At 37.8% G+C, this 71,950-nt stretch overlaps 2 protein-coding genes and 1 long non-coding RNA gene across 3 annotated transcripts; 2 read left to right on the top strand and 1 right to left on the bottom strand.

The window, feature by feature from the left end:
- Positions 1–11,479: 11,479 nt before the first annotated feature.
- On the bottom strand, positions 11,480–49,152 carry POLR3A (RNA polymerase III subunit A). The gene is made up of 31 exons (XM_059820920.1): positions 49,109–49,152; positions 48,420–48,555; positions 47,749–47,886; positions 47,033–47,204; positions 45,533–45,687; positions 44,313–44,552; positions 43,387–43,549; positions 43,056–43,192; positions 42,397–42,500; positions 41,552–41,693; positions 40,878–41,018; positions 39,554–39,623; positions 38,727–38,854; positions 37,081–37,219; positions 34,931–35,095; positions 34,468–34,640; positions 33,142–33,253; positions 31,912–32,030; positions 30,331–30,468; positions 28,425–28,595; positions 27,506–27,619; positions 22,637–22,723; positions 22,469–22,551; positions 20,043–20,213; positions 19,349–19,442; positions 19,157–19,249; positions 18,544–18,708; positions 17,694–17,858; positions 17,238–17,369; positions 15,749–15,881; positions 11,480–12,013 (listed from the first exon to the last, which is right to left on the bottom strand). The coding sequence occupies exons 1-31, from the start codon at positions 49,150–49,152 to the stop codon at positions 11,865–11,867; spliced, it is 4,173 nt and encodes a 1,390-aa protein (XP_059676903.1). The 3' UTR covers positions 11,480–11,864.
- A 722-nt stretch (positions 49,153–49,874) lies between these two features.
- On the top strand, positions 49,875–51,878 carry RPS24 (ribosomal protein S24). Its single transcript, XM_059821283.1, has 4 exons — positions 49,875–49,911; positions 50,640–50,705; positions 51,066–51,275; positions 51,754–51,878. The coding sequence occupies exons 1-4, from the start codon at positions 49,909–49,911 to the stop codon at positions 51,871–51,873; spliced, it is 399 nt and encodes a 132-aa protein (XP_059677266.1). The 5' UTR covers positions 49,875–49,908; the 3' UTR covers positions 51,874–51,878.
- A 2,939-nt stretch (positions 51,879–54,817) lies between these two features.
- Positions 54,818–55,906, top strand: LOC132317501 (uncharacterized). Its single transcript, XR_009484096.1, has 2 exons — positions 54,818–54,932; positions 55,800–55,906. It is a non-coding gene; the product is annotated as an uncharacterized LOC132317501 (long non-coding RNA).
- Positions 55,907–71,950: the final 16,044 nt, after the last annotated feature.

Below are 71,950 nucleotides of genomic sequence, written 5' to 3'. Positions count from 1 at the left end.
TTAATTTCCTGGGTCTGTTGGAAAAGCAAATGAAAAAAAAAATTGTTTTACTTATGCAACTAAAGATTTGCCTGTTATAAGAGGAAGAAAAGGCCTTCCTCTAGGACAGAATACCTGGCAGGAAGGGTGGTTGGTTGGTTGGTTGGTTGGGGGGGGGGGGGGCGGGGAAGACAAGGGTAGGTAAATTGGCTCTTCCTGGAGCTGTGAAATGCACACACTCACTTCTGTTTCTCAGACAACTGCTTCCAAAAACAGGCAGCAAAAGAAACCCAGCAATACTACAGAGGAACATTAGTGGTGATCCTACAGGGCTGTAAGAATTTCAGCTTTAGTAGGGAAGGCACCCTGCAAGCACATCCCAAGTACCCGTCTGTTTAGAACAGAACCGGGAGGCGATTTAATTTTCTTTAGGAGACTGGGCTGACTTGTGATGTGGTTAACTTCCACAAGCGAGCAGATGTTAAACAGCCCCTTTAAAAGCTGTTGCTTGCAGTTTGTTACTGGTTTAATTTCTGGGTCAGTTTTCAAGTCAAGCCAAGGGAGGCTATTCATACCAATCATTTGCTTTTACTTCTTTTAGCACTAATGGGGAGATAAAAGCAAATTAGTGCACTAAGCATCCCTGAGTAACTTCTATAAAAAGTGGTGCACAAGCTGGGAATTCCTAAGAAGAAAACCCAAACTGCAGTTGAAGGAGGTAGACAAACGTAATATTAAGTACTCCAGAGTAAGCCTCGGCACAGTTTTACCACCGTCATAGTTTTTCTGTCAGCAGTGAGCATTTTCAAACTGAATTTGAATCTAAAGGCTCTTGATGAAGGAAAGGTGTTTTCTTATGTTCCATTTCATATTTGAAGCCTCAGACCTACCAACAATTACATATGTACTTTTAATTGCAAGTAGTTCCCCTGCTCACTGACACGCAAGGGTTTAAGAGTTGAATACATCTCAGTTACAAGCTGTTTTTGAGGGTCTCCCAGTCAATGAAAGGACCTAGGGATTAATCCAAGACTCTTTGCAGGTAAGAGTGTTCCTTCTGTTGATTTTAAAGGGTTTGGTTCAGATGTCTTGCTCATTATCTACCAAAATATACATATTTTATTCTACCATTAGAAAATGTAGTATGTTTAAAAAAAATGTAGCCAAAAGGAAGTTGTTTTGATAGAGTATCATTCCTGTCAGACATGAGCCTGATGGGTGTAGAAAGAGAAAAAAAACCCATCTCATCATGCCTAGCAGGCAGAAATGACAAAGTAGAGCTTTAGAAAGACTTAGGGGCAGAATGCTTGCAGAGCCACAGGAAACACTGCCTGAGACACAAAAAAGCACACTTTTACAGATGGTGAGCATGGGGCAGTGCTTTAATTGTGGGACAGCTGGACTTGAAGAAAAAGGCTCCTGATGCTAAACAGAAGCCAATAATCCTTGAAAGCTCCAGGGCAATCCAGATATCTCTAGTCCAAGCCCAAAGAGCGCCCTGAGGAAATGGAGACAGGTATGCATGCATGCAACTCTGGTTCTCTGTGTTTCTCTAGAAACTGCGCAACACCTGTCTTTTCACACACGCCTGAAGAGCTAGTCCCACAGCTCACCTGTTTTGCAGTGCTTAAGCTAAGGGGGTAACAGAAGTGGCAGCCCTGCTCCTGAAAAAAACAGTACCCAACAAATCTGCATATCAGAATAGACCAATACTCAGATTTGGCTGGACTCCAAAAGCTTATCATGTGTGGAAGCAGACGAGCAGGATTGTGGGGAGCATCCAGCTGGAGGACATTATTATTGCTTCATAATGAAATGCTCTAGCATTCTGAATTAATCTGTTTTATAAGAGAAGCATTTCTAGTGTACTTTCATTAATTGTGTACAGTTTTACAAGTCTTTGTGAAAACCAGACAAACGTAGATGGCCAGGAGGTTGAAAAATATGCTGGTCTTGAAGCAGATCCTGTGTGTCATCATACCCATAGCTGAGACTTTAACTGCTATTTGACAGGGATACATTGATTTCTATTCACATAAATACTGCATAAATTCCATATGCTTGTGATTTCCGAAGAAATTTTTACTTTTAACATTGCAGGATATTCCTTAGGAGTGAGGGGGAAATGATTTTTGTAGGCGTTAAGCACAAGACTGGGATTACAGTAAGAATACAGTCAGAGAAACCCTTGTACAACTTGCTGTAGTCAATTTGCTCAGGCAAAGCAGACTATGGGCCAAGATACAGCTAAAGACTGAGGAGTGTTTAACATAACAAAAATACTGGACTTACCTAAAATCAGTTCTGAAAACAGTAACTAACATGAAATGAAGCAACTCCTAAGCTACACTCTAATTTAGAAGGCAAAAGGAATACAGTCTCTGCGCCAGTCTACATGCCTTGGCAGGGATGGGAAAGCCATCAGAGACTTCCAGAATGAAATAATGTCTCAGCTTGGCACAGTGGTAGCTGCATTACCAGCTTCCACAAGGTTTGGTCATCCAGTTTAAAACTGAGCTACAAATCTTCAACACATCTGTATTTTTTTCCCCCATAACACAAATGTGAAAATTAAACATTCAACAGTTTAAGTTGACTAGTATTTTTTTTTAAAAAAGCCATAAAAGTAATTTAGAACTTAAATTATTATAAATGTCAATATTTGTCAGAATTGAACAACAAACAAAAAAACAACCCCCGAAACAAACAGAAAATCCCCACCTCAATACTAAACTGAAAAGAACGTATACAGCATGGTCTAGGGTAAGCAGGGCCTGAAGCAAAGCCCTGAGCAGCATGGAAGACTTAGGATTTAGGTTAAAATGGTTCTTTACGGATCAAGTCTGCAGATGTTTAGAGAAGTGTTGTGCAACTGCTTGAAACTTACACAGATGCATTAACTGGTGGGAGTTTGATGGACAGAAATACTTAATATAATGCATATATCAAAGCTTATTCAGTTCTGCCCAGTTAGAGTTCTCTAATTGGTTTCCAGGGGACGTGGATTACACCCCAATTTGGTAATAAAAATACTGTGCAAAAGAATAACTGAAATAAAAAGTCTCCAAGTCTGCTAAGGATATTCCATGAAGGATAAATACACTTCATCAGGAAGGCAAGCCAAATATTGTCCTTTTTACCATGGGTTATTTGTACTGTTAGAATTTTTTTCCCTTAATTCATCTTCAGAGCTGCTACCCTCCCCCTCCAAGAATATTAATGGCCGCAAAGAGCTCCACTCCTTTGCCCTCTCCTTTTCCTGCTGAAGTCAGTGTCTGCCTTGCAGCTGACTTCAAGAGCAGCAACTTCTAGCCTTTTTCCGCTTTCTTTGGAAGATGAAAGAGTAAAAAGAACTATACACAGCAGATGCTAATCACATTGCTTACATTGTTTAATCCACACATCCTGGCAATAAAAACCTAGGAAGACAAGTACATGCCATTTACTAAGTCTTCCGTATAGCGTGTAAGTTTTCACAAAGACAGTCCCTTCACTCACCTTGATGTTTCGATCATCTCCTCTCACAATCATGTTGCTAAGGAGAGACTATTACCATTTAATAGTCTTTAATAGACTGAATCTAAAAGTACAGAGAGCCTAAAAATTTCCCCAGGTCATACATGCGTGTGGCAGCAACAGTTAACTGATTCTACATGTGCCAACTCTCTACCAAGCTGCTGTGCTGATCATAGCTTCTCCTTATTTTTATTCTCAACAGAATACGTAGAAACACAAGCAAGGGAAACAACATTGGTGTCAGGTAAGTGCGAAGGACCAGAAGCAAGCTGAAGAGAAAAGCAAGTGGAGGATTAAAAAGCTGAATAGTTTTCAGTGCTGACAAAGAGCCACATGAAGCAGGGATGCCTTTCATTTCAGTTTAGAGTATGAATACATTCCCTTATATAATAAGGTCATTTTTTCCAGAAGTTACTTGACCACAATTGTAATTTTGATGGCAGTAAATTTCCACATCCAGATGCGCTGAGAGATGTTTTTTCCTTGAGTGCCTTAATTATCCTCCAGGCAAAGGTTCACAGTAACCTTGCATGGCTGAGTTGAAGCCAGCCAGTGGCACAGTATGGTTGACATAGCACTGCTGTGGGGAAGTGGTGTCACCAGCAGTGACAGTCACTATGGGCCCAGAAGGGAGGAATCTGTGTGAGAAACAAGGACAAGGGTAAAGAAATAAAGGGGAACTAGAAAATGCACAGCAGAGGCGTAAGTCAGAAGAACTAGATATCTTCTTAAAAATGGAAGTTTAAAGGAAGCCTCTGAATGTAACTAGAAAATATCTGCATAAGCTGAAAATCTGGAAGAATCGCATATGGGAAAGGGCATGAGTTGTTGTGTGGGCTTGTCAAGGTACCTACACATACAGCAAACATTTTTGCACCATTGCATTGGAAAAGTGCTGGGGTCAGGGTAGAGTAAAGAGCAAGGTGTGTTCTTCCTTCCAGTGTGTGCATGAAAGAGATCCCCTACCCACTGTGCCCTTCAACAATGAGTTGCACAATATCGCTGCTGGTGCTTCAAGCCTGCACCATGCTATGGCCAGGGCCATCCTGGTCACTCCAAAGACAATCAGCAGTTTACAATAGAGATGCTGTGAGTCAGCCTGAGTCAAAGAATCTCCTATCTGTGACTGTATTGCTCAGGCTGAAGGACTTCATTCTGTAGAAAAGGGGACTTTAAGAAGCAACTCCCATATGAAGTAACAGGAAAGAAAATAATATCACAGGATTACAAACAGGAATGAATCACACCACACTGCTAACCAATTCTTCTCAGAAACCAACAAATCCCTGAATGATAAGTCAAATAATTTTGAAGTCTCACACCTAATTCTGGCATTTTCTGAGATCCTAAAGTTTACCAGCACAGTCTCACTATTGCTTTTGCATTTCTTGGAAATTAATTTTCTTTATTTTGTTTTTAAACATCTACAAAATATAACATTTAAAAGGGGTGCATGCAGATAAAATTGCCATACCTATTGAAAGATTAGCCAGCCAACACCCACTTGCACAAAAAGGAGAATAAAATGCTTGTGGTTAATACTCCAGATACCTGCTGCTTTCGTAACAGCCTCATTTCTGGTCAACAACGTCTCCAACTGCAAAACACAGTCATCATAGAGGAGAAAGGAACTTGGTATTAAATCCTCTGGGGTACCTCAGCTTTCTGTGGACCATGAAAGTCACAGAGGCACTGGATGTCCTCTTTTATCTACAGACTAAAACTCCTCAGCACTATCCAGTGTTGAAATCAAGAAGATCATAGCACTGTGATGGCAGACATTAATTGTAAACAGTCATCTTTTTTTTACAACAACAAAAAAATCTATATAGAATAGCTTTCCTTTTCAAACTTTAGTGAATTATCCATCTGATCTTCATAGATGTTGTAGCCTCTCTCCTAGTGGGAGACACAACACTAGGAATTTACTTGATGTAATTTCTGTATCTTGGCCCAGTAGCAGGATTTAGACATTATTAAAAACTCAAATAAGGATTCTCCAGGAATGCTTCTGATCTAACTGCAGGTAGATTCCTATTTGCCCCCCAATTATGGATATGCTCTTCCACGTGGACTGTACCAGAACCCAAGATGCACAGCAGTTTGTACACTTAACTGTAGCATACCACTGTAGTTCAAGAGCTGTAATTGTCTACAGTTGGTTGAAAGAGTATTACAACCAAACAGATATAACTGAAGGAAATAATTCAGAGTTATTACTCATTATTAATAGTCATCTAATGAATGAATGATGATTTAACTAACAGTTGTCACAGCCAATGACAGTAATCTCCAATACTAATGACTAAATCTTAGTTCTCAGGAATACACATTCATTTTCCAGCTATTTCCATCACTTCACTGGGATTCCTTGTAGAGATGAATACCTGTGTGTCACTTTACCTAGCTGGCACCTTTCTGTTTCCCCCCCAAACAGATATGAACTTCCACTCTCTTCTGCTTCCATACCCCCTTGCTTATCTTTGCATTCCCTGTCTTTTCAGCTTTCTTCCCTCTATCCTCAACACCTGCAGGAACCATATTCCTGTGCAATGTCAGTCACACCTACCATCATTGCCTCCAAAAGGAACATGCAATTATTCCTGATCTTGCAGGCTTGGACTCACAAGACGGACTCTTTGGATGAAGAAACACCTTTTACCATCTGACGCACCCAGTGGCTTTACATATAACTAGAAGAAACTGCGGTGGTTAAGACAACACTGTATTCAAAGAAGCTCATGGCCAACAAAATCCCTAAGTACAGCCAGTCAACACTAAGTTCTCACTCAAAAGACCACTGTGAATTGAGTTACACGTATGACAGGAACTAAGAAAGCTACAGGCATCCCTGTAGCTTTCAGACATTAAAGTGGAAGTCATCTTTCATAAATCTTGCTGTTTTCAGCTATCTGTACACAGAGAAGACCACCTGTTTCATATTATTTTCAGTCCTAAACATTGGTCTCTTGCATCTCTCAGCATCACCTTCAAGTGTTTTTAATACAGCTTTGCTTTGGGGTTCTGCAGCAGCTGAAGAATGCGAGATGCTACCCAATGAGCTGCCAGAACTTCATGCTTCGGAGAAGCTCTTGGAGCTATATTTAAGTATTCACTATAGAGAATGAACACAGATTGTAACAATCACTGCTGCATGGAAAATGCTGCGACAAAATACACGCCCCCTTTCACAGTACAGATATGCAGTTCTCCCACTTGCCAGGAACAACTCGCTATGTTCTTTTGGGAATGACTACAGCCTTCTACTTAAGTGCTACTTTTTAGTTTTGTTTTTGTAAGCCAGATAGGGCAAAAAATAAGCAAGTCCTTACTAATTAGTGAAAAAGCATGTCTGGACTCTGTTTTCTCCTTCTTAGGAGAATGAATTCCCTTAATCTCTTTCCTTATGTATATGATTTTAACAGGTAACCTTCCTTCTCATAGCTGTACTTCAGCTCTGATACTGCAAAAAACATTTTTAATAGAAAAATAAAGAATTGCTACACAAACACCTCTTTTCCCAAAACAAAATGCTGCTCTCTAGTGGAAGATGATTACATGAAATGATTTCATTAGAAGGAATGTTTTAAAATTTAAATTTTATCAGTTACAGAAAACCTTAATTCAATTTCACAAACACTGACATACAAGAGTAGTAGGACTGGTTTGGTTTATTTCAGTCTTTCAGATTGTCCTGTGAGATTTTAGTATTTATTACTCAAGATAAATTTGCTCTGCATTTATACCAATACTGTAATCACATCCAAATAACCTGCCAAGTATTTCTGCACTAAAATATTAACACATTTTCTAGTTTGATCCCTTTTAGTTTTTCTGTTCTTAGACAATATAACAAACACAGGCCAACTTTTCTTCTTACGTTTTTTCCACATCTTTAATTAATGACAGACTTTTCTAGGTCTGAATACATAGCTTTAGCTAAACATTTTGAAGATACAACATTCATCAGTTATGTTCACAGAAGAATTTAGGCAAATATGCAGATACTATGAAAATCTTTATCCTGTTTGCTATGGTTTCTAAAGACATTCCTGTCTGCAAGCACAGTGATACAAAATTGCAGAATTACCTGTTGCAGTGGTTCCTTCAGCTTATACTGAAACAGTGACAAGTGGTCAGACATCAAGGAGCATTTGTCCTGAAGGAACCAAATTTTATCCTACTTGTAGTTAATTTGTAAAATACAGCATTCATTTGCTTTCCTTTTTTTTCCCCCTAAAGCATAAATAAAGCAAAAAAAGGAATAGCCCTCCATACTAAATTTCTTCAAGTTATGGACCAAAGCAGTACAGTTCTAGATTTATTCCCAGCTTCCCATATTCACAACAGGAAACCTATATAGCACGTGCTTCTGTTTTCTTATCTCTCTGCAGATAAGAGACATGTGTAAAGTAGTTTCCTGATAAACATACTAAGAAAGTACTTTATTACTTTTTTTTTTTAATGAAGTGCCTTTTAAAAAAAATTGCTCTCTGCTTACTGGTTTACTAAGTAATTTTAGCTACAATTTTTGCTTGCACACTTCTTCCACCTTAAGTACTCTTCCAATCAAATACAAATACTATGGGGAGAGAACAGTAATTTGTCAAAGGATATAGGTTAAGCAGTCACAGATTGCTAATTAGTATAAACCTCATCTGTAAAAATTACAATCCTGTCAGGTCTATATCTAGTCTTCTGTCAAAATTATATAGGTTATATACTTCGTAGAATAATATTATCCAGGCTTGCAGAAGGACTGCAGCTTAACTTCAACCACCAGCAACTGAAGCTGCACAGCCTACCCAGACAGCCCTGCCCAGCTCCACAGCCAACTGCTGTGGATCCTGGACACATGCTTGCCTTTCCTGAATGTTCTTAGCTGCACCTTGCCATCCACATAGCTGTCACAGAAATGTATTTCACAGCAAATACCTAACCCTCCTGCAATAGTCTCAGGAAATAGAGCTTTACTTAGCTTTTCCACTTGCTTTCTTCATTGTCCTCTCCCCCTTCACTTACACTTCTGCTCACGTTCTGCTCTGTTCCCATCACTGAAAAGAAGCTGCCCTCACCGCCGAGCTCAGCTCACCCCTTGCTACGAACAGTGCACTCCAGCAGTTACTGCAAAGGTGGGTTTTCATTTGTTTGTTTTGAGGGCGAAGAGAGACATACAGAAGCTCCCCCCATTTCCAAATATCTACTGAAGTATTTTTAGAAATAATTATTCAGCTACTCCTATTGTTAGACAGAAAGAAGTAGAGATGGAAGGGTTTTTTTGACCCACTACACATAAAATCCAGAACTACTAATCTAGAAAGAATACAAATGAACAATCTATCTGCCTTGACATTTACTTAAGACAGAAAGCTGTTTTCAAGTTTTAGTGCAAGTCACACAGTAAAGTAGCATTTTCTTCAAGGATCAGTTTATAAATAATGACTTACCGAGGAGGTTCTAAGACTGACAATTAAGGAAAAGTTTACATTTGTTTTAAAACAGATGAAAAATATGGAAAAAATCAGAAATCAGGATATGGTCTTCATAACTAACTCAATGAATTTTGGTAGCCGATTCTTGCTTTCTTAAAAATACGCCATCAGCAGTACTGATATGAATCAGGGTTCCCACCTCAGGCTGCCCACTGGCAGCTGGCCCTGCTGCCTGCCTGCTGCACCATTGGCTATGCAGTTCATACTTGAGATTCTTCAGCAACCCTACTATTCTAAGTTCAATGCCTATGTTCTACAGGAACTAGATGACATTTAAAATTTTCAGGGCATCTGGTGATCAAATTAGAATGACAGTACCTAATTGTTCCCATAACCTAACGGCTAGAGATTTTAGCACTAACTTTACAAGTGTTTTTACTGTTATAAGTACACAAACAATTCTGAGACATCATAAATCAATCAGTGATGCTTTTCCACGCAAAGACATGTTGGTTGTCTGGGATGTTCTGTTCTAGCGCTTCTACTGTTATCTAGTAATTTTTCAGAAACAAAATTATTTCTTGAAAATTTACATTTAACTTAGTATTTAATTTCAATTAGCACATTAATTAGAAACAGAGGAAAGTGTGCAAAATAGTACTTACTTTTTAAAATAAAACATGCACTAAAGATAAGAAAATTAATAAAAATGTAAATTTTAAGAAATATCCCAAAGTTCCATTTCTTTGACCATTAAAACTAACCCTTAAAAAAAAGTTGCTTATGAGTGAAATCCAACAGCTCATTTGTTTACTGACTGTACAGAAAGCCCAAACAATAATTACTAATTCAGAGTGCTCTTGTAAACAATCTATTTTTGGCTGAAATACTTATGAAGCACATAGCCTGCTGGGACGGCAAGACGTGTTTATATCTACTTTAAGCAAGAGAGTTTTTATATCACACATTCATTTAGGTTGTAAATACCTCAGATTTAAGCTCAATAATTTTCAACTGTCTTTATAACTAAGTAAATGAGGGAGATGGAGGTTAGGTCATCCATAAATTAATTATGCACAAATATAATGCATCAATAAACAAACAGAAGGTTTACATTTTCTTTATCTCTGCCTCTTGTTATTGTCATACTTTTAACACATACAAGAGAGTAAAACCACCATTTAAATCATCACACTTCACTTTCACTATATTTCCAAAAAAAAAAAAAAAAGGTAAAAAGAGGTGGTTACTCATTCCAATATAAACTCCATCCATTTACATCTTCAGAAGAATCTTTACTCACAAAAATACCAAGCACTTTCAGTAGAATTTCCCCATGATAAAATGAAGTACATATACACAGGAAAGGTTTATGGGCTTTCTCTCCATTTGGCCCCTAACTGTCTTATACTTAAATCTTTAGAAAGAAATAGAGCTAGACTTCTATACAGACAAATCAGAAAGTGGCAATCTCACTGAGATCACAATGAAAATTTTAATTTATTCTGAAATTTCTGTTGTTAAAAGGGAGATAGCAAAATATATATGGCTTTTAGAGCAGATACTAAATGCATTACATTCTCAATCCTTACCCTGCCAAAATCTAGGCAGAATTATGTCTTAGTATCCCATTGAAAATACAAAATCATTTGAGAATAGCTATGTCGAATTTCACATCAGGTCTCCTCTGCATAGAAGATGATTTAAAAGATAAACACAGTGGCACCTTAAGCCTTAAAACAACAGATTTACATTCTCTGAATGTAGCCTTACACTTTTCTTTTGGTTGCTACATAAAGACAAACTGCAGCACAAACCCATTCATTTTCCAATGCTAGATCATTCAGTAGCCTGCTTTTACTTAATGAGTACACAAGTTCACCTCTTCTACCTATTTTGTTCCTCTCCAACCTTGACCCATGTTATGAGCACACTGAATATCCAAACACTGCTGACAAGAGAACACTAAGATACTTTCTCTCCATAGCACCACAGTAAATGTAAACATACTACACTGAAATCATTTAAAATCTATATTCATTCTGAAAACTGCAAGATTAAAATACTTTCAAATTATTTCATGGCAATGCATGAAAACAGCTTCCCTTTCTATTTCTACTTTACATATGAAAATAAAACCAGGTTGGTTCAAATGATCCTGCTCAATTAAGAAACTTTCCCAAAACTAAGACTGCTGTAAATTACAGGTTCTAGCAGTTTAACAGACGCTATACTATGAAAAGCTATTTATTATTTGTAATGTTCTTGTAACAGTCTTCTCAGAATTTAGTAGCAGCTTTACAATCTGCAGCTTCTTGCAGGTACGTCCCAAAGCAGAATCCTGGGGAGGAAAACCATTTACCGGATAACAACTTGGGATAAAAGAAAAACAATTAAAAAAACAGAAGCAAAGAGCAAATATTTCAAACACTTTCAACAGCACTCCTGAAGGGTAACTCAATATGAATTAATGAGGCTCAGTTCTAGCTTTCTGAAGTTTCTGTTCTTAACAGCTATAGACTGACCTCTGCAGCTCCTGTTGAAAGGTCATTTCCAAATGCACTCTGTGCAAACACACAGAACCCTTGCAGTTTTGGTTTTTTTAATCAAATCTGAATACACGTGTCTAACACTGAGTTAATAACAACTTCCACCCATTAACATTAACACAAAGACCTAATTCTAACACATGAAAAGTAAAATTTTATCAGCTGAAATCCACTTTAAATTTATTTCCAGTCTCTGGTGCAGAGAAGCCTCTCCTTTCAGGGTCTGTACTAACAACAGGTGGTAAACAATTGGGCAATTCTTTTGATAGTATTTCAACTTACCAATTCACAGTTACTGAGACACACAGAACTGATAATACACATTTCTTAATTTAAATGATGTTTTCTTGCTATTTCTTGTTTTGCTATCTTGTATTATGTCCAAGTGCTATGTAACAATGGGAATATGAAATTCATTATTATCAAATATCAGAGGCCTCCTAGGAGGGGTTGATTCTTTGTCTGCTTTGTGCAACAGTTTAAAAAGTCCTGTTCCAATATTCATCGGAATTCCCATGATGATGCATTCAGAAACACCTAGGAAAAAAACCCAAACATGTTGAACAACTGAAGAGTAAGGATTTACAAAACTATTTTTATTTACCCATTCTGGATGCATTGCCTACCAAATCTCCTTGCACCTCACATGTAAAGATTAAAGTGTCTTCACTAGATAAATGTTATGGTCATCAGGTCAGTATGTTATTTAGTCTGTGTTATTTAAATTCTAGGCAGGAAAAATTCAACCTAACCTAAACACCTTCTCTAGCAATGAAATAGCTTCAGAAGGTTTTTTTTTGCAGCAGACACATTCCACTCAGTGCCAATAGCAAAAGATGCAAGGCAAAGTTACTTCATGTTCATTCTCTGACTCAGTGCAAGACTTCAGTCAAATCTGGCCAAGTTCCCTTGAAACCCCTGCAACTTCCCAGTGAAAGAGGCATACATACCACTACTTTAGCTATACCACTTTTGGCATTTTCACGATTCAAAGAGTGCTTGTTCTGAATTTAAAGATTTAGTCTGTCCCAACTGTTTTTGATAGCTGTAACATTTTCACAACCATGTGCTGACACATTTATATTCCAGATCTACTGATCTATACAACTTTTCCAAAGAACGTTCCACGTAAAAAGCAAGCTATTAGATACCAGTGTTTTTTTTCCTCAGCATACTGTTATGGTCCAAATGCCACTTTTGTACATTCTCAGGAGAATAAGAATATTGTCCTTCACATAAATGTTTAAGAAAATAGCAATAAATAGCTGTACCTTGGAATGCACAAAGGACAAAAATCAATTTGTTTAAAATTCTGGCAAGATTTGATTGGTAATTTAAATGTATATGAATGAAGATTCTGTATTTTCACTCTTAGACCACTGCTGCATTTCTATTACATATTTGCCAACATTATGCATTTAAAAATCTTGTGCAAAATAGAATTCTTAGGAGTTACTATATATTTAGGCCCATTAATTTGTACAGCCCCTATATCACGCATGTTACAACAGATGAAGAAAATACTTTTCTAGCACCTAGCAGAGTAAAACTTCCCTTGTTTTGCACAATAACCTTTCAACCTGAGCCAACCACTGAACCATGGAAACTGCATTTAGATTTTGGGAATCCTTCCCTTGCAATACTTCCATGTATACAACCAGAAGCCTTTCTCCCCACCTCCTTTTTGCCTCACGGACAAAGTAATAATTTGTAGCGTATGACAGCATTCACGTATAGCAGGAAATGTTCGGACAGAACATGCCGCTCTAACAACCAAGTGCATGCTATGTTCTGCTCAGACTAGAGGCCAAATGACAATCACACAGGATGGGCGAAGATAATGATTTTGTTGATGGCAGAAGAACTGCCAGGACAGCAGACTCTGCTCTAATGACCTTCCAAGCCTCCTCCAGTGCAATGCCTTCTAACACTACCAGTTATAATCTATTGCAGAGCTAAGCATCTGGCTGACAGCTATGAACTGCTGCTCTCACTTTCAGGTGGAAGAAGCTAGATAGAGATGAAGCCAGTCATACTGCTCTTATTGCAGAGTTTATTTTTGACACTTCCCTTCCAGACCATGTCCTCACAAATGAACATCACAGCAGTGATCTGTAGCTCTCAGTTTCCACTCTTAAGTTAGAAATGAGAGTGCTGTTGGTGGCTCTTTGGGAAGGGGACAGAAAGGTAAACTGACTGTATCCCCAAGCAGTGGCTTGCAGACAGTAGCACTTCCTGCTGATCCTGCTTCCAGTGGATGCTGCTGGAACTGGATGTACTCCTTTGCTCTAGCTTCAACCCACTCTGCCCACTGAAAGGTGGCATCAGCAATTCTCAAGAGAAAATGCTTGTGTTTATGTAGGTAAAGCAGGAATCAGCTGTTCCCTATTTTCTTGGGGCGAAAAAAAGCATCTTATGAAACAAAAGGGATTCAAAGGCCACATGGTCTAAAACTACACCCACACATTCAGGGGAAGCACTGATTTGACATGCCATTTAGTTCAGCACCTATGGTTGATTTTGGGTACATACTCACTTTTCTTGGCAATTTTGATAATTTTTTCCTGCTCTGGAGATGCAAAATCATGAGTGTGTAGTAGTCTTTTCATAGCAATTCAAAGAGCTAGCTAGTGATGGCCAGATCAGGCAGCTGCACAGTACTTTTTCATACAAGCAAGCCAGTATCATCTCTTCAGTTTTGGAAGACAGACAACAATTTTCTGTTTTGTCCATTCCATTTCCTTATTTGAACTAAAACATTTATATTGAAGGCAACATGAAAAGATCTTTGGTTTCCACATTATTCAAAACAAGATTTTACCAGCTTAGAGGGGACTTTAAGAAAACATTTTCTCCTCCTTACTGTCCAGAATGGCATGAGTCTCCCATAGGAACTTGGCTTTAGTCATGGGCAAATAATAATTAAAAAATGTAAGAAAATCCCACTCATGTGGAATGCTGGACAGCCAGAAAGTGGCAGAGTTCTTAAAATACTAACTGGTAATACAAAGGTTTCTAACAGATTCCAGCGATTCAGAAAACTGTCCACAAAGCACTGTTTGAAATTGACCACGCTTTCTAAGACAACCTAGAAATACATAAAAACTAGTAAACTTTAACATAATACATTCATGTGTTTATACTTCATTAGCACCCAGAAACCCCAAAAGAGCAGTTACAGCTCCAGGGTGGTAGGCCTTACATAAACAGATGATGAAGAGGGTGAAACCTGCTTGATTTCTCCTTTTCTCTATTTAACCTACTACATAGACAATTTTTAACAAATCATTCCAAAATGTATGTAGCTTAAGGGAGAATGAAATCTGGGAGGAATGGGGGCAAAGGAGTTTAAAAAAAGAAAAATAATTTCAGTTCCAAATATCAGAGTACATGGCAGAAATGCAAAATTAAGAGACAAACAGAATGACAACAATATGAATTCTCTGTTTGGCTGTATGCACGTGTGCATGCATGCAATTATGTGCATGTATACATCTATTTTTGAACTCTTACCAGATTCTTTCATGAATTCAGTGAGAAGATGATTCAGTGGATGTTAATGAACTTAACTTTAAAACTGAAGAACAGATACATTTAAAAAGAAATTTCTCAGGACAGGGATCTTCTCTGCTCTGTTAATGAATGGAGTACTGATAAACAAGGCTTCTAATTTAAAAAACAACAACAAAAACCCCACAATTTTTATCTATTTAGATCAGAACTAACTGAAGAAGTCAAGAACTTTGCCTTTCTGTTTATTTCTAGGTACAACTGACAAATCACATAAGCAATCATTATATACGATATGATATTCACCTATGCTGAGACCTGTATACCTGAGACATACATGTCTTCCTGCTTGTTAGTAGGAATGAAAACAAAACCTAAATACTGAATGCAGTAGTGGATTCCTTAATCAGCTGTAGGTGTTGAAGATAAACTTTCACAACTGAAAAAACAGAACTACTGATAGTGGGACAAACTTCCTGATATTTCACTGAGCTATGTGGTAAGAAGTAAAACCAAATTACTGAAATTCTACTTTAAGAAACATAAAACAAATGTCCAACTGACTTCAAGATCTCTGATTGAGGTTGCAAATAAAGAAACATTCACCAAACGTCTAGGATGAAGAAGTATGGATCAGCCTCAGATCTGAAGTGACATGTAAGCTGAACAGAAAGCTTAACTAGGGCAAAAATCCAATGCTTTGAAGAGGTTTACAGATGCTGGGTAAGGACCACAAACTGCAACACAATTTGCAATACCTACCACAAACAGAATCCTTCTGTCCAAAGTAGGCAGCATCAAAGAGATGGTCTGCAGTCTTTTCAAAAGAAGCCAGCATCAACACACTTTCCTTCATTTTTGCCAGTCCAAACCTAGTAATGCCCAGCACTTCACCCTTGATTGATGGAAAAACCCAAAGAAAGACTATCACAATAGTGGCTAGAGGTCACTTATGTTTCCTAAAGAAGGAAATCAAGTGAACAACAGAAATCTAGTTTTTATTCTAACAAACAGAATAAACAAGCATTAAGTAAAAACTGTATCTACAATATAGCATCATCATCATATGCTGCTTCACAGTTAAAAATCCTGAAAGTTAATAGCTTGGTAGTAATCAATATTTAAATAAAACAGAAGTGATTATTCATACACAACAGAAGCTGTTATAAATGGTTCATAGATTATTTTTTTAAGCAAGAATATTGGAAAGATTGAAAGAAACACGGCCATGAGAAAAAACACACAATTATAAACTAGTTGCTGAGCTACAAACTTTAGTGGGGTCTGAGAGCACTATGCTGAAGCTATTGCCTATTGTCTACTGATAAATCTGACTTCAGCTAGCAGGAGATTACAGAAGATGTTAAATCTTCATTTTTTCACTCTCCAGAAAAAAAATAATTATCTTTTTAAACTAACTTGGTTTATTTCTGCCTCTGTTCCTAACAAACATCCTGATTATAACAGACTGTGCACAGAAGCACAAGTCAGAAGTACAGACAAAAAAAAGCATGCTAGGAGCCCAACAAGTGTAAAACACTGCACTCTGATGCCCTCTTCCACTATTGTGTTGCAGCTCCACACAGCCAGCCCCGGGGACTGCTGCAGCTCAGTACAACAAAGCCCTACAGTTTTGGGAGAAGTCAGAACTCCTTCATCCATTTTACCCAAATTAAACCCTTGCACTCTGGCAGGCAAAGTGGAAAATCTTACTTCACTAAGTGTACTCAAATCTAAAAAACATATTGGATGTGAAGGAAAGTAAGTCAATCAATAAAGAACAGACAGGATTTTCTACCAACAAGTTCTGGAAGACTGTTCATACTCTACATGTAATCTGATTCTATTTGTAATGTCTGAATCCTTTGACTCTTATATACAGTGCAGCTGCTATGAACCACACCCCATGTGGTTTTCTGCACAGCAAGCCCTGAATTGCATGCATGGTTACCCAAACAGTTGATTTTCCTACCACAATTTTTAGGATTCCTATTTCCAACACAGAACTATGATTCCCTACTCATTATATTGACTTTTTTCAGTCACAATAGACCTCCCCCTGCCCCCCAAGAACTAGATTAAATAAGCATTTCGTTTGATATCAAAAAACAGTATTTGGTCAGTACAACTTACAATTATTTAAACCTGTAACTGATTCCCATCTCCCTAACTCGCCTGTCTTTCTCAAACATGGTAAAATTAATTTGCATAAACAGGCCAATGTAACATTTAGAAAAAGCATAGTACAAACCTTGTAAGTCATTAGATCAGACAGCAACATAACATGTCTCCTGTCAATGCTCATACCATGGTTCACCATTGTATACTGAATCTCATTGATAATGGTTGTCCGAGCAGCTTCAATTCCTAGTGTCTTCTCTACCTACGCAAGAGATTACGTTAGATTAATGAAGAACCAAATGCTTGGAGCAAGTATATTCCTGGAACAAAGGCCATCTGATGTCAGATTAATACTCCATTTCCATTACTACCCTTTTGCATTTCTCTGTTTTAAAAGTATGTATAGAAAAAGCTTCTTAGAAGTGAACAGTGCTGCCAGTCGAATTATTCTCTTGTGTTAATGCATTGTGACAACTATTAGTGAAAACAGGCTTGATTAGATATAAAGTGCTGCATCTGAGCACAAACAAGCACTTGTAATAAAGATGCTATGGGGAAAAATCCACAGTACCCATTTGAACATTACCTCATAAGTATTGTTAGAGGATGTTTTTGTTCCTTTCACTCCGTGAGTAGCCATAACAGCTCGCAGATTATCACCTTCAACTAGAAGTTTATATTTTTCCTTTCCACTTTGTTCATCGATATGAATGACAGCTCGGGAAACCTCTGGTATACCTTGCACTACAACCTTCACAAAACAAAAAGACCTAGTAACTTTGATGTGTACAGTAATGCAGTATAAAAGGGTAACCCTTATCAGCGTTCAAACCTATTTAGAAGCTCCATTCTTTGGAGTAATTGCTCAATTAAAATATATACGAAATAAGATTTCCTGCTCTTAAATACACTAGTGCAAATGTGACATTCACACTGTACTATAAACCTTGCTCACTAACTACATTTTGTATTTTATGCCAGATATCCTCACACTCAGATTGGGGTCTCTAAACGGTGGCAGATCCACAGAAATGAAAGGGCATTCTGCCAATAATAAAGGTTTGCTTATCACTACTTTTAAAATCCAAAGTAGGCAGTCTCCTCACAGAAAGCTGCAAAAATGCCAGATACTGTCATGTGGCTCAATTCTAGATGTAGCTGGAAGAAGATATGATTATTTCATACAACTGCTGCACTCGGAATCCTTCAGTAAATGTTGTAAGGAAAGTATCGAGGCTTCAATTTTATTTATAAAAATTAGTAACGGAGGCTTAGTTTCAGCTGTAAAGTAGCAGCATTGCAATCTAAGAGTTATAGACTCAGCCCATCTTCATTGTTAATACTGACAAGAATTACTTCATCTTCCCCACCATAGAATCCCAAATTATTATTACTGTTTACTTCCCACAAAAGCATTAGACAGCCTTTGTTTTTACCTTTGGTAGTTCTTCCTTCAGGGACTGCAATACATAATACATTGAACTCTTGCTATTTTCACGAGGGGTCACACATACAACTGCTTCTCCATGGACAGCAACATCTCCAGGCTTTACTCTGAGTTTAGATATGCAAATAGAGTAGCGCACAGTCTCTGCATTCACCTGTGGCAAAAGTCATCCAGCAAACATCAGGGTATCTCAACATATATAAATCTGCTCAAATACATGCAGCAGTCTTTCAACAGAGTATAAAAAAGCAGAATGTAGAAAAAGAAACAAAAATTGTTACTCTTATAAATTGCATGAAATACTACCCTATGCTGAGGGTACTGGCCTATATGTTAACTAACGGACAGAAATAGCATCCTTGTATTTAGCAAGACACCAAGAAATGAATTTATGTTCTCTCATTTCCAAAAAAAGGAAAAATAATTCACTTTGCAAGGTAAAAAAAAAGAAAAAAAATCCAGGTGTAATGTAGCCGCAGGACATAATTTGTTTAATTTCTTTTTTTAACTTCCACTGGTCTGATTTCTGTTTCTGAGACAGGATTAACAGACCGTTTGGAACTTACCCACGGCATATTCTGCATAAGAACTGAACAACTCACCTCTAATCTCAGTAGCCTAATGCGCTCTAGAGAGAGCTTCACTAGGATGAAACAATCATCTGGGAGAAACACTTCCTCAATATATTCCGAAATCTTTAAGAGATAAGGACAAAATAGTTAACATATGAATACCCCATAGCAATTGGCTAATGTTTACATTTAAAGCATTAGAAATAATATGATTTTTCCTACCTCTCCTAATAAAGTTTTCTCAATTCTGCCTTTAACCAGACGGGCAAAATCAGGATCATCGTCTTTGTCCAACTGTGCTGTTATAATAGGGGTGCTACAAAGAATAAACACAAAAAAAAAAAACTGTTAGGAAATTGCTCAGCTAGATTACAGAGGCAATTTGAATTACAGCTTGCCTTATGGAACCTATCTCATATCTAGGGTAGTATTTAATAAAATAAAGAGACCTTCATCTTCCTTAGGTACATTAAAGAAAATTATTGTTCATGTACTTCAGGCTGGTAAAAACAAGCAAACACACAACAACTCGTGACTATTTTCATGGCGTACACTATTCTAGTATTATTTAAGTATGGCTCCATGGATACATAGGAATAGGTATGCTTCAACTACCACTAAACACCAGAAAGTTTCACAATATATGAGACACCCAATGGAATATTAAACTTAGTAAGTAACCACTTTACCTCATTTGATTTTCAGAAAAACAAAACTTTTCTCTTCTCTGGCCCTAAGTATCACTTAGTTAGACAGACATTAGATTTTTCTTGCTTGGGTATTCCATGCATTCAATGTTGTCTAATACATTACTGAGAACAGGGAAATGCTATCACGTATTGCAAATTTATCCATCAGGTTTCGCTTAGACAAAGGGGAAAAAAAACCCAAACTCAATACAAAACAACGTTAGTACCTAATAGCCTTTGAAGCATTAATGATTTCTTTGATTCTTGGCACACCCAAAGTAATGTTCATTGAAGCAACGCCAGCAAAATGGAAAGTCTTCAGAGTCATCTGTGTGCCAGGCTCACCTATACTCTGTGCACAAAGAGCTCCCACTGCAGAACCAGGCTCCATCTGTGCCCTGATAAAGAAATTATCTCATAAAAAATACAGAAAGACATAGAACTCAAGAAGGTATAAAATCCTAAGCAAGCAAAGACAGAAACTGTTCTGGTAGATATATGAGAAGTTTGTTATTTTTTTTTTTTTTTAAATAAATGAACAGGAGAGAGGGTAAAAGGTCACCAATACTCAAGACCGGCCTCATGCAAGGCAAGAAGATGCCCTGTCATACCGGCATTCCACAGATCCAGTATAACAACCATAACAGAAAACAAAATGCTTGTCTTCTTCCTCCTAAGCATCAAGCAGTAGATTCACGATTCCCCATTCAGGGAAATCCTGTAAGCTAACATTTCCAAAACTCCCCTTTATACGTTTAAGCGCAAGAGACCTTTATTAAGTCTTCTTTAAGAAATTATTACCTTTTAATCAGAGCAAAATCCAGGTATTAGTGCCTTCTTGTTTTCATCTTATTCAAAAGCCCTATACTGATGACCTACTTTCCCTTCAAGTTATGCATGTAATGGGCTTATTCCCACATTTGTCCCTTTCTAAAATTTAAGTACTTCGAGAACCGGTTGCCCTTACGAGACAAAAAATGAACACCACTCCACTACAAGATGCGATGTCAAAATGAGACGTGAGGGGTGGTTTACATTCTCCCCTACAATTTTGTTTAGATCCTGCCGTTAAGCATTCTTAAGCTTGCACAGAGTGCAATGTGATCTGCTTTTCGAGAGCAAACATAACCTCTTACAACTTAAGGTGCAATACCACTTCCTAAATCAATGTAACTTGTAGCAGCTTCTTGCATTTTCCTTGATGAACTCTTACCAAGTACAGTCACTGTCTAATAGTGATTTAGCTTGTAACATCTAAAGGAATTAATTCTGCGTGACTGTACAACAAAATTGTTTAAGTAGCGGTTATTCTCACTATTATTTGGAGATCTCTTTACATTAATTTCATATCTATCAAAAAATTGTTGAAATCTCAGCTGAGAGATTTCTCCTGGTAAAATGACAATAGTCTATAAAACAAGAACAGTCATTATAGCAATTAGATTCTTTCCAAGGATATCATCTTTCAGTTGTCAGATCAGCATAATATAGCATGCCAAAACAACCTACTACAGTAAAATAGCCAATTCATGTTCAAGAACACTCAAGACAAATGTAAGCAAGTAATCCTAATAACTGAAAGCAGAAAACTGGTAATTGCTTTAAAATAGTTATGTTGAGAATTTAACACATACATGAATTCCATAGAAAAAGAAAAAATATTAGTAAACAATTGATGCAGGTGAGCTTGAGGCCACAAAGCAGATGTCACCAATGGCTGCATGCTAATGACCAAATCCAAGTAGTCTAAGTAAATCAAACAACTCTCAATGGATAAAAAGATGAAAACATCCACACTATCACTATCTTGTTAGAGACCAAGAATAACAAGCAAAAAGCTCCTACAAGTGCATAACAGATTCAAGAACACGTTAGTAACAAGTGTGACATAACTGTTCACAGACTGTGTAGATCAAGAATAACCATCAAGATTCATATGGATTTGAAACTGATATATTCAGACATTATTTTGCATGGACTCTTTGAAGGTTTGGAACAATCTCCTGCAAGAGGGGGAGGAAGGCAATATGTCTGCCAGTAGGTGTAAAAATGTCAGTGTTTAAACAATATCCTCTCTCACTCTGAATCCTATCACTTTTGGCTTTTACCAAAATCTGCTGTCAAAACACGATCTATGGATGTAAGTAGTAAGTAGCTATAGAAGAAAACTGTGTTTACTGGTATGATTACTACTATTTCAGAAGAAAGGTGCCTAAACACAAGCAGATAGCTTTGCATGTTCAAGACATAAAATGAAATATAAAGCACTTTTTCTACAATGTAAAAGGAAACCAACCAAATTAGCAAGAGTCTTCTAATGAAAGAATCTGATGATGACTCAAGACAGAAAGGTAAAAACCTCAGGTCTGTCAGACCTCTAAAACTGTTGTACAAGACTCAACTCTGCCTTAACAAACCCACCTGCAGATGGCAATGCTTTTTTTTTTAATTTTGGCATTCTACCTTCGTCTTGCAGTGTTTATGTCATTGGGGCCACTGTTTTTCATTCTTTATTTGTATTGCATTCACAACAGAACCAACATTCATACAATAAAAACAGCTAAATACACTCCTAGATTGCAAACAAAGCAACAAACACTAAACTGGGGAGGGGGGGGTGATCAATTAAGAAAATAACAAGCTAAACACTTACCTCATGTATTTGTCCCTACAAGTCTCTAGAAACTTCTCTAGTTGTGTTGGAGTAATCCTATCCAACTGATATAAAACTCGTGGCTGAAAAGAGAATAGAACAGTTGGAAAAGCAATAGCTTATGAAGATTGAAAATAACTACGTAATTACCGCCTTGAAACTATTTACCTCTGTTGTGCCATTGTCATTAATGCCATACTTGTCCCTAGTTTTTTTTATCTTCTCAGAAACACCTTTGATGAATTTTTTAATTTCCTGAAAATACATTAAAACAACAGTAAACAAAGACATGGTCTTCATATTGAAGTCTTCAGCAGTAAATTATTTGCTTAGAGCTCCAAACGGAATGTTTACAATAATAAATTAACAATGCACAATATGAAGAGAGGAACATCAAAACTTAGACACACACATACACTAGAATTTAGCAAACCAGATTCACTCTTGTGTAACCACAAATTAGTACCAGTCCCTGAGGAATATGGGCCATGCTGAATAAAAGCATCCTTCCTGACCACATACTGAAGAGATCTGACTTCGGTTGATCCTTCCTTCCTACCCACCACTTACCGAAACTGCTTATATCATCAAAAAAAAAAAAAAAAAAAACACCAAACCACCAACAAAAAGCCCCCCTCAAAATTCTTCTTTTCTGAGTATACTGACACAAACACATGCTCACTCATTTCTCAGTATTCAAAATAAGTCAAAGGAAAGACTGTGGCAAGAGAAGAAGTATATAAAGGACACCTGCTGGATAGATTTCAGAGACTCAAGATGTGCTTTATTTGAGGGGAAAAAAACCCTCAAAATTGTTATATACATGTCAGTCTCTACCTAACCTAGTTCAAATAACTTCTCTATGCTGTGGAGAGGTCTTGCAGATAATTGCATTTAACACGTAGTACTACCTAAGCCTTGCATTCTCTTACCAGGCTTACCCAAAAGTAGTTCTAGCAGTCTTTACTGGAACATAAATTGAAACAATACTGTTAGAAAAATATCCAACATTTCTATGAAGTATCATTTGGGCATTACGTTTTGGATATAGATATGCACACTAGAAGTCATGAAATATTAGGTCCATGATTAAACTCTTCCATAAAGGTGGACTCGGTGCAAGTCATTACCATAACATGGAGTTATCAGAAACAAAATATAAACAACAAGCAAGAGGAAATCCTTCCCATCTACTTCAACAACGATTTAAGAAACCCTCTGTGAAGAAGCAAATAGTTTGATTTTTAGAGTCCTTTTAAACACCTTCCACCCCATTAGTCCTGCCTGACAACCAGGATGATGATTATACAACATCACCTCTTCTTCACTCATTACTGGACTCCTTCCAACCACTGCAGTAGCCAGGCACTGAAAAGTACTTGCAAAATTGAGTAAATATTTGAGTGAATGCCTTTTTTATTTTTTTTAACAACTGAATTAAATCATTATTAAAACACTTCCAGAATCCTCAGATTCTCAAAATAACAACAGGTTGTTGTTATTCAAGGTATTTTCAGACAGCACATCATTTTCTGTGAATACTAGAAAAAAGTTCAAATGGAAGAACTGACAACACAAGTGTGCTGCTGGAATGGATGCTTCAAGTTGTTTCCCCACTTGGATGACAACAGAATGCTTTCATACATTTCTGCCCCTTTTGCCCTACAGTAAGTCATATTAATTCAAGAATGAAGTATTTTGCCATTTTAAAGGTTATTGACACTGAAAGCTTTGCATAAAAGTGGTAATTTGATTTATTTGCTAAAATAAGTGTTAAGCAATAATGTGGTATCAGAAAAATTAATCTTTTTACTACAGGTGCATAAAAAAAGGAATATTGCAGGACTTCCAGAAGATCATCCTGAACATTTGATCCAGAGGAAAAAAAAAAGAATCCAATAAGGAGAGACTTTAAAAGTAATTCTATTTTGAAAGATGCTTCTTTTGTGGAGGGGCAGGAATGGGAGGAAGGCAGAAGGTGTAACACTAACTTTTCCGTCCAGAACACTGAAGACTAAGTTCTCTTAATTTTTCACCTGCTCACATAAAACCAGGGGACAGTAATAATAACCACACCACTACCAACTCCTCAAAAGAAGTTGTCATGCTGGCTGAAAAATTGGTCATGTGGTCATATGGAGGAAGTCCACACAACAGGGCAGACTTAAGACCAAAACAGCATAGGACTGCAAATAGCATTATGGCAAAATATTTATTGTCAACTTTTTCCTCTTTGACAGTCCCTGAGTTCCAAAATACTTTTAAAAGAAAAAAAACTCCAACACAGTAAATCAACTGTTATATATCATTCTGAATTGTAAAAATAAGGTATTCAAATGCTACATTATTTCCATACGCTAGAGCCAAAAAAGGTGAGAAATAAAAGATAAATCTCTGAAGACATTTATTTTTCTTTGTCAGAAGTTTCATTCATGCACAAGAACTAAAAGAGGAAATGACCTATTCCTCTCAACTTTCAAATATCTGTTGGCAGTTTATCCAAACTATGGATTAATTTATGCTACAAATAGAATGAAAATGTAGCTTACTCTTTGCTGAGCCTGTCTGTCTCTATGGACTTATCTTCAGTGCAACACTGTCCTCTATGAGCACAGCTATGTAACTTCCACAGCAAGCTCAAGAAACCATTGGTTCTTTCACATCCTCTAAACCTATAAAGTCTTTTAGTCTGGACCTGTTTAACAAAAAGGCACCAAACTGACTCAGTAAGCTCTGGCTCAACATGGGCCTTGTCAGCTCCTACATCACCGACGTTTAGTCAAAAGAGCAGTCCAGGGTATAAAGCCTAATTACCCAGGTGTTTGCGTCACGTTTCCCAGCACTTAAGCTAGTGGGATCATTTATATACGTGAAGCACTGCTCATGTAAGAATCCTCATAGTTAAGAAGCCCACTGAAACACAGAGTGGTACAGACAATGGCACAAGATTCAGCAATAATCCATTCACGTCCAGGCAGGCCCATTAGGTCAGCTTTACCTATGCCAGCACCGACTGGCTGTGTGCTCAGCCTTTTCCATGTTTGCACCACACTCCCCAGTACTCATAATTCTATCATCTCCAAAAAAACACAGAAAAATGATGGATTTTTTTTTTTTTATTGTGAGGGTTTCTAAAGATTTTCCCAATTTCAGTAAGAAGAAAACAAATACTTCCCTTCACCTCTATCTTAATATACTCAAATCCGTTAAAATATTAACACAATTGAAACTGTGCCAGCCAACAATCTGCTTTTTCATCAGTTGAATTCCCTCCAGTGAGGGCAGAGTGCATGCAGAATGAACGCTAGTCTGTTTGAAAAAGGCTATTTAGACATACTGTTTTCTGGACAAAAGTGTATAAGCCCATTATAGGAACCACTTGGTAAAATAACAGCAGTAAGAAATATCTCTTTTCTGGAAGGGAAAAGTGGAGGAAGGGATAGGAACACATCAGAAAAAAACGCTAATATCTCTGAAGGTTGAAAGAATAACTTTTCGAAAGGAAAGGAATGTAGTAAAAGAAAGCTTCCTCAAATACTCAAAATCCACAAATTTAACTATGGGGATTAATTCATGTGTCATGGTTTTCACCATTAAAAAGGAATTGGGTAAATTATTGTGATGAACACCTACATTATAATTCAACAAGCAGTAATGCATATATGCTAATCAGTTACTTTAGCACTATACACACATCTTTAGCTAAAAAGCACTAACATTAATGCTCACACAGTGCACACACATGCTACAATTACCTCATTATATTTTTCATAACCTGTCTCAGTTAATGTCTTCAAGGATGAACAGAAAAAAAAGAAAAGGAAAGAAGACAATGTAACAGTATCTAAAACTTAAAAATCTTAAGTTAAACTAATTACCATTAAGGTGATGTAGCCATATCTGTGCTTCTGAAATTAACAACAATTATTTAGATTTTCCTGATACGACTAAAAATACATACACCTCAAAGAACAGCTTAATCTCCAAACTTTAATATTAGTATATGGCATTTTTTTTCCTTCAGAGATGCAGTTAAGATTTACAGCATATTTCAAGTATGGATATGATTATTTTTTCAACTCTGCTCAAGCAACGGAATTGCAAATCAGGTTTATAAACAACTGATTACTAGTTTTGTCACCTTCTGCTCTGAAGCACTCTGATCTATTAAAAAGAAACCCTTCAAAAGCAGGTCACTAAATGCATGTTGTTCTCATCACTGCTAGTCATCAGAAGGTTCATCAAGGTAACAGCTTTACATGTCCACAGGCAAGTTAATTCTACAGTTTTTATCACTGTCTCCCAAAGTAGTCGTAGTGTGGCTGCTCTCATAAATATTAAGATTGCTTAATGCTCTTTCAAACAAATTGACTTTTACAATTCAGAGTGCAGTAGTCATGTGAACATTCACTCATCCTTAGAAGATATGCAAGTACTCCCCAGAAGATAAGCCCTGTCCAGCAAAGCACTTCACATGACACGAGATTTGGCTGGGTTAGTATCATAAGAAAGCAAGGTAAATACGTGTAAGTGTATAGCTGGTGTTTCTATTACAGGAAAACAAGCAAATGAGTAAAAACAGTTATTCAGAAAATTGATAACATCAAAACATATGCATAGTAATGGAGTATAAGACTCAGTCCTAGTGGTTTCTTACATAAAGTCAGTAAGCATTATTTCATTTCTGACATCCCAGGGGAAGCACAGAATTCCAGTACCAACTTGCTATGGAAAGAAATTCCAGCAAGATATCTCAGATCAGCGGCACCTTCTACTCGAAAATCACTAGATTTTTCTCTCATTTCTAATATTCCTGAGGTGAATGTGAACAACTACCATAATAAGAATTAGAATTACTAGTCCTACCTCCCCGCCCCCTAAACGTACAGAAATGTATTACTGAACAAACTACTATTCCTACTACTAACGCATAAAATCCAGCCATTGCTCCTACAGATTCGTAAGACCATTTTATTTCATTGCCTTACTTTATAAGGAAAAGTTAATCACCATGTTATAAGGAAGTGAGATAATTACCTGCAGAAAACTGTCTCGGCAGCAAAGAAATTCATTCTTCTTCATGATGGACTCGGATGTTAACACCAATTCATTTTTACTAAGGGCTGGTTCACTTCGGCATGGATATACAGCCTTAAGAGGAAAAAAATTACTTCTTCACATCAAACATATGCACAAAAACTTCATTGTAAAGACACAGAATATAGATACATACAATTGATTAACAACATTCTTTAGTTTTGGTCGAGGTTTTTTTCAGTTTTTTTACTATATAACACCAAACTATTGTGAAGAGAAGATACACACACACTTCTACTTATGTAAATCTGAAGGTATATACACACACCTTTCTAATTCTGTCAATTTATTACACTCACATTACAGAAATCTGAACAGTTATTTCAGCAAAAGTCTTTTATCTTTGTTGGGGGGGCTGGGGGAGGAAGAACAGCCAACCAACAAACAAACCACAAAACCAAAACCAAACAATACCTTTCTTCAAACATCATATTATGTCCAGAGTTATTCAACAACACATCAGGCCTCTGACTTAAGAAGCAGTTCAACACGAAGAACATGCATGTCTTGACTTAATAAGGAATTACTTTGTGTAATTTAAGTCCAATCTAGAAGCCCACTAAGCCAGTAGTAATTTATCTAGGGAGTTGGGTATTAGGCTCTAGAACTATGTCTAAGCACAGAAGGAAATTCTATTTTTCACAGCTTATACACAGTTTGGTCCTAGTTGCTCTGTTCTAATGTAAAAAATACCTATAACTCTTCGTATACACATGCTGAAAGACTGACCAGGACCACTCAGAAAGGCAATTTAGAAATAAGTACTTCAACTGAAACAATTCTCCCCATAATTTACTACTTCCTCCTACATGCTTAATAGTCTTTTAACACTTCCAACAAAGATTTCAGTAATCCTCACCCTGATATTGTCTAGAACTCGCTTGAATTCCAGCGGTTCATCCTTTCCTTCCATGGCTGCAGGATCCAAGCCATCTCCTCCATAAATAAACTGTATAATGTCACCGGTAGAACTTCTGACTGTCAAATCATACTGTGAGCAAAGATCTTCAAGTGATTTTACCAGCCGCCTCTGAAGGGGGGAAAAAAAAAGTGCGAGTAAAGGAAATGGGATGTTTTTAAAAATAGCTGTTGATTGGGGTTACAAGAAGTATAGAAACTGGACTCAGGAAATAAATCCAACACAGTGATTAGCAGGCATGAAAACCTATTTTAAGTTATACATTATCCCTAGGGCTTTACTGTACATTCCCCAGAACATGAAAGCCAACAGTAACAAAATTCAAAGCAACAACACAATTCTCCACATTTAGAAATTCCATCATATAGGAAACCTAATGCAAAGCTGCAAGAACCTATTATAGTCTGAGGAATTTGGGCTTTTTTTGACAGAATATTCATGTTCTTCCAATCACGTTTATTTCTCAAGGGATACAACATTTTTTGCATATGGAAGCGAAACCAGTCAACTATTATTTTCACTGACAAAAACCAAAGAGCTCATCTGTCAAAGCCAGTAGGTGCCATTTTTCTATCAGTGTTAGCTCCTTCTCTGTCTTGGGTTTGCATGGCTAGGTTTTGGTAATAGGGGGCTACAGGGGGGGCTTCTGTGAAAAGCTGCTAGAAGCTTCCCTTATGTCCAATGGAGCCAACACCAGCTGGCTCCAAGAGGGACCTGCCGCTGGCCAAGGCTGAGCCCATCAGTGATGGTGGTAGCAGGTAGTGGCTATGTTTTTACTTGAAAGATGGACTTCATTGTTCTATGGAAGTAAATTAGCTCACTAAAGAATATAAATTGGTAATTTTTTTTCACTGAGAAGGAAAAAGATCAGATGAAATACATAAGATTATTATTTTTTTTAATTCAAAAGTCCAAGTGCTACAATTTATTCATGCAGGGTGAAAGTTGATAAGGGAAAATATTTTTCAGGTTGCTTATTATATTTATATATATTTGTATATACTTACACACATGCAAACATTATTCTGTTACTTTGGGAGACAAATGGTCTAATTAGTCACCCACCCCAAAAGGGAATTGATTTCAGTCTTTGTAGAGTTACTTGCACAACTCTGAACATGTCCCCAGCCCTGAATTATCTTAGCTTTTCTACTGCCTGTTACACTAGAAAGAGGATTACACTTAAAATACTACTTAAGTATTTTCACTGAAGTCTTAAGACAGCTCATAATAGAAAGAAGCTTTGTTGGACAGTCATTTATTTTCACAGGAGATACAGCCAAAGACACTAACACCTTACAGAACTTGAAGTCCAAGTCTATATGGCCAAGGTACCTGTTACGTAAAGAGGACAGATACCGAAAGGGAGCTTTAGCCATATTTCTGTCATCCAGACAGTATTTTTTCAAATACCCAAACTAAGGATTTCTGTTTTCTGTTTCTCATTGTTGAAATACCGTATCTGAAAAAGCACTCACAACTCAAATCTATGTTATAATGTATGGACCAGACTTCCATCATTTACATGGGTTTTAGGAACACACACTACATAAAAAGTAGTCCTCAATAATTCCATACAAGAAGGGTTTTTATCACCCATATTCAAGAGAAAACAGCTTAATACAGCATGTTACTGTACCATTGCCTGAGGTCTGGTTTACAAACCTCCCGTCTACTGGAGAATAGTGCAAAGTCATGTATTTCACAGTATAAATTACTCTCTGTTACATCAAAAAAACCCCACACACAATGTATGCACTTCTCCCCCACCTCTCACATCAGCACGCACATAAGAAATATCCTCCTTTTGCAAGACTGATAAAACACCCGCTCCACTGACAGTTACCTGCATATATCCAGTTTCGGCTGTTTTTACAGCTGTGTCAACCAGACCTTCTCGACCAGCCATTGTATGAAAAAAAAATTCAGTGGGAGTCAACCCTGAATAGAAGCTATTAGCAACAAAGCCTTTTGCTGCTGGGAGCTACAGAGAAAAGTGGGAAAAAACAGTTAAAATGCAATGGACATTCTGTATGCATGTTACAGGAAAACACATCAGATGTCATCTAAATTCTTTCAGATAGTTAGCCAGTACATACACAAACACAGAGCGATCATCTCGGCTGCATTTAGATTTGAAGTTCAATGTTTGAATTTTAGATCTGAATAAAGGCTTCAAAACCCTTGCCTAGTTCTTCCAAACTGATCTAACAGTCTTTCTTCCTCCTCCTACAAGCCTTGCCATGCTTCTAGCCATTCCTTGCAAACAGTACATCAACTTCTAACACTTTGGCCTCCCTTAAAGTTGCAAAAATTGAAAAGGCTATAAGAACGTTCATTTTGCAATAGTATAGCAAAGGTATTTGCAGTGCTGAAGACTAAGGAATCCAGAAAAATATGACTGGAGGTATGTACATAACTAATTCTTTTGAATGGTTTGCTCTCACCTCTGAGAAGAGTTCTTGCCAATGAACTTCATGCAGGCACTTCTTCAAATCAAATAAAACCAAACTGCCTCACATAAACAAGGTATAGGCTACAAAGGGGTTCATCTTAGAAGATAAGTTTTTGTTGTTCTTTAACAGGTAGTGCTTTCTAAATCAGTAAAAAAGCTGGAGTTAAATTTTAACTTTCACCTTCTCATCTAATCCATGAAGTATTTTTTCTTCTTTAATTTATTCAGAAAAGAAAAGATTTTACGTTACAGAACTCAGAAGTTGAAATTTGGACATTTAGTGACAAATGCAAGTGTCATGGCTACCATCTGACACTTGAATTATCTGACTAACACACTAACAAGATTGATAGCTGGTACCTAGAACCTTCTCTATTGACCACTAGATTTCAGATAGCAGTTTTAAAAAAAAAAAATCAATCTCGCTGAATTGTATTAACAAGTGCATGTGACTCCTTACTGCTTCATGTAGAACAGAACTCAAACACAGAACGTTCAGAGTAGCCCATGATATCTATCCTAGTGGAAAAAAAAAGAAACGCAGACTCCAGAATGGTTTATCTGGCATGTTTCATCTGTCTAAAGATACAACACACACAGAGCAGTTGTCCTGAAAAGTCTTAGTGCAGTGAAACATAATGCAAACTGTTTTTAGGACTCTCAAGAGAATGAAAAATGTATCAACAGACATGAGGTAATTAATTAAACTAATTTAATTAAATTCATTTAATTTTACTAAATTAGAAGGTCTAAGCATGGCTTAGCTGTAAAAATTCAAGCTAACTAGACATCCTATGGCAATTCACAACACTACTGTTGACTCCCAAATCACATTCAAAACATTTTACATTCACCATACGTGATCCTTGTCCTTCACCATGTCATCACATCCTATCATGCATCCTTCTTAAAATGGTTTAAGGTAATTTGTTTTACTTTTCTTTACAGTGTCTTGTAAACATACAGAATTACCTTAGAATGCTTCTCAAAGTGAGGCAAGGATCTGTTCTCAAATCCGTCAGGAACTCGGGACCCACTGATAGCCTGCTGACCTACACAAGCAATCATCTGGGATATATTAATGAAGGAGCCTGAAAAGAAAGAAAAACAAAAATCTCATTCACAAATGAGCAATATCACTGCTCCTCTGGATGAGCTATCTTCACTTCTACGAAGATCTATTATTTACCTTCATAATTCGTCAAAAATGCACTTACAGTTGCAACAGTTAAAGAAGCTTTTCAGTTACTTGTCCTGTTCATTTCAGCATTTATGCAGAGAATGACAACTAAGTTAGTCTATGATATAGCTAACAACTCCTTTTAAAATTCTTTTCTTTGTTTCATAGACATTCATGCCACCACTATTTGACAACAGTCCTTGTATTATCCTGTTTTGTATTATGGATTGCGTTCTATACAACTCATGATCCTAACCTACATATTTTGCTTCACAATTTCTTCAATAAACATATTATAATGTACTTTTCATGAAGGGTTCAGTGTCTACCAAGATCCCTAGAACAAATTAAGTCCTAGAGAATTAAGTCACTAACTCAGAAATTTTATTTGCTGAACATGTTTGCAAACAATGCTTCTCCCCCACACTTATACACTTAACATATCCTTCTTCTTAGATTTCAGTATTTCTTTAGAAATACAAAATGTTACCCTGAGGCTTTCCACAATTTATTAGAGACAGACAAAAAAGGCAAAGGGCTAAGTGATTTCTTCAAATTCTTACAGGAAACAAAGGAAAGCTCAGATAAGAATTTGAGTATAAAACAAATACTTACTACACAGGTGGTACTTCAGATACAAAGCAGTGAAGACAGCTGAAATAATAGTTCTAATTCTTAATATATCATTTCCAGTTAATTTTTGTATGTGATATAGATACTTGAAGTCAGAAATGCAACTGAAAACTGATCAATTAATTCAAGTCTTAAGAACATCTAAAGTTCCAATAGGATGTTTTTCAACTTATACTAAAAATTTAAAGATACAAAAACTAGCACATCAGTTGGATTTTAATTAACTATATCCAATCTCTACTTACTGAGAAGAGTCATTTCAAATCTATACGACACGAATTTAATACTTGCACAACTGACTGTATAGAACAAGCTATAAAGACAGAACAAGTAATTTTGAGAACAGTGGTGGAGTGAGCAATCTACTTCCAAAATTTAGCTATCCCTACCTTTAGAACCACAGAGAGCCATGATAAGGGGACTGTTGCTCTTGTCCAGTTCCCTGAGACAGGCACTGCCAGCGTGATCTCTAATAACAGAGAGTTCTTTAAGGATTAATGCCTGAAATACAAGATTTCAGAGATACAGCATTCATTAAAAATACCATACACTAACAGTACTCTATCACTTGCCAGCAATACCTTCAGTAGTCAAAGGGAATTAAAAATACAATAAAAATAAAGAAACCTAGATGTTGCTTTGGGTAAAACAAGTTTAACTTTTAGGTTGCATAACTTCCCAGTTTGCTGCATAAAAAAATCTTTGTTGGGATAAGACAGAGGTAGCCAGTGACATCACAACATCTTTTGTCAGCAGCATCAACTTAAGTGAAACTGAGCATTGAACTAAGCTCTAAGTCTCGTGGTGCTACGCGAAAGATTACCACAAAAAAAAAAAAAAAAAGATATATTTTTGGACTTCTTTCAGAGCGTACAATGCTGATATCTCCAATTGTTAAGAACATAACAACTGTATCAAAAAAACATACTAGGACATACACAGGTGTCTGAAAAGAGTGGAAAAGACTGCAAGACGCTTCTTTCAGCCAGAGTGCCACTTCAAACTGGACAACTGTGGCAGTACTTTATCACAGGGTGGGGTTTTCTGGTTGTTTGTTGTTGTTGTTGTTGTGTTTTTGGTTTTCTTTTCCTTCTACTTTTTTTAAAGTTAAAACTAGACATTGACTAGCCAAGAAGACAAATGTATAAAACCATTAAAAGACAATGAAAAGAGTGTTCTTCAGCTGACTTCATTAAGTCCTTGCCCTTAAGCTTTTGGGGAATATTCATTGCTCTTCATCAAAATTTCTACAGAAAAAATAAAAAACCCAGCATAACCAAAGTCCACTTAATTTTTACCCCAACAAGGGGCAAGAAAACACTTCCATATGAACAGATCTATAACTAAAGGAACGTTTTTCTTTTTGGATTAGGTTCTTTACTGTTACTGTTCTTTATTAACTTAGCAAATATTGACAAATGTAATTAATCCCGTTCCAATTACTTATGTAATTTTATTCTCTTGTATGTCACCCCAATACATCCAGCCAGGAGGGAGGGAGGGAGGATCTCAATCATTCAGTATTTAGCTAACATTTTTAGATGCATACAGGCATCTAAATGTTAAGCCTAGACTAAGATTGAGTACCTAGGGTCCCTCTTTGCTCGTATTTTTAGGTTTCAGAAGACAACTTTGAACTTCACAACTTACATAAACATATTCATGAAGTCTATATATATATATATCTCTCTAGTGACTTAAATTAAAAATTTTACCTCTAGTGTCTCTTCTGCAGTACAACCAGGCTGCTGCTGTAGCTTACCAGTGTTCAGAGCTTCAATATACTCATCACATTTCTTATAGCCAGCATTCAGGAGCTCATACTTAGCTTTTAGCAGGCCCTGTCCAGGGGTTACATCACCAATTCCAATTGAAAAGCCACGATTAGCTATTATTTAAAAAAAAAAAAAAAAAAAAAGATTATATTGATAGGTCAATCTCATACAGAGAAAACAAATTAAAACAAGGAAATACTATCATCAGGAACTTTCCTTTTTCCTCCCATCATGTGACCATCATAAACACTTCATAAGCACAATCAGTTGTTTCACTGTTTCTGTCAGCTTCACAACTAGCTTATTTTTTTAAAACACAGTACATTATATTTGAATCAAAAATCTTCCTTGATTGCTTTATATTTCTGCTTTAAGATACTATTTAACACAGAAATATACTTACAAAGATAGACGGGAGCAAGTCTGGCTAGTCGTGACATAGCATCTGCAGCTTCTACCTGTCCCCAGTCTCTCAGCAAGATGTAGAAGATGTTGTTCTTGGATCCTGAACCTAAGGTTCCTTTGTCCATACTGCCACTCATTAACTCACTATTTTGAATTGTGACATCTAGAAATAAAAAGGCAAAAACAATTAATCGGTGTTCTAAAACACTACCTAAACTCCAGGAATCAGTTACAGAGTAGGATTTTAAATAAAAGCTCTGTTCACTAAAAGAACAAAACCCAAAGACATACATTTAATGTATCTGTAGAAGTACATGAGTAAGCATGTAAGGGGAACAGCCTACCACCTGACCTTACCAAATTAAGATTTATTTTCCTTCCTCCTTAGAAAGGCAATTGTATCCAATTTAAGACTTGTGAGAAACATTGTGAATATTTTTTTTTTGTTAAAAATCTAAAAATAAACTTCACTTCATTAATCAGAATAGAGTCTTCAATCCATCTTATCTGTCCAGAAATAAAGTCCTCAATCATGCATAATTATTTATTTCTTTATGAAGTAGAACAACAAAATTTCAGAAGTGAAGTTACAGTTCTCTTATTGAAAGATTCTGATATTCAGTTCAACTCAATCAACTCTGGAGGCACAGCTTGAATTTAAAAGACTCAGTGGACTCAGATGTCTCTTTTAATTACAAGCATATCGATAACTACATCTGTCTTGCCTATAGGCTTGTACACACTGCCTCTTTTAGTTTACTTCCTTTTGCTTCATCAGGAACCTTCTGTTTCAGGCACTGAATCTTCCTTACAAGCTTAGCCTTCAACCAATTAAAAAGTATCTTCTATACATGAACTTTAGACATATTTTCTACGACAGCAGTACAATATATGTTCATCCTCAACTTCATTATGCATCTTTCAAAGAAGAACTGGCATATGTAGATGGATCCAATTTAAATAATTTTATGCAGAACACTGTAGATGTTTGCACACTGTATGCTCAATATTTTCAGTATGAATTTAGGTAATCATCTTCTTGAAGCAGCAGTCACTGCTCTATCGCTTACTATATATAATCAAAATATGATACCAGGATTTCTTGAGACTTAGGAGAATTTGCATAGAACTTTCTGAAGAGAATTAGTGTTGCTTCAGAAAAGAAGTTTTTTCAGAGAACTGAACAGAGCCGCCAACGAAATCCAAAAGTTTTCCGCATCATCTGCTGCTGTTGAACTCAGAAAATGGAAATTCTTCCCATACTTCCTAAAAGGAAAAGACAGCAGAGCAAAGATGGCCTATGTTCACATGAGTGTGAACAGGATTGCTTTGTCGCCTTTCACCCCATATTCCTTAAAGGCTGAAAAAAATTGTGCCACCATGTTTATAACCAACTTCACAACCACAGAGTGGTCCTATCTTCTAAAGAAATCACAGAGTCTGGTGTAGAGTGGATTTGAGTCCTAATTGGCAATTTTTTTTCTCACAGCAACATTGCATGACAGAATTACTGTGTATCAATGGTTCCTCCCTAGGTTCCTTAACTCACATTTTTGAGCAGCAAGGAACGAAGCTAATCCTGCCTGCTCAAGTTCTTTTCCAGCTGTTACCACATAAATGTTAAATTAATAATAAGCAAAGCCTTGCACATCTCCTACAGCCTCTTCAAGCCTGATGCTTTGCATTCTATCTGCCACTCTGACTTCCCTAACTGGAAGGATACAGAAGGTTTGATATCCTAGGAATTCTTGTCTTCCCTATATGTCTGAACTTTCACTGTTTGACTTCTAATCCCTGTATTACAACCCCCACTTAAGATACTAATTTTTTCCATTTGCCCTCTGCACAACCACTTCCTAACCTTCTTTGCTTTTATCTCTCTCTCACCTTCAAATACGACGTTAGTATCACAAGCCTAGCATCATACAATAGAAATTTTATTACAAGAGAACACCCAAGCCTTTTCTTTGGTGTTCAGCGTGACTTCAACTTTTGAGAAAAACTGTAATTTTATTTTTCATTTCAAGAATACTTATGTGAAGTACTGCTTTAAATCCTACAGTGAGCTCAACAGCAACAAACTCAACAAAACAATAGCTAAAATTCCTTTGAATACTTCCAAAACACAGCTTTAGAACTGTCACTCACAAGAATCATTGTAACACAGGTCTTCCCCTTTGCCACAATACTGTTTGCCTTTGGTTCGTAGATTGGCTTTTACAGGACAATCATCACTGGGTTTGAGAATGAGGCTGAAAACCTGTTTTCCTGTCCAGAGTGTCACAGGCTTAGAGAAACAAAAGGACAAGAATTAGGATTACAGAGTTTATACTACAACTACAGTAAAACAGCAAGCAAGAATTTAATTGTAAAGTTGTTTGCTATACACAACCTTTATATACTGAACTACACTTGTAGAAGTACCTAGCAGCATTCCTTTGAGTAGGGAAGTATCATGCACTTTTACAGATATACAACCACTGACTACTGAATGGTTATCATTTACATAAGATTATGTGCATGCATTTAGAGAAACATGCTCTACTGCTCTCTCTTATTGTCATGTTTCCCTTTCTGATTAGAAAGGAAAAAAAAAAAGCTGCTGCTGCTGTCATTTAATTTCTCAAGGAGGCTGCAGCATTTGGAATTCCTTCTTTATATAGTGCCTTTGGTTTAAAATTTTAGGAGGTTAAAGATTCATATAATTATGTACTCTCCTCAGCTGTAGTTAAATGTAAGTAACTGTCACAGCTAGCGCTAAAGTTATTCACTTGGAGTAACAGAAGCAGTCAAAGAATCACTGCTCTTGGCTATTAGCAAAAGTTCATACAAATTTATAAAATTCACACTAGATACTGCCCATAAATGCTCTGACCTTGCTTTAAATTAGTATTATTCACTGGTATTTCAATTTCATTTTCTGAATTTCCCTAATATTACACTTATTATTTTGAAATTAAATAAAGGGTATCAAAAAATGTATACACCAATACTTAGTTTTTAACAAATTTGAAAATGTACCAAACTCTCTTGAAACAATACTGTTTGCCTCAAATATAAAATTAATCAAATACAGACACCCTTAAATGTATGTGAATGAAGGTTTAACAGACCCTAACCTAATAAATGATACTATGGCTCTCTTCAAAGTTTGTGACAAATACACACTCTGCCCTTCATAATAAATATTTTGTGTACGTGATGTAACAAACAAAAAACAACCAACCAAACCCAAACAAACAAACAAAATCACATAGCATTCATCCTCTTTATTCTTTAACACATTGCCAGGTTAATGACTAAAGCATACTATTTCCCAGGTTCAGTATCTCCTAAATTTGGGATACTGAAACCTAGAACTGTTGAGCATTTCAGGACGTTACTTGAGGGCATCCAAGCAGTAACATAATTTCTCCACTTCTTCACTTAGCCTCAGATTAGTCTGCACAGCCAGTAACAGTGAGGTTACCAAGAACGATATATCTTCTACTGACCACTAATAGCCAAGTGGTCTGTCTCACAGTAGCACAGAAGTATCAAAGCTATGTTTGAACCCTGAAGGAACCCAGCATCTGGACTGCACCACCCAAGGTTGACTCTGTTCAGCATCAGGAACCATCAAACATCTTCTGCATAGCTTTGACCCTGAATTCTGATCCTTGCACTTTACAAATACAAAATCTCATACAAAACTGATGTCAGAGAAAACAAGAACTGCCTCTGCTGAGATCACCATGGGTCAAGAACACACAACAGAGAAAGTCTTAGTAACGTTAAAAAAAAGTTTGACACACCTTCAGAATTGCTGGAGGTGGAAGACGAACTTTAATCTTTTCATCCTTGCCAACCAAGATAGAAGCAATAATTTGACAGGCTTTGGCTCGATCAAAAAAGGTATCTTTTAATGTAAGAAGATAGGCACCTAGAATGTAAAAAATTATTGATGTGACAGACTAAAATGAGATTAAATTTAAAAGCTATTGCATATTCAATATCAATTATTTCATTCTAACACTAGTTACCTACTATGCAAAATTACAATAGTTTAAACAGTTTCAGTTGTAACTCCTTTCCAGAATTTTTTTTTAATTGCTCCACACTCAAATTTCTAAAAATTAGAATGGGTGCATTTCTACAATCAATTCTCTCTCTCTCAAATTATATCCTATAGGTAAAAATAAAGCCTTAGCATTAATTTTTGTACACTTTCTTCCTTATATTCATTGGACATTTCCCAAAGAATTAAGGAAACTTGAAGATACTTACTGTAGGTTACAACTATTTTTTGACTAACAAATTCAACTCCTCTACCGTAGTCATAAGCGGTTTACATTACTTAACACATACAAAGATCCCAAACATCCATTTTCTTTGTCAGAGAAACACTGTAAAACATACGCAAAGGTAATAATAATTGCAGCTACAAAGGCAGACAATACCAGAAGAGTTTGAGGACATCATTGTATTTCAGACTAACAATGGCCTTATTTTCGTGATGTCACTTGGACTTGTGAAAGGAGGAATTTTTTAATTAATATAGAAAAATTCTGGAAAAGAGGACAATGAATCTGAAGGAACAACTGTTAAATCACATAGCTTTAAAAGAAGCTTATATACACACCTGTGAGGAAATCCTGAATAGCAGCGATAAGAGGTTCTCCATTTCTTGGTGTTACCAAGTTTGCTTTAGTCTGTATGGTACAAGAAACAAAAAAAAATTACACATTTGAAGACACTGATACACCATTTGTTATTCAGAAGGAAACTTACCATTTAAGACAGTTATTTAGGAAAAATGGTAAAAGCTTATTCTAAATCCAAGTACAGCTTTCTTCAAAAAGATAGAAAAAATAAACTAGAAGTTTCAGTTCACTACAGTCCATGCAAATCTACTGACAGTTAAAGAATAATTTGAGAATAGTTACTGGAAATTACATATTCTGTTTCCAAAGCAGAAGTTGCAATCAACTTGATGTGTTTGGTAGGTTACTGCTCAAACAGGACAGGGAAGGGAAGGCAAGCTAGCTTTGAGAACCTGAGAAGGGACAGAAGAGGTTATGCTCACTACAGGGAGCTACTGAAATACTGCAAGTTCCGTGGTCCCAATTGATATGTAATGATCAAGCTAGCCACTTCCACTAGCCCCATTTTCTTACGTCTTACTCAGACTACTGCTCCAGTTAATCACCACCACCTATGCAGCACAGTTTTGCCTGAACTGTTCACAGGCCCACACAAACCTGAATCACACACTTGGGGAGAGGGGTTTCTTTTTAAGCTCGCAAATCAGTTCAGCAAATCAATACATGCTGCAGCCAACGGTTGTGTTGGTACATCTGAAGTAGCAGTGGCATTCAGTCACCCTAAAGGAGCAAGCCACCCTAAAGGAGCAATGTACTGGAAAATCCTCAGATGGGTGCTACTGACTCTCACACCACAGATCGATGCCTACAACCATCAGATCCCTCTTTACCTACCCTCCCTTTTCCCTTTTTTCCTGCCCTAAGAGCCTGCTGTCTCCTGCCTTCTCTGGTTAACTGCCTTCTCCAGTGTGAGCACACTACTGCTGCCTCACTTCCAGCTGGTCTGACCATCTGCAATTGCTCGGCTGTCAGACCAGAAAGCAACGTTATGTATCTGTTTGGTAACAGAGCCACGCTATTTTGGTAGCAATCACTAAGGACAGTCAAGCAAAAACATACTAATGACATCTACTTACTTAAAGCCACTGAATTTTCCATGGATGCTAAATATAAGCCTATTAGTCTGCCACAGCGTAACAGTCCTAATTTATTCTAAATTCCCTTCTGCAGAGTTTTCAGGCAGCTTTACAGTCGCACATTATCGATACCCAGGAATCTTCAGATTTCACAGGCAAATGAAGAAATACAGAGCTCAGCCCATCTGTAACTAGCAAAATCCCAACCCCAACATTATCTACCTACCCCCATTAAAACAAGTGCTTCTGCTTTTGCTTCTTCTGTCTGAGGAAGGTGAAGGTTCATCTCATCTCCATCGAAGTCTGCATTGTATGGTGTACAGACACATTCATTAAATCTGAATGTCCTATGCGGTTTTACTCTAGCCTAAAAAAAAAAAAAAAAAAAGAGAAGTGATGCACTTGCAGTCAAGCATGCTAAAAGATGAAAAGCCATGCCAGAGTGCTTCCTTGTAGGCTTTATCTTTTCCTTTTATCACAGACATGAGTCAAAATTTCTGATTATAGGATTTAACTCAACCAGGAACTGACAGAAATTGTACTCAAGTTACGTTATACAAATGTAGCTAATAATTTCCATTATGAAGAATTTATACAAAGCACAGAACACATCATGCTTTGTAGATATCACATCAACTCCACAAAAATGAAATGCTTCTGCAAGAACAGATACGGAGGTCAATTACGGCTATTAACAGAATTGTCCAGACAGCAGACTGCCCAGTTACACATCAATTCCCCATGCAAAAGCACAACTGCACCGTATTCATGGTTGTCCCCACACAGTGTTTCAGAAGAAGCTGTTTATTTTTGTGCATGTAAGAGATCAACACCAGCAAAGGTAAACGACCTAATATTCAGGGATGAACTCCCTGCATGTTAGGCTGTGTGGGCACTTACAATGTGAGCCATGATGCTCAGCTTATGAAGAGAGGGTTGTCGGTTGAACAGGACTATGTCGCCATCTATAAGATGTCGCTCCACGATATCACCAAACTTCAGCTCCTGGGCCATCTTTTCTCGGTTTCCATATTTCAGAAATCTTATAGTAACACATAACAAGGTAGTCAGAAGAAACAAAGTCAGAAAGATGTAAAGACAACTGAAAATAAATTCTGTGTTTATAATGCAAGTTCTTCCATTAAATGTTGGAGTATTTGTATTACAATAACTGGAAGACAAAACTGGTGCGGACTTTATCATTAAACATCAGCCCTGATGCTACTTTAAATAATGAATGTATTGGTGATATTAGTTAACAAAGCTACAGTTATTAGTACAAGTAAGAAAAAAGTCTATAAAAACAAAGAATTTGTTTCAATTTTATCAGGGAGTATAGGGAGTTTCACTCATATACTATCACTTCTTACTACACATGAACAGTCTCCAGATTAGAACGCCCATGAAAACAGCCACGACAATGTGCCCAAAACTGCCTGTTTTCATTTATCTCTGTACTACACCCTCTATTTCAAATAAGAGACACTCAGTCATAAAAAAATAAAAATATCTAATTGCAGTTGTCTATCATTAGTATGTACGCTTAAGTTTAAATCCAACAGATTATCTAAAAACAAATAGGACACTAAACCTGAGGAGATAATGACAATTTTTTCATTACTGCCCTTTATGAAAGATTCTAAAACTAAATTTTAATCCCTGGAGGTATAACTGTTTACACACAGCAGTAAGAACAAGCTGATGGGGAGAAATAAAAAGTGAATCATTACAGATGAGCATGATACCTTTTCATCTGTGTGTGCCTTTGCTGTATGAAGTTGGCTCCAGGATGAACATCAGGACCATTACGGACAAGTTTCCTCATAAAATTAATATTTGCTTTGTTCACCTGTTGCATAAAGACTTCAATCAGAAACAAATGAAACACGTTTCAGGACCTTTTGTTTTTGGTGGTGACTTTTGTGTTTTTAAATTTTAGGCTCAACTGACAATCCCCCTCAGAGCCTCCAGCTGCTGAAGGGAACAGGCAGGAGGGAATAGAGGAGGAAGATGTAAGCCAATCTTAGAGCAGAACATCAGAGTGAAATTAAATTAAAAGTCTGGGAAGTAAATTCAGAAATAAAAATACCCAACCACTCCTTAGACAGATACACCAACAAACATATAAAGCTATGTATGAGTTCAAAAAATATCAAGCAAAACTATTCTCTCTTGATACGTCACTCCTTACACCATATGCCTTCACAGTACTTGCATATATCTGAAACTACAACCTTCATTCACCACCAGCAACAGAAGTGGCAAAATGTCACTGAATGACATTTCAAACAAAGAAATACATTCACTCCCTTTTATAGTAAAGCTATGAAAAAAGACAATGCTGAGGTCTTGTTAAAAAAAAAAAAGGGGGGCATAGAAAAAGTTTTGGTTCTATGCTACTTACCTTTTCAGGAAAGGTTAGTATTTTAGCAACATGAACAGGCACTGCTACTTCATCTATTCTTAAGTTAGGATCAGGCGAAATGACTGTTCTGCCAGAGAAATCCACTCGCTTTCCAGACAGATTGCCTCTAAACCGACCTAATAAAATAAGCAAGTGAAAACTCTTTTATAAAAAACTGTTTTCAAAATGTTATTTGTTAAGACAACCATTAGAACATCTTTCAAGGTACATCACTGAAGCGCACCACAATAGTCACTGAGAGATGCTTTGGAATAGCAAATCTTTGTGGCTTAATAAAGAAAAATAATTAAAATGAACTTTCTAGACAAACCTTGCTTTCCCTTAAGTCTCTGAACAAAACCTCTGGTCCATTTTTTAGGTGCCATGTTGAGAGGAATTCCCGAGAGCTCACTATTAATGTACAGAGCACACTGCAGTTGAAGAAAATCCCAGTCTTCCATAATCATCTGTGTTTTGGCTCCTGATATCCTATGCTAAACAAAATAGTCATCCAGTTCAGTAAGTAAATATAACAACATATATTCTTTTGAAAATAATGTTAAAAAACCTTCATAAATTGGAATGAAAAAGGCAAAATAACTTTATAACAGGATGCATATTGCTATAGCATAAGGCCATTCACAAGAGAACTCAGCAAAAAATTTCTTTTGACTAGCATCAGCTTTGGACAAATGCTCTAAAAACTATGTGTTTGTTTAAATTACATTTTCCCAAGCCACTGAAGTTAAGCTAACATAGCTTCACAGCCAGGAAGATCACCAGGAATTAGTAACTCTTCAATCATGGCAGAGTTAGAGCTCACTTGATTTTGTTTGCCTGACAAAAGACTACTTTTGAAAAGCCTGAAAAGTACTCGTCTGGTAGAATACCAGACCACTCAAAAAGTGTCATAGTCGGGGACAGGGGGGTGTGGGTGGGGTGGGGAAGAGAAGAGAGAAAAAAAGAAAAAAAATAAATAAAAGAGTTGAGTTTACGGACCAGAAGTCAAACGTAAAAACATTTTCCATAATCCACCAGCAGATCTTCATCAGGTCCTATACTGCAAGCAGCCAGTCAGCCAGCTCCATTTAAAGCAAGTTTCTCTATTTCTTTCAATAAAATGCCAAACAACATAGCAGTACAGTACAGACTGCTTGCTGGATTGTAAGCAGTAAGACAAGTAAAACCACTTGCTATATTCAATTCTAATCAAATTTTTTTGAAGGGAAGTCTCTGGGAGCTTGAAGGATGACTCACCTTTTTTATTACATCATTAAGGAAAATTATCTCTGTCAGTTTCATTGTCAAGTCATCTTCGTTGGTGCCAGACTTCAAGTCACTCACAACAGAGGGTCTGATACACAGTGGAGGCACTAAGAGTCGAGTGAGGATCAAATCTGAAGGTTTACCTGCTTCTGGGTTCATTAGAAGCAGAGGTATGTCTTCTGCTGGGATTCTTTTAAAGACGTTCAATACTACCAAAGGATTCAAGTTTTCCTACAAAATCCATTGGAGAATGGGGAGAACAAGCCATCATGTAACAGTTTCAATGCTTCCCTCCTCCCCTCATTTACTAATTGTTCAAAAACAAAGTATTTTTAAAAGGCAAATAGAGAAAAGCAAATCATACAAACAAAACTATGTTTTGGTTTATTTATTCTGAACCAATGCTTTTGGCATCTCACATACTAACTTGCTATACTCTTTCCTTCCTTTTTTTCCTTATACATCTGTATTTACTTCTCATCATGATACTCTCTTTTCTAAAGAGTTATCTGAGAGCATTTCATAGTTATTTGACAAAGCAACTCAATAAACCTCTTACAACAAACTTACAGTACATTGTATTTCTTTTTATTAGTAGAAATTTACATGAATTACAGTACTTTCTAGACTATTTCACAAAACTTCATTCCTCTCTTCCTAGTACAGCTACTGCTGTAGTATAAGAAACTCCAGATATTCACTACTTTTTCTGTCCAAATATGCACCCTGAGATCTTCCCAGCTTGCAAAGAACAGAAGCAAACAAAACTGCACACGATGCAAAGCTGAATGAAACATAAAGGTTACATAATTAAGTCTCCTTTCTCCTCCTCAACATTAAGTTCTTCTGAAGAAAAAAAATTTTCTGTGTATTGTAATCATCTCAGAGTTACAGTAAATCTACATGTACATGCAGACATTATATGGGCCTATATTTCTTCTCCCTTTTCTAGCTTATGGAAGTTTAACACACCAAGAACATACCCCTTCTTTACAGACAGAAAGCTATGTATCGTAACATACCAATAAACTAAATTTCTCATTTTAGCAAAATTAGCATTATTGCAGTAAATATAAACATTCTTCAAGTGTCTTTTGGTATATGAAAATCTTGGACCACCACAAGGCTTAAGTTGCTACCTTGAAAACCTTTGAGGAGTTTTATTTCAAGCATGAAAACTAGCAGAAAATTTAAGTCATAATAAAATTCACCTGAGCTCTTCCCAGTAAGGGTTCTACTTCTTTGTTATGTTCTATGGCAGTTTCAAAGGACTGGAGAAAAGTAGATACTATTGGATCTACGACTTTCTTATTGGTCTTGTACTTTTCATGTATTATTTTCAACAAACCACACTTCTTCACAGTTCCTGCAAACAAATAAATGTGGGTTGTTCTGGTTTGGTTTTTATTTTAAAACAACAGCAAAAACACCAAACAGAAAAAAAAAATGCCAAAACTTAAAACAAGTAAGCTACAGTTCCAAAACTAGTTAAACCTTCAGTGAACATAAGAATAAAATAAAACTTTATTAGCTTTATTAACCACTTCCCTAAATTCACAAAACAAGAAGAGGACAATCAAGGTCATATCTCCTTGTATGGCTGGCTTGGTGCACCTAGATCATGATGCAGCCTCTTGAAGCTGAAAGCAGGTGGTTTAGCCCACACTTATATTCAGCTTCCCCTCAATCACAGCAGATATTTTTTTAAAGCAGAAGTTACCACACTACACACAGGACTGATATGCCATTTATATATCATCCCACTATCTTCTAAAGTAATTTTGGAAGTGAATTGTCAGAAAAATCTGAGAAATATTTTCATGTCATGCATGTAACATTATTCACAAAACTTCCACAGACTAGTACAAGCGCTTTCCAAACTCAATTACTTTTACTAAAGTATGCTGACCTCCCACTTAATTTTGTAAATGCCTATTGTTTGTGCCCATATATGTATAAAGGGCACTTATAATGAAGCAGGTCTCTGTTTATTCAAGCTGTTGATCATTACAATCAACAACCTACAATTTTCATGAGTCAAAAACGTAAAGTTTTAAGTTATGAATTAACCATCCACTATGAATCTGTAACACTGCGAGTCCTTCTTACAGCAGTATCACTCAATCAGTGTACATGAAGAAAAAAACAATGTGTTTTGGAAAAAAAAAATGTGAAATCTTATTAAGATACTCTGCCCTGAAGAACAAATTCCAGTGTAACCCGAGATCATCACAGCTCACATAATGCCAAACTGCAGAACATACCCTCCAGAGGATGACAAGCACATCTAATCTTAAGAAAGATAATTTAATACAATGACGAAGAACGAAGTTCAATCAAAATTACAAAGCCTACAAATGCTTCTATGTTAAGGCATTGATCACTGACAATAGCTCCCAATATTTTTAAGAACATGTTAAGCAGGGGGTTTTTTTGGCTATTATTCCAGTATCAAATACTGGTTACTGTCATGAAATAAACAATATCTGAGATATCACAAGAAACAAAACAAGCAACTAGGACAATGTCTATATCCACATAAGTGAAATGTGAACAAGCACATGCTTGGCATTACAAATGCAATTACGAGATTCTTAAAAAGGGCCAGTGAGAATACTCATTAGCTGTGGAACAAACAGGGATATTCAAGATTTTGATGCCTATCACAGCTGCCAAGGTAAAAACCATCAACTGCTAATGTCAACACTCACCATTAAAGGCACCACAGTAAGGACAAGTGTTTTTCTTTCGGCACTTTTCAGACACTTTCTTTTTTAGTCCTCTCTTCTGAAGATATGTAAGGCCAGGTCGCCTCAGGTAATCCAAAAATTGTTTTTTTTCTTCCACTGACAGCATGATACGGCAACAGGTTTTGCAGATCATCTTAAATGTAAATGCAAATAAACACAATTGTTTAAGAGACATATTCAGAGATGTAACCTCTTCTACTATAACTTAAGTCTTCAACAGAATGCAGGTTTTTTTGAATGAAATACAATGGTTTTGGTTGAAAGACCAATTCATATGCTGTCATACAGAAAAAAGTACATTAAAAAAATACAGTCAATGAGGCAAATCCTTATCTAAGCTCTGCAGGATCTTAAAGATCCATATAAAGCCAACAGAGCTTTGATTTACTGGGATGTCCTAAAAGGCAAGTTATACTGCATATGTTTAATTCAAACTACTACAGAAAAATAATGGATTAAATTAATCAGTCCAAGATGACATAAAACAAAACAGATGTATTTACATCACTAAGACTAGTATTTAAATACATTTATTTTACAAAACACAAGATGCATAAAGATAAAATTTATAATACAACCTTATTTTGGTCTTCTCAATTACTCTTTCAAGCATCATCTCTCCTAATAATTTCCTTTTTGTAGACTAGAAACTAACAGCAAACCATAATTGTGTTTACCTGTAAGATGCCTATCACAGCTTTGAAGTATCCAACATGAAAACAGGGCAGTTCTAAGTCAATGTACCCATAATGTCCTAAACAATCAGCTAGATTTTTTCCACAGGTTTCACAGGGACGGTCTTTTTCACTGGTTCCCTTTGGGAGGAGGGGAACACACACATGGAAAAAAATTTTAGCTATAATCAACTGAGTACATAGAAAATACAACCATTCTTAAGCTAGTCAGCTATCCTAACAGCAGAGCCACAGCACTTACTCCTCCTTCCCCAGCATCAGAAGCATGTCAATAACATTACATTCACTCCAATCCTTAAGAAAAATGTCTCTCACATGCAGGCCCTACTGATACCAGTGACATTAACTCGTACAGCTTTTGCAACTGATCTACAGCCTGCTAACCTACAATATGTTATTTTGTAGATGGATGTCTCTGGGTATCCCAACAACTAGGAAGAAAGAACTTATCTCCCAGCTCAAAAGAATGCTTTCCTGAACCATCCAAAAGCATGAAGAAAGAAGCTGTCCCTGTAACTGACAGTCTATGCAATTCAATTAGAGACCATTTGCACATATTCTGGATGAGCAGTAAATTTCAGTCATCCCAACTTATTTTTAACCACTTGAAGTAATTCTACAAAAAGGATCAGAAAAAAAAAGCCAGTTCTCACCATGCGATGGTCAAGTACTCCATACTGCAGCGGAGAGTGATGGTTGTCCTGACTATACAAGTTTTTGCTAACCACTTGAATGTGAGCTTGCTGACGCATCTCCTCTGGAGATTTAATGCCAAAACAGATGTGGCTTCTAGAATGGAAATTTCACATGTATATGCAGAAATACTACAGAAATACACACACATATGTAGTTCAAAGCAATGCAAAGGTGGCTAAGTTGATTCACAATATTGCTGAAGCAGGTTCTTTCTGGATAACTATAAAAAACAGAGCTGTTTTGCAGTGAGTTGGCGGTTTATATCCGCGGGATTTACCGATGTCCCGGGGCCAGCCTACAGCTGCCCACACGCACAGCCACCCGCGAGCCTCGCCAGCGCCCTGAGCCGAGCCCAGCACGGCTCGGGAGGCCGCAGCCTACGCCAGCGCTTATAAACGGGGACCAGCCGTAACACCAGCCACCCTCCGCTCCCCTGCACGCCCAACTTCTTCCCGGGCACTTTTACAGCGGTTGCGCCACACCCTGGGATTTCTGCTGCTCGCCACCACAGCCACCCGGCCCACCCCGCGCAACGCCGGGTCCCTCAGCGCGGGGCGCCGCACAGACCCCGCGGTGCCGGCGGGCAGCGGAGCGGCCGCCCAGGAACTCCCGCCGCGCAGCACGCCGCACGGGCCGCCCCACTCACATTTTCTTGGCCACATCGGTCTCCCTGAACTGCTCCTTCACCATGGCGGCGGCGACGAAGGAGTCCGGTGCCGGAAGCGAACGGGCGAGCCTGAATGTGCGACGGGGCAGCACGCGGCGGCGCAGCGCCGGCCCACCCAGCGGCGCAGGGCGGGGCAGAGCGGTCTCCGCCTGCAGCGCCGCCTGCTGGGGCACAGCTGGGGTCCTCCCAGGGCGATCTCCCGGACCCTCCCCTGACAGATACCGGCGGCGCCGGGCCCCTGCCAGCAACCGCGCCTGCGCCCGGCCGTGCTCACGGCCGCCTTTCAAGCTGACTTTCAGGGCCCACGGGCGCTCCGTTGCTTATCATGGTACCGTTACAATCCAAGCACCACCGCTTCCCCAGGTGCCAGGAACCGTGCCGCCCAGCTCACATCACGGCTCTGCGTTCCGTTTCCCCACGGCAGCCCTGACCCAGGCTCTGGTCACCGGGAGCAGGACAGGACGGCGGAGCGGGAGAACAAGACCAGCCCCACGGCAGCACACAGCACGGCCTGCTGCAGCATGCAGCGGGGGAGTTCGCTCGCCTCGCCGCACAGCCGGCCGCGGGGTACGCCGCGCTTGCAGTGGAGGGAGCTGCACCCACCCTGTCCATCAGGCACACCACAGCCACCCCTCCGCCCCCCTCCGGGTCCGGCTCTGGAAAGGACACCCGGGCGCGGCTCCGCCCCCGGCACGAAGGACCCCTGCGCCGCTTTATGATTGGCTGCGGGGAGGCGCCTCTTCCTTTTCTCGCTCGCTGGCAGAGAGGCCGCCGCCAAGATGGTGAGTGTCGGGTTCTGGTGCGCGGTAATCCGCTCTGCGCTGCCGCCATCCTGTCCGCGCGGGGCTGCTGAGCTGCTGGGCCCTGACGGGCTGGCCTGCCCGTAGCGGGCTGCGGGGGTATGGTGGAAACGGAGTGGGAGCTTGTCCTCCCGCTTTGAGCTGGGGCTCCTGCGGCCTGGGCCTGGCCGCGGCGCGTCGGTGGCGAGCTTCGGGGTGTGGGCTGGGGCGTATGGTTGGCCTGCTGTGCTGCCGTGCTGCTGGTCGGTAAGAGCAGTCCCAGGCTTTAGAAGTGGTGTAACATCACGCTTCTCTTACGGTGTTAAAGGGGCGCTGTAGGTCATGCTCGCCTGTTAGTCTTGTGGGTGTTCTTGTCTGAAAGCATTAAGGAAGCAGTAACACGTAGGTTTGTTAGGGAAATTTGGGTTGCACTGTTGTAGTGCTTGGGTTTGTAATCCATGTATTTCATTAAAAGCTATTGCAGCTTTTCAGAGTGCTGGAGTTCTGTACGTTGCTGTGTTACTTGGAAACTGAGGATGAGTTTGTCATCAGTTTATGTGTACTCAAAAATATATATCAGAGTGTACTTTATAGGGGTGTTACCTGTAGCCCAGGACTGGTTTACTTTGGTTATGAGTTCAGTGTCAGCATCTGAGAGACTACTGACTGTTAAGTTTAAATTGTATGTGTTGTTATTGTTTTGTCTTACTTCTTTGTATCCTCTTTTGCAGAATGACACAGTGACCATCAGAACTAGGAAGTTCATGACAAACAGACTGCTTCAGCGCAAGCAGATGGTAAAAGAACACAGAAAATTGCCTTTAATTATTTGTCTGTTGGTTCTGGGCTGTAAGTGTTCTTCAGCCACTATAAGTAAAGGGCCCTTAAAAACTCCAGAGTTCTTATTGTAAGAGCTTACAGGTTTAAATGTGTTGATGCATGCTGAAGGTAAATCTCCATGGTGAGGTAGTGAGCTGTTTTGTCTTTTGAAACAGGAAACTGTTATGAATGCTTTTGTATCAAACTAATAATACATTCTGTTGCTAAGGTGGATTAGTTCAAGTGTTAAGCTTGTGGTGGGACTGTAGCGCCTGGTTGTTGTACTAGATACTGACCTTCTCTTGCTTCTATACAACTTGTAAAAACTTCCTTCTTAGGTGATTGATGTTCTTCATCCTGGGAAGGCCACAGTCCCCAAAACAGAAATCAGGGAAAAGCTGGCAAAAATGTACAAGACGACCCCTGATGTAATTTTCGTCTTTGGCTTCAGAACTCACTTCGGTGGTGGCAAGACAACAGGTTTTGGCATGATCTATGATTCTCTGGACTATGCAAAGAAAAACGAACCAAAGCACAGGCTTGCCAGGGTGGGTTGTTTTCTGGTAACTTTAAAACAATTAGGATGGTTTTGAAGTGTTTAGTGGTTTATGATTTACATGTATAAAAGGTAAAGTTTTGTGAAAGTGCCGTTTGTGTACTCAGAGTTATACAGGAGGTCTTAAAATAGCGTAGGCTAGCTTCTGCATTTGCAAAATAGGGTAAGTTTTTTATTGTTTATTATAGGGGAATTGCAAAGGCAAAATTGATATTAAAAGTGACGTTTAGCAGTAATAGAAAACTAACCGCTCTTAAAGGTCTTGAAGAAGCCTCAGAGGTAGACTGATAGATACACTACTTTAGTGCTTATATTCTATGTTGAATCATTCATTAAGTAGTGAATTTGTCTCACTACTTAACTAATATTTCAAATTTAAACAGTATTTGAAGAGTCCAGAAATAATAAAATTTAAATTCAGACATTACTATCAGTGAAACCAAGTTAAATACGGCTTTGTTTTTTAATAGCATGGCTTGTATGAGAAGAAGAAGACTTCTAGGAAGCAGCGAAAGGAGCGTAAGAACAGAATGAAGAAAGTCAGGGGCACAGCCAAGGCAAATGTTGGTGCCGGCAAGAAGGTAAGATGAGAATATCGGCAAGCTAGAGTCACCATGTTGCTTTTGAAATGTTGATTAGAAATTCTTCAACAGAATAACATTGTTTTTCTTCCATTTCTTTCACCTGTTCTACTGGATAACAGAAGGTAATCTGTGTGGTGTTGTATAGCTGCTTATCAGCTCATAGCTTAGTTTTGCTCCTCACTGCTGCAAGCTTAGCTGATATAATGTGAAACAATGCTGCTTAAATGATTGTTTCCTACATGTCACTTGAACTGAAGTTAAATTTTTGTAAATCTAACAGTATTGCTCTAACCTCAAACTCAGCCTTGCAGTATATAAACTAGATATTCTTAACACTTGTTACTCAGACTACCTAAATATCTAATAACTTACTCCACAAAGTTAATGTTATTTATGTTGTTATTTACAGGGGAGATTTTGTTAAGGATATGTGGTGGTGTAGGCAGTGAGGACAGTGTAAATAGAAATAAGGTAGAATGCCTGCTTTATCCTGGTTTTAAATGACTGATTCCCAAGATAGTGGGTTTTTTCCCCTGGTGGGAGCTTCTTATGCTGTGTCTGGAAGTTGATACGAGCTTGTCAGGTGTGCAGCTTGGAGGGAGACAGAGTTCCTCTATCACTAAACAAAAAACCCCACCAAAACTGAGGAATAGCCTGGGCGTGGAGACAGTTGTCTTCCTTAGCAGCTTTTTGTCTGAAAAATACTGAGTAGGCTGTGCAGCTAGGTGGGTTTGTTCAAGTCTGTTAACAAGGGAAGGTAGGGCAGTGGGTTTTGACACTTAGCTCTGTAGCTGCTGAAGTGCTTTGAAATCTTGAACTGTAGTAATCTCCACTTTTGCTTTTTTCTACATTCCTGGAATTCTCCATCAGAAATGAAGTATCTAGCAGGTACTGAAAATAAGCATGGATGTGGTGACTGAATTATACATCACTGAAACATGTGTCCATCCTTTTAATTGAAGCACTGGACTGCCTTGCATGCATGCATGTTTGTTTTAAACTTGCTTCTGTCCTGTGAGGGTTCAGATAACTACATGGACTTTATTCTGTGTGACTTAGAAATAAAATCTGGCTAATGGCAAACAAGACTTTTGAAACTAGTGAAACAACATTAAAATAAGGAATTCCAAATGAGAAGAAATGAAAGAAACTCAATGCTATTGATTTGAGGCATTGGTTCAAAACACCCCAAGTTCTGATTCAAAGTAGTACAGTGCAGCTGCATGTGTAACTTGACCTTTGTGTGAAAGTAGTTGTGCATCTTTATGAAAACTAAGTCACATCAGAGGTACATTTGAGACAGTAGTTGGAAACAACAGAGTTGTCAGCATTAAACTGTAATTAACTATTGCCCTGCAGTATTCCAAGTTAAGACATAAAACACAGTGATTGCTTGTGAAATTAGATTCTTCACTTACTGTATAAGTGAAGTTCTTGTTATTGGATGGAAATAAACCAGTGTTGCTGCAAACTACTAATAAGATTTGGATGCCTTTTCCTTTTGGCTTTAATGCTGTTTAAATAATGAAGTCCTACAGTTGTTTATAGTATAACAGCAAAAATTTGCATTTGCTATAGTAATGACTCTAACATACAGCCTCTTGTGAATGTCAAGGGAGTCATTTAGTGTTGTACTGATACCAGTAGTATGGATCAACTTCTTCCCTTCAAGAATTTAGCGCTTGAAGGTAGCTGTTACTTAGTGTTAATACAGAATGGTTAAATGACTGTCACTTGAATTACTAAAGCTGTCCAGTTCATAGAAATTCTCTTAAAGCATATAAACAATTTAGAAATCAAGACCAGGATTATGTGCTGTGATAATTATATAGCAGGTGTGACTTCTGTATCAAGTGCTTCTCAAACTAGCATGTAATCTCAATAGTAGGCACACTGTGTTTTCGATTAGAGGCTTTCTAGTGCCCTTTAAAATAACTTTTAGTTGATAAGTGTGCATGGGTTAGATCTTACTTGTTCACCGGTTTTGTTAATCTTTGTGTCCTCGCATTAGACTTAAGACAAATTAATTTATGTGCTTTCTGGAAAACTTGGTTGAGAAGAGTTCTGTGCTGCATCACAGAAAAAAGCTTGCAGAACACACTTGTGTCTTAAAGATTTGTCTTGAAAAATGCATGTTTAAACATAACGATGTGGCATCGTTCAACATCCTTTATCATAGCCCTGTGGAGGAATTTTTAATAGGAGTCCTGGAATATGTTTTGGAGTCTACCTACACAATCTGTGAAAACTGTTTATCTGAGAAACATGTAGGCACTTGATTCTGAGACATCTTCAGGCAAGTCTGTATTGTTAGAAGAGTTATGTACCATGTAATCGTGAAAACTGTTGAAATGGTGAATCATACTTGAATAGTTTTTCAGGAACTTTTAAGTCAGACATCAACTGTCTGATGTGCGACTTAAGTTTTCTTTGGTGCTTCCTTTCACTTCTTGTGCCTTCAGAATTCCCATTATGTTTTCCTTGCAGTTTCAAGAGAAGTATTTTCAAGTAGTTTGTGGTGTTTAATATATTCTGTAGCTCTATAGGTAGCTGAGCTCACATAAAAGTTAGCAACAGGTAGATGTGGATGCCCCTCACCTAGTGTTTGCATTTAGAGCAAATGCAAAAATACCTTACCCTACCTTTTAAAATCACAACTACACTTGTGATGGCCTTTGATATGTGAATCTTCCAAACAAACGTCTTTTTAAAAAAACTTGATCAAACAGAAGTGTGGGTGGATAGTCATTTTAAACCATTGTAGCCTGTAGGTATAATTGAACATGCAATTGCATTCTGAGTATTGCTTAAGCTCTAAACAGCTATTGTTAGGTCCCTTTTGAGGGAATTCATGAAATAAGTCTTCAGCCTCTACAGCAGTAAAAACTTTGAGGTTTTCCTATCACATTTCACTGTGGTAATTGGGAAAAGCGTATTGTGTCAGTAAAAAGCCTCAAAGCTCCATCTTCTACAGTAGTAAAACTTTGATAAAACTATTCTCTTACTAATTAATGCTTTTTCTTTTTCAGTAAATAAACATACTTCACATGGAAAATGGATAACAGGTATGACTTTAGAATGCTTTGTAAGGATAGACATTCAGTAGCCTGTAGTCATTGTGATGACATGAGTCTAATGTTGATTTATGCAAAGACCATGGTACTGTGCTGATGTACAACCCAGTGCAAGAGTTTAAGACTAAGAAAGACTGTTCTGCTTACTACTGAGTTGCTAATTTATCTGACTTTCACTTACGTGAAATACCTGGTTAGTATAAAGACTGCAGTAATAAATCAGGCAGTTCAGATTAACTGTTGCTAAAACTGTTGATTATTTAGTCTTACTGTAAACAAGGCTTACATTTTTTCCTTTTGTAGGTATGTTAAGGAGAGGATAGGACACGTTTTTTTAATTGTCTTAAATAGACTAAAGTAGTGTGATTTCTATTTTGAGGACGAATTTTTATTGTTTTCCTATAGATACTTATTTCAAGTAAATTCATTATAAACAAACCTGATACTCTTTTAGACAAGTCCTAGACTATATTATCTTTCCTGCAGAAACATAAGCGAGTTGGATGTGCTGTGGGCAGTAACTGTTAGAGACAAAACTCTGGTTTTATTACAAATGGTCTGAATGACTCATTTTAAAGCAACTTAGTCTGTCTGGGAGCTGATGTAGTGAGTATAATGTCTTAAACAGAAAGCTGGTAAAGCAACTGTAGCTTGTTGAGCTCTTCTACAGAAATGGTGTAATCTAGGCTCTCATTTATTCCCATGACAGTACTGTGAAATTTTGAACCTTATGTTCTTCTAAGAAAGGTAGTGTGTTTCACCTGACTGGTTTGGGAACCAGTTTTTCAGGCTCTATAAAGGTAATGAGTGTTAAAATTGTTTTAATCATGTGGCATTGATCTATCTTTTCCTTTACAGACTACATTACTCTATGAAGAAGTATAGAAAAAATTATTCTCGAAAGAAGCTGCTCATCTGGCTTTAACATCAATAAACTGTGTCAATAAAATGCTGGTTTGCCCTTAGTTTTGATTTGAAAGCTACCATTTTGTAAAGTTTGAGAAATTCAAGATTGGTGTACTGTTTGCACTGAATTAAAATCTTCTCATAATTAAACAACTCTTGTTTTGAGTATCAATTTGAAGTGAATAAGAGCTTTCTACAGATAGCAGTATAACCAAATTCCAAGCAGGCAGTGTTAGTTCATGGAGGTAGGCACGCCTTTGTCATCCGGTGTTCAGACTTGTTTGGAAAGTCCTTTTAAGATGTGCTTGTTTGACTGTCTGTATTACATAGCCATGTGGAATATAGCTGAAGGGAGAACAAAACATGTAGACAGGATATATTCAGAGCTGCTTACTTCCACAGTTAAGATTTTTGCTAATTGAGTCAGGAATGACTTGTCTTTTGCTCCTGAGTTGTCAGGACAGGCTTTGGGGTCTGTCTCTGGTCTGCGAACTGTGCAGTACACCCCTAATTTTTCATCTGCTAGTGTTAAAGGAATCATTTAAGATTGGATTAGTGGCTGGGTGAGGCATATTCTATGCTAGAAGCGTGGGCATTCTGGTGCAGCTGTTTCGAGTAGCAAGCAAAATAGAAGTTTTATACTTTAAATAGGACTGAAACAGACTGGGCAGCTCTAGCAGCTGTGCTGATGAAGTCTCTGACTTGATTTTTATTTAAGTATAGTATTTTTAAATTGTATTACCTTTGTACTGAGGCAGCATACTGTAACACAGGTAAGGCATTTTTAGTGTTTGGGGGGAGAACAAACAACCCTATAGTTAGAGTTGTTAAAGTGATTAGAAGGGGATACTACTGTCCTAGTAACTTCCATACAAGATCTGGTAAGTACAGATAAAGTAGTTAATGCCTGTTATAGTACTTTCAGTCTGAGTCTTGAACTAGTGGGGTTGCTATTGTCTGCATTCAGCAGCACCACACTTGTAGCTGTACAGTAAATTTTCTGTACTTCATGCTATAGTGTTTCTGCCTTTATTGAGGTTAGTAACTGGGATTAGCAGGAAGTTGCCCTGGTGAAAGGATAGGTACTCCAGTTTCTTCTAAACGTAGGTGAACTAGTGACGTTCACTAAGAGAATGGTGAAATGGCGTAATTCCTTCTAAAATAATAGTTTTGATTCTGAAGTCCTGTGGAAGTTAAAAGGCTTTATTTGGCAGACAGACCTTCAAAGATAGGTACCTATTGGATGTTATTCCCAAAGGTTGTAAGTATATTAAATTCTGAAGAATTGTTAGAGAAGTATTAAAAGTGGGATTTGTGTTCCTGCTTTGATACAGTGTGTGCACTGAACTCTCGAGTCTGTAGATATGTTTTGAATAGGTGACAGAAAATTGCTGACAAACGGAAAGATTGTAAGGTATATGGAGCAAACCTTACGCACATAAGGCTTAGAGCTAGAACCTAAACCTGTTTTAAACGTAGTACTTGAAGTAAACCCTTTTCTGTGTATAATATTCAACATCAAAGGAGAGAAGAGTCATGCTATTAAATATAATTGAACAGTCACTAGGGGGTAGTATGAACACAGCAATACAAATGTAAGGGAGACTTCTATATTTTTTTATAAAATGGGCTGAAAGGAAGCTGAATTGTCCCCTGCTGAAAGAGGTCAACTCCTTTGAAAATATGCATTGAAAATAGTTGTGTCTAGGATCTGAAGCTCTAAGTGATATTTTTGTTTCATTGCTTCTTTTTTGAATTGAATGGAAACCACCTCTTCAGTGAAGACAATTCAGTTAGTGTTTTCCAAATGTTTAGTACTTCAAAGCTCTAGAGTGCTGGTACAAATTCTAGTTGCTCTTTTCAGAAGCCTCCTTACCTTAGTGTTAAGCAATCAACAAAGGATCTATAAATAAGTCCTGGCATAAAGGTATATATGTCTTGAATAGTCTTGATGTTTTAGCTTTATGTAAATGGTGCTGGTCCAGCAGGCATATAGCTATTGAAGCAGAACTTAGTTCTGGAGTTGGAATATTAAAGGTTCCCTTCTCAATTTTGTAGTAAGTGCTTTTCATTACAGGTTCATTTATGAGGTACAGTAACTTTTTTAAAGCAGATGGATTGAACTGGGCTGTCTTATGCTTGGTGCCAAAATTCGGTATTTGATGCCCCATTTTGATGATTCAAGACTGACAGCAAAAAATACCTAGTGATTCCGTAGAACAATTGGCTTTCCTTGTTGCATAGTTAAGTTATTATCACACACCCATAAGCTGTACTCTAGTCTTGCAATATGAGGCATGAAGCACAAAAAAATGGGGCAGGGGACAAAATGACATTAAGTGATCTAGAATTAACTGGTCAAATCAGATCACCCTATCTGAGATTTCCCACTATTCTGCAACATTCGGTGTTGATGTGGCTGTCCTTTTCTCCTGTTGTTCCACCTGGAAAATGGCAGGCAGCTGAATAGCTGTCATCTGAAATCTTGGTGCTTCAACAGTCTGGGGGGATAAACAGCTCTTCATGTGAGTTTGTTCTGCCAACATTTTGCCTTTGTACAGTAGAGTCTAAGCAATGTGTAGCAGATGTTTTGTGGTTCAGAAGTTGAATGCACATGTCATGCTGTGAAGAGACTCTAGGTTAATCCTCTTTCCTGTGGGAGGTAAAACAATTAAGGGAAAAGCGTTGATGAACAGGAATCTTCTCTTCTTTCCCTACTGTGTGCTGAAGGTACCCTTTTATTTCCTGCTGATCTTGTCACATCCCATCATCTATAGGTAGTAGGTTTTGTTACTCTTGCCTGCTTTTAGACTTTGGCCTGGCCCTCGTATTTCGGTATCTCAAGTATTTTATCTCTGAGCAGTCTGGAGCCCAAATTAGACTCTGAAGGATTTTTGGAGAAGGAACTTCTAAATTAAACCATTGATGAGTAATCTCAAATTGATATACATGGAAAGACTTTCATTAACTCTTTACTGTTTTTAATGGCTAGGACTCACACATCTTTTGTGTGAGCATTGCACTCACATCTTTTGCTGGTTTTAAAACATCTACTGCTGTGTGGTTTTTACAAGGTATATAATTACCACAGAAATTGTTTGGGATTTTTGTAGTAATGACTCCAAATCATACAGCTGGACTAGTAAGAGTAAATGAAGTATTTCTGTGAAATACTTAAAGCTGTGCAGAAGCCTCAGGGCTTGGCTTAATTGAAACTGGATCAAGTAGTCCAACTTACTGCTGAGGTTCCACATCTATGTTCAGTGAGGTATATAAGGCACAGCCAGATAATGGCAGCTTCTGTCTGAAGGAGATTGTAATCTAGAAGGCAAAAGACAAACTACAGTGGATCAAAGAAGGGTTTACCAGGGAAGCAGAGTCTGTTTGGAGAAGCAGAGATTAGTGTCTTGGCATCATAGAAAAGGGAACAACTGTGATACATGTGAAAGATAATAAATTCAGCATCACCTGGGCAATGAGGTTGTTTGGTCTGAGGAGCAGCTTGGAACAGGCCTGAGAACAAATGTTGAGGGAAAGAAATTAAGCTGGTGTTGGCAGTGGCTTGGAATAAATGGCATGATATGCTGTGAGAAGACTGCAGTACCAGTAGGCAGAGGGATAAAAGGGTCATGTGGGTTCTTTTTGTTTAGTCCTTAAATGACACATTTTCTATAAAGTATGCAGGTCACTATCAAATCTATCTGCAACAGTCAGAAGAAGTTAACTTGTCCATATTATTCTGGTCAGTTCCTGGACAAAATTAATTTTAATATTATTAGTTTCCTACACAGAGGAAAGAGAACATTGTCCTGTAGCAGCTGTTGATACTAGATTGGTACAGCAAGTTTGAAATTCTAGTTGTGAACGCTCTCTACTCATGTGCCTCTATTTGAGCTAAACTAGATATATTGAGCCTTTTTTGGATGGATATTTTGGTGATGCTAAGAGATCAGATAAGAGTAGTTAATTTTTTTTTGCTGTGATTTCTTGAGAAGTTTCATCTGAGCAGGAGAACTTCCCAATATGGGTGGCAAATGTTTCTTTTGTTTATCATGTTCCTAACACAATAGCAATAAGACTAAGCTATTTCTATGAACATGTTTGTTACAGTGCCTCTAAGAGGTAAAATGAAAGGGTTTAAGTAAGCTTTGACAAGTCAATGTCAGGACTAGGCACATCCTAGTACATTAATGCTTTTGGACTCCTCTGCTTTTAAGGGATTAAATGTCAACTTAGTCTTACGTTTGTTGCTAACATTTGTGAACTCTAGTTCTGTCTTAAAAAAAAATCCCCTGTGGAATTTTAGCCTCAGTAAGTTTGCTATTAATTTTAGTCTTTGCTGTTTGTAAAGGCTGTGGCTAATGAAACAGCTGTAAAAGTGGCTAAAAGGCATCCTGTGTGCTAAAGATAACTGCGTTATTGCTAAGAGCTGGCCATTGGCACCAGTACTACTAATAAAAAAAAAGCTCCATCTTCCTTTCCAGTTACTGCTGTTCATACACAGAGATCCTAAGTAAGGTCAAGTAGTGTGCTGAGGCAGAAGGACATTTGGAGCATCTGTGACTTCTCTCAACACAGTAGATGTTTTACAACCAGCAAAAGATGTGCGAGTGCAGTGTTTCACTGGGGTAGATAGTAATGGTTTGTACTTGTGTTCATTGGGTTAAAATACAGCTTGTTATCTAATGAAGCTGGCCAGACTGCAAACTGACCCACATTAGGAGAAACATGCCTCACTGCCTTTCATGATGATCTGATTTGATTGTACTGGAGCTACTACCCTGCTATAATTTTCTGTCAATTTTTGCTAGCCTGTTTTTTTAAGCCAGGCATCGTTTGTGTTGATTTACTAACAGGTTTCAATCACTGATAATAAAACAGTTCTGCAACAAATGACCTCAGATCCGTATCTCCTGCACAGTGTAGGCTCTAAGTAGAAAATTGGGACTGATGCTTTCCTTTTTCAGTATTTTCTGTCTAGTTTAACGGCCAACGTAAAAATCACAATGTAAGTGGCTTAATATTTTTAAATTAAAAGCTGGAAAAAGTTGATTTTTGTTTCACTGTTACCTTCATAGCTTGATGGATCCCACTACAGGCAGAAGTGAAATAAAGCCTTTTCTTAAAGGCAAGTAAAGGGTTATCATAAAACTTAGGAGCTGTCAGAATTAATGCTTTAAGAATTTATTTTAATTGATAAGTTCTGATTATTGAAGAAAGTCAGATTGATCTAGGCCCTGATTCAGGGCTTCACAAAAGTAATGACTAATGTAAGAACCTAGGATTGGGAGAAATTGCTTCATATTCAGACACAAATATTCAACTTTCATGGTTTTGAGGAGTTAATTAAAATGAGAGTATATTTTTGCCTAGCATTGAACTCCCTAGTGTTTAAACAAACACTGAAGCACTGTGCTAATGCATAAACCAGAGAAAGCATGGTGAAATTGAATTGTCCAGAGTCAAAGAAATGCTGAAAAGTAAACATCTGGCATTAAACATGGAGCAAGTAAAATATGCATCAAAATTTTTTCTTGTTGTTATTGAATGGGAAAATGTTAAGACATAAGCATCTGCTAGTTGTCTTTTGTGACTGTGACGTGTGCTTTTGGAAACAAAAAATCCTCTTTCAGTGTGGTAAATGATTGCTTTAAAATGCTTTCTTTAGTTTAACAGTATTTTTCTGGCTTATACTTCATTGGTATGCCATGTCTGGTGGCCTGGGGGAAAGTCTCAGTGTAGGATACTTTTACAGAAGCTCTAATGGAGTGCTGCACAGACAAAACCTTGGAGTGTCTCTGTAGAAAAATCTATGCCAGCATTGAAGACAGGTGGAGGCACTCATATGGTGCTGGCGGGATGTTATCAGACAACCTTACAAATCCCTGTGAGGCTGGAATCTTCCAGTATTCCCACTTCACAGATGAAGCATGGAAGGATAAAGTACAAAGAGGTTTTTTAAGTACCTAAGTGTTTTAAAAGCATAAGTACAAAAGTACTTGTGTCCAAATAAATGAACCTCCTGTCACTATAAAAATACCTCCTGCGGTGACTGGTCCCCAGGTTGGAAAACAAGCAAATGTTGCGCTGGGCAGTTGAACCTTGGTGTCAAGGTAACGCTCCAGCTGACTGCTGGACTGGCTCTCTTACCAGCAAACCAGAGCTGGGACTTGCTTCTGTGGAAATACGCTCAGTGAGAGGCTCAATGTACATGAAGCACCAAATGCAACCAAGGCTCAACCAGCTCTGCTTTGCTTCAGTGGTTTTCTATAATGCAGTCTTTAGGTCAATAGCTGTGGGACACTTGCACTTCAACCCAGCAACTAGTCCATGTTTGATGTTTTGGCCAGTACTGTCAGCCTGATGCAATGCCCCTACCTAGGAACAGGTAATCTTTCTGCTGTGTTCAGATAGCTCCTGAGATGACTTTAAAAGCTCCCCTCAGAGGTGGTGAGGCTAGTTGGCAGTATTTTAACCATTTCTGCTACAGAAAAACTCCTGTGTATCAGATGTCTTAAACAGATTTCCAGGTCTGAGAAATACATTTCCAATGGCTTGTGTGGGGATTAACTTTTTGTCAGTGATGATAGGCCAACATAATTTTGTACTGCTTTAGTCTCAACTCAGCTGTACCCATAACTGGCTGCTTAACTAGGGGCACTCTTCTCTGTGGTTTACAACTCATTCAGAACATACATTCTGATGTTCATTACCTAAGTTCATTACTCAATAACATAAACAACTTACACTTTAGAGTAAATACTTTGTGTGTTCACTACTGATTTGAATGTTTCAAGAGGTGGGGGAAGGTAGTTCTTCAATATTCTGTCTGTTGCTTTCCCCCTAAGAAGCCTGAGGTTTGTTTGACTAAGCAGAGACTTGTGGGTTCAGAGAATATCTTGTCTTCATTTAAGCTGCCTGTTGCACATGGACCATGCTTCTTTCTGAAACCTGGGTCAGTCCTTTCCACTCACTTCTAGGAACTGCTACCTCTGTATGACTGTTCCACTGATACATTCCTCAAGGCATATATCCTTAGTGACATACCTGCCCTTTCCTTGTGTTTCTTTTTTGCCTCCCCTCCCTTTCCATCCCAGTGGTGTCTTTGTTTCTTAGATTTGTTCTGCTCACAGATGACTTTTCTAGCTTTACTTTCCCACAGATGGTAGGTATGAACAATAATCACATAGCTTATATAAAGCAACTTATTTATCAGCTGCTTGCCTAGTGGTTGATCAGTGCTCCACTGGCACCTTTGTGGGTGCAAGTGTCAAAACCCAGAGGAACCTGAAGCTGCTGCCTCTGGAGTTGAGGGAAGATTGTAGAGCATTTTGTATTGCTGCTGTTCTGTGGATGAAAGCAGATACACTTCTGAGGTATATCAAGGTGCCCCACTTCTTCAGTCCTACATTAACCCTCTTCCTTAGTAAAGATACAAAATTATCTGGAGGGTTCTCTACTAAAAAAACCAAACCAACCAACACCCAAAACCCAACAAAACAAACCTTTCAGTGCCTCAATTTTATGAGAATTAGTAAATGGAAATAGAAGAATACTACAGCAGACACCTACCAAGTAAACACTTAGCACAAGGTAATTCTGAGGTCCATTCTTCAATTAATACTTCTCAGTAACTTTAATGTCAGTTACAGCAACACCACAGAGAGACTAGATCCTCTAATCTCAGATGCAGTGGTGCTTCTCTTTCGCTTTTCAGCTTAGTTCACGTACTTACCAGCCCCAGGCCTCTTTTTTTTTAATTTGTTTTACCTCTTAAATAGCTGTCTTGATGTAAAGTTCAGGACCATGTGTAAAATACTTTTCATGGAGCTTGCTGAGTAATTAAAATGTTTTTATCTAGCCATTTTCAATCTACACAAACTTCAAGAGCAAATATCTTGTTTTTCAGTGAAGATGCATGCAAGAAAAGAGCTTATTCTTAAAGAGATTGTGCAAAGTAATCATTTAGCCAGCAGAGGACTGTAGAACCACATCTCACGCTGTTAATGATGCAAAAACGTTCAATCACAAAGAGTAAGGGGATAACCCATGTAGCAAACTATGTAGTTGAGACAGTCTCTTAAAGGTGGTAAAATACTGAAAAGGGAGGGCTCTTTTCTCTGTTAGCTTCTCATTAAAGAATTTAATTTGCCCCCGGTTCCCTTTGTCAATGAAGATGTATGGGAATTCCGTTTACATTTTGAAGCACATTGCCAAGAGGAGTACTTCATATGGCAAGTATACTGAACCTTTTGGAGGAATGACAACACTACAGAAATGGTGGCGCATTCCCTAAAGGAAAACATACTTCATCTGTAATGAACATTATGTCTGCAGAAACTAATGGCACAACCTCCTATTCAGTTTATGTAAAATAAAACAGGCCCATATGTTGCTGCTTTTAGAGTTTGGGTGTTTAAATTAAATGTTGTTTAATGAATATTCAAGCCCATTTGCTCAAAAGTTGTGCTTGGTGTAGCATTTTTTTCCTCTGTCTTCGGTCTTACCTAGAGTATTAAGCCATTTCAAGAGGGTGCTAAAGCTGAAGCATCTGTTTCTAACTAAAACTTCGATATTAAAATGCCAGAGCAGATGAAAGAGTAAATAAAGACATACAGTAAGAGGATCATATTATTTTTTGTTTTGTAATTAAGACTGAGAAAGTTTCAATATGCATGACACCTTTTAAGAAACGGGAACGTTCACTGTGCTATTACAGCAGCTGCGGTTTGGGTATGTTACAGTGGCACATTCACTCCACTCCCCATTTTGTATAGGAGTTAATTCAGCGTTTTCAGTATTTGTGGGCCAGATGCCTGTGCTGGGATGCCTCAGCAGACTGCTTTCTAGAGACATTTGCATCTGTGTGGGGCTATAGGCAGCTTCTAGATCTTCGTGCCTGGGTGTGGGCAGGTTGACTAGAGGCACTCCATAAAAGCTGGGATTCATACGTTGCCGGTAACAAGGTTTTACCTTTTGTCATCTGTCCCCAGCTCAAAGTCAGGTAGAAATTTTAGTAGACTAGAAGAAATCCTCTGAAAGCCAGATGTGGCCTATTGACTGCCCTATGGAACGGTCTAGAATGTTCAGACCTGAAATACATTGGACATTCGTCATCAAAGGTCAGTAACTGCCCTGTGAGAGGTTACTTTGAGCTGGGAAGGAACCTATGGCTACAAACAGATGGTTGAATTCGGTCTCATTGTGCATTTACTTGCACCTATTAAATCAAGTTTTTAGTCCGTGAAGGCACTGTAGTGTATATTTAAATTCATACATTTTCAGGCAAATCTCTCAACTCTTAAGACAAAACCTGAAATGTTTTCATGAACTTTATCTCTGTGTCCAGAAGTTGACAGCACTATCCTCTTTTTTTAACGGTGTGGAAAAAAGTCTCATTAGAAGACAGCTGGAATGTAAACACAAATCACAATAATTGGCTTTTACGTATTTTCATGAGGGTTCTTCAGATGCTTGTTTTTACTGCACAAGTGCAATTTTGTAGATATACAGTGAAGCCCTCTTCAGAGAATAATTGATACATGGATAAAATACTTAAAAACATTCCCTAATGCTGTAAATCTAAATGGAGGCCAAGACTATTACATGAGAAAAACAAATATACAAACCTGCAAATTCTTTAAAATTCTGTTAATTTGCTCGAGCTTCCCTGGCCTAACTAATTCCACTGTCTTTACTGAGCTAGGTTGTTAAGCATCCATTAGTGCAAGAACAGAACAAGAAATTGCCTTTCCAACGAGATGTCACCGGAAGATAGTTAACCTGTTCTGGGCATGTCTGCAGGCATAAAAATTCACAATTTATCCATCTCTTTTTAGAACATTTGTTAGGTGTCTCCAATTAGAAGAAGAAATTTCTACATAGGTAAAAAATTCAGTGAAATTAACAATACCATGACCTGTCTGCGATGTGCACTTCTGGGATGAACCACACTTTTAATGTCTTCTTGTACTTCAACAGGAAATTACACTGTTCTGGCTACTGTACAATACACAGTGAGAGACAGTCCTGCCCTGAAATACTGATTTAAGTTTGCATCTCAGTTCTGAGTTCCTAAAACTTGCAATACATAGGAAAATTATTTTTTTCTTTTAAAAACTTGATATGATGGAGAAAGACTTAGCGGGATAATGATTTTATTTTTAAAATGTAGTTCTATGTTAACCTTATTTCTTATGCAATCCTCTGTGTATATTCACTGAGTATATCTATTCACTGAGTATATCGATTCACTGTAGTGAAACAATTCTTCCCGATTTTAGCATTTATTATTTCTACGGAGCCTACCCAGATGACAAAGGGAAATGAACTGTCCCTTTTTTGTCATCAGTTGGACTGTTCAATGGTTGCCATCGGCTACTGTTTTCTAAACCCTCTGGGGGCACAGGGGTAACAGAAAAAAAACCCAAATGTTGGGATATTGTTGGAGTCAAACTGCACTGCAAGTGCGTATGTGTGTGTGTGCTGGATTTACAGATAATCTGCTTCTTTTAGCTATAGGATAAATAGAGTCTGAGAAATTTTATGTTATGTCGATAGGATGACTAAAGTATAGGTGGCTTGAAATCACTGGCAAATGGCTTCCCAAGTCACCAGTGTCTGACTTCAAGTTTTCAGGGGCCTCTATCAGACAGCATCCTGGCCAGTTCAGCATTCAGAATTTAGCCCACAATTCCCATTTTGTTTCCCTATGTCTCTCCTTTTAAAGGACTCCCACTCTTCACCAGTTACAATCTGTTTAAACTGCAGACAGCAAACTTACTCTCCAAACGTAAGGAAAATACAAAAGACTGGTTTTTTTTTCCTATCGTGCTTTAAAGCACACTAGCTCTTTCTTCCTCACCTTTCTTCTTGTCAGCTATATCAAACACAAACTATCCCTAAGGAGAAAACAAAACGCTTGCTGTGGTATGCAAACACTCTATGAATTCATGACATCAGTGCTAACGTGGCTTGTTTCAGCACCAATTTAAAACCTATTCTCCTGCACCTTATATCATCTCTTCCTGGCTATCTATCCAGCTTCTTCCAGGTTTGTCACATCTATCTGGCATCCACCTTTTTGAATGCTAAAATATGTTATCCTCCCTTTCTACAGTTGTGTGCATGTTAAAACATTGACATATTTTTGCATCGTCCTTAACGCTATATAGGAAAGATGAAAGAGGCCGTGGAGAACAATTGTACATCATGGATCTAGCCCTCCGGATAGGAATGATACTAATGACAACCTGTCGAAATGCTGAACTTGTCTTGTTTGGATGAGAGAGAGAATGCAAATGAAGGATAAGGAGAAAATAAGAGCTTCACAATGGGCAAGGGAGATTTTCCAGCAACAGAATAGCACACATCGTCAGAGCGCTTGTGATTACAAGTCACATAGCCCTCCACTGTTAGGAGCCAGAAATGTCTTTACATCGTTTACATTCCTTCCCAAAGACATTATAATGCCTGAAAGAAAATAAACCTAGACAGATTCCACAAGTTACCGAAGGAAGATTTGCTTTATTAAAGTCTTAGAAAAGACTCTTGGGCTCTGCTTGCGTACTGCCTGCCAGGAGCTATCTGGGTGTAGCCTATGAAACTTAGTGCATTTCCATGACATTTTGGGTTTGTATATATGGCAAATTAACATTAGTAAAAAATTTGATAAATTAGTTAAGAGGCACAACCACTTCATGTAGATGTTCTCACCTGGTTTCTGTTCATCTTCTAACAAGTTATGTCAGCTTGATTAGACAGTTAAATCAATGCTGTTTTCTGTTATAACTGAGACCTTTAAGACTGTATCTAACTACTGACATTAGTAAGGCTGCAGTTGACTATTTGGGGGGAATAAGAGAGGTAATAATGCCTGTTTGTGGGATGTATGTCCACGCTTTACTGTAGACAAAGAACCAACATGCTGTAAAACCTATACTTTTTCTAGACGATAGCCAGTAATTACACTTTGTATGAAGAAACCCAGTCCCTGAGTTCACATGGGTGTTTTTAGGGAGGGAAGAATTCTGTTTCCCACCCAGCTTTTAGGCAACATGCTGCAAATACAATCAAAAAAGGGTAAGCAATACTATGAAGAATCACTGCAAAGAGGAAAGCTGATTGTCTCCAGTCCTGTCTTTTTCTGTGCTATCCCTCCCCCTTACTTTCCCCCATTGCCTTGCAGGTAGGACATTAAAAGAAGTTGTATACGAGGAACTGAGAGTAATCGGAGCACAGCAGTCTTTCTTGATTTATTACTTCATTCATTAATCCATATATAAAATGCAATTTAGGACAAGGCTCAGAAATCCTCTATCTGACATGTTCTCACATATTTGATAAATGATTCCACTGGAAGAGGCTTGAAGGGCATCTGCAGTAAATTCTGCCGAGATCTATTTCTCAAAACATTTTTACACTTTCATATCAAATTAGAGGATATCTCGTAGATAAGGGTAAGTGATGGGATTTCTATCACTTGGGTGCATGTCTCATAACTCACAAGGGTGGAGGAGTACAAGCAATCAGCACCATAAGAAAGGCACTGCTTTAGGACAGTCCCTTTGAAAATAATTATCAGAATTGTTTTTTTTCAGCCCAAAGTTGTTAATAGTCATTGAGATGTTTGAAGACATTGATATAAATAGTGTTTTCTCTGATTATCCGAAGGAAGAAGCACTGAGGTGTATGGGTTCCATTTGAGTTATTCTAGGAAGAACATGGATTCTTAATATTAATTTGGGGGAGCTGCACAAAATTTTAATATAGCAGTCACACTATCTCAATGTACAGGACCAGGACACAAGCAAGACTCTGTAAACTTGGAAACTGCATTCCTTTGATTAGGTTAGAGAGGGGCAACGAAACAATGAGTTTCAGTTTTGGAGAACCTTCCTCTCTCCCCAAACTGGCTCCAGAATATATATCCATCACTGCATTGTCCTTAGGCTTTCCTCTCCCCTTCCACCCTATTTTTGATACTCTTCTTCAGGCTTTCTCATTTCTATGCATAATATTCCCTTCTCCTAGCTTCTTTGATTCTTCCCTAAGGCTTTTGTAAGGCTATCCCTCCAGTTCATGCCATGTAGGAAGTAGTGAAGAAAAGGAATGTCACTAGTTGGAATCTGTGGAAGCGACTAAGTGGGAAGGTGCATACACCCAGTCAAGGTAACTATAGTTGTCTTCCACCTTGCTTTATCAAACAAGGATGCAATGTGGGAAAAAAAGTTTGTGGACCTTGCTTTTTCTGACACCTTGCTATGATTTGTGTGCTCATTGTATGGTAGGTAATATGCACATACACATAGAAACATGTATACAAGTGCACACCTGTTTTCCTGCTGTTTGAATGGCAAGCGGGTCAGACAATTCCCAAGCTCCCATCGATATATCAGAAAAAAGGGATATAAAGTGGGCATTCCCCTTCTGTTCTCTTCTGTGCTCTGCTAAACTACTTCTACAAATTAGAGAACAGAATCAGTTTAGGGAACAAGGCTGTACTCAGAAACTGTTCATTTACAGCTACAGTAGAGACCTACTGTCAGCAATCGGACTTTGTGACAGGGTAAATGAAGCTTTAGTGCTTTATTTTTCAGAGAAAAAAAGAATTCCCAATTAGCAAGATTTGATTTTGAACACACAATTCTAGCTCAGAGCTAATAAGCTGAATTGATGTCTATTTAAAATCTCAACTTTAAAAAAAAGGATTACATTGATGTTCTAGGTATGTAAGACCTAGAAGCTCAATTTTCTCTCTTTTCTTTGGATTATATTTTGTTGAGAAAGTAGCAGGTAAGTTAGACTCTTAATTCTAATGACCGCTTCTTTCTGTCATTCTTGCCAACCCTTTAGTTCAAACACCTTTTGTCCATTTCTCAAAAAAATTAGTACAAAATGTCTTCCTGAAGACCAGTCGTGAATTGAGGGATGCTGGGTTCTAATAGAAACTTAGCTGCAACATTACCTCTACATCTGCAGTGAACACAGTATGCTGCAGATCTCAATCATGTATTTAAATTCTCTGTGGATATATAGATTATTGCTGCTGTGCAAAGGAAATCTTTCTGCTACCCTTGAGTAATATCCTCTAGCCTTAATCAGCCTGAAAGTATTTATCAGAAAGTCATTACAGCTGTTTTGTTTGCATATAGCTTTCATTCCTCGTATTTTAATGTCTGGACAGCATTAGCTCAATTAGTCTAATGAATGAGTAGGTCTTGTAATATTTACTGTCTAATTAGTTTATTGGCCTAGATGTAATGTGCTAGGTCTAACTGTGCAATGTGTCTAGCCAAGACTGTTCTGAAGAACTTTGTGTTCTATTTCTTTGATATTTTGGCCCAGTGCTTTTTGGAAGAGAAAGAAGGGGCTAATTTCTGTATCTGTTCTCTTAAAGATTATCAAAGCAATAAAGCATCCTAGAAAAGGTGATACTCTTGCCCTACTAAACTCCCAACCGGCGATCTCTGTATCCCTTCTATCTAGGGCAATCGGGGTGGATTAGGTAACACCTGAGAGAGAAACTAAAATACCAGGCCATCTTTTGGTTTCCAGCTGACATGTAGCATGCAACAACAAAAATGGAGGACAACACAGTGGAATATATACCAAGGGTCATAAGAAGCTCTATTATATGCTCTTCTCTCTCCAAAGGGCATAAAAGAACATACGCATAACAGATGTTAGTTGTATTACTTACTAAGCTACTTGAAAATGCTGAGATCTTACCAAGAAGAACTCATATCAAAACATATAGAGACACTATGAATGGAAACAATTAGAACAAACAGTGTTATATATAACTAAAGTAGCTCAGACTGTTTCTTAAAAAGTAGAACAACATATTAAATCATACCTTTTTCCCTCCCTATTTATTCTCTGGAAAAAAAGGTCATTTATCAAAAGACTCCTCCTAGCAGGCTCAACAGCCTTACAGGTAGATCAGCAGTAGCCCTAACACGGAGGGTTGGATTCAAACCCAGCTGCAGGTACTGATCCTCTAACAGGCCCAGCTGATGCTCATTTTCTGTGCAGCAGGGTTAGCAGGTCAGTGCTGTAACACAGCTGCTTTTTATCAGAGCCAGGTGAGGCAGGGGGATATTGCTACTGCCAGCCCTGGACCTGGCCTTCCTACCCTGATGGCTGCTCCCAGTCTGAAAGTCGGGAGAAAGGAGGCTCAGGAGCGCATGGCTGAATATTCACAGGTTCATTTTTTCTGGATAAGAAGGTGGAAGAGGGACTGCTTAACTGAGATGTGTTTTAATGCTCTGGGGATTAACAGCTTAACCTGAAATTCAAGGAGAGAGGCCTCAAGAAGTCTTGAACTCAGATAAAGGTAGGAAAACTTTGTGATCTCTGTTAAAGACTGCTGGAGCTTCATTACTTCTATTCAGCAATTGGAAATACTTAAAGAAAGAGCAAAAAGTTAAACCTGTGAGTAAAATAGTGTCTAACTGATATTTAGTAAATTTTCCTTTTCTTTTTAAATTTAAAAAAAAAAAGGCAGTTTGACTTGCCTCTAAAGTTGAGTTGTCCTTTGCTGTGTCAAAAACAAACAAAAGAGAATATAGGAAAGTAAAAAGAGCATGCTGTTAAATGGATAAAGAAAATGCATTAGAAAGAAATATCTGGAAATACAGTCTTTTTTTTTTGTAATTACTTTCACTTATTAGCCCCTTAGGTTTTGACCCAAAAGGTGGCTTTATAAAAAGGTGTTCTGTAGTTCAATCAGTATTTCTAGCTGGTCTAGAAACTAAAATTGGAGTATGCAAACAAAATCTCTTCCTATTCACTCAGTCTCTGTTTGTTCCGTATAGTATATCCTGCAATTTGGAGGCTGTGTACCTTTGTTTCTTTTAAGTTGTGCTTTAACTTGGTGACACCAGGCACAGCTGTAGGGCATAAAATGAAGACATATAGGGCTTGGTGCATACGCAACTGTAAAGTTACTGGTTGCATCCCCTTTTGGGTTATATTCCTCAGTGTTACAAGGAGTGTTGTGAATTCCAAGGCATTCCCAAGGTTTGCTACAAGGTATCTGTACTTCTGGTTATAAGGAGTTCGCCTCAAAGAAAACTTACACTGCCTTCTAGTCCCAGTTT

The sequence above is a fragment of the Gavia stellata genome, chromosome 9, assembly GCF_030936135.1.
Source record: "Gavia stellata isolate bGavSte3 chromosome 9, bGavSte3.hap2, whole genome shotgun sequence".
In the NCBI taxonomy this organism is placed as follows: Eukaryota; Metazoa; Chordata; class Aves; order Gaviiformes; family Gaviidae; genus Gavia; species Gavia stellata.
This window is presented reverse-complemented; position numbering and strand designations above follow the sequence as displayed.

Bases quoted from the DNA above. Each gene is read 5' to 3' on its own strand.
- RPS24 (XM_059821283.1), top strand. The intron at 50,706-51,065 runs GTAAAAGAACAC...CTTCCTTCTTAG, and splicing joins TGCTTCAGCGCAAGCAGATG to GTGATTGATGTTCTTCATCC. The intron at 51,276-51,753 runs GTGGGTTGTTTT...GTTTTTTAATAG, and splicing joins CAAAGCACAGGCTTGCCAGG to CATGGCTTGTATGAGAAGAA.
- POLR3A (XM_059820920.1), bottom strand. From the start codon at position 49,152: ATGGTGAAGGAGCAGTTCAGGGAGACCGATGTGGCCAAGAAAAT. The intron at 22,724-27,505 runs GTAATTATCTCA...ATGTATTTTCAG, and splicing joins GCCGAGACAGTTTTCTGCAG to GAAATTAAAAAATTCATCAA. The intron at 17,859-18,543 runs GTAAAAACAAAG...TGTTTTGTGAAG, and splicing joins TGAAGGAAGAACTACCAAAG to GTTGTAGTGCAAGGTATACC.